At 35.6% G+C, this 62,211-nt stretch overlaps 1 protein-coding gene across 2 annotated transcripts; it reads left to right on the top strand.

Annotated features, from left to right (window-relative positions):
- Positions 1-2,826: 2,826 nt before the first annotated feature.
- Positions 2,827-40,665, top strand: LOC120413669 (protein peste). 2 transcript variants are annotated; one of them, XM_039574595.2, is made up of 7 exons: positions 2,827-3,575; positions 25,218-25,473; positions 25,571-25,876; positions 38,617-38,823; positions 38,887-39,393; positions 39,455-39,528; positions 39,588-40,665. In XM_039574595.2, the coding sequence occupies exons 2-7, from the start codon at positions 25,351-25,353 to the stop codon at positions 39,982-39,984; spliced, it is 1,614 nt and encodes a 537-aa protein (XP_039430529.1). In that variant the 5' UTR covers positions 2,827-3,575; positions 25,218-25,350; the 3' UTR covers positions 39,985-40,665. The 2 variants fall into 2 exon arrangements, with proteins under 2 accessions (XP_039430529.1, XP_039430530.1); XM_039574596.2 differs by lacking the exon at positions 2,827-3,575 and adding an exon at positions 21,324-21,812.
- The last annotated feature ends 21,546 nt before the right edge of the window (positions 40,666-62,211 follow it).

The following is a 62,211-nucleotide window of genomic DNA, read 5'->3' as shown; positions in this document are numbered from 1 at the left end:
TTTACAATTTTACATCTTAAAATTATTTTTAAAATTTTCTGTTTGAATTTTCGATTCTTGTCAAAAAAACAATATTTTAAAAAAAACCATAACTTGCTCAAAACAAAACGTCCGTCATGTCCTAAAGCTCAAAAGTTGTCAAAAAACTTTTTTTTTCGTTGCGTAATAAAAGAACGCTCATAACCTACTGGACAGCCCCAAAATTTGTTTAGAAAGTTGTATGAAGAAACATTGATGCAACTCGTCGTTTTCAAGCTATCTTGTCGCACGTGTCTTCTGGGCCAAATTATGTTATTTAAGAATACCCTAAATTCGATTTCAATCCTGCGATATTCAATAAAACCCGAAAAAACTCCGTGCATTGTTGAAAGAAGTTTCAATCTTGTCGTGTCATCATGACACGGAAAATTGATGTTATTGCGACAACTGGCCAAAGGGATTAAAGGTCAGAACGCATTTGACACACGTAGATGCCTGACTACCGTAAACATTTGAGATTATGAATCGGGACTGTGGCAACCAAATTCAACCAAACTTGGGGACAATGCATATAATGGTCATAAATACAAAACTTGTTTTGTTATTGTTTACAATGCATGCTGTTGTTTGTGTTAAAACGCGTTTTTCTTGGAACGTCAAAAAGAGCATGCGACATGATAGCTCGACAACGTCGAACTGCTGATTTAATACAAGTAAAAAACTGAAATTATAGAGAATATTTCTCATGTGTTTTGAGAAATAGAAAACAAAGCTTTTTTTGAAATTACTTTTTGAAAGGGGCTACACCTTTTTTTTACACCTTTTCTTAAATCAAATAGTTAAGGGGTTACATACATGTAGAAAATCACAAAATTTCAAATTGCAGGAAATTAATTAAATCTGCTAATAAGATGATTTTCAACCACTTCTGAAAGTTTCATGAAGATATTTCGTGACTAAACTGAGTAAGAGACGATTTGAGTTCAAAATTTTGCCATGCGCAAAGCGGACTGTCAAACTTTGAAAACGTATTTCTCTTAACACCGAGTTGATTTACGGGTGCCACGATATCTCGACATGGGATGGACCAAATTGGCTGAAATTTGGGGTAAAGATTCTCAAGACATATCCCGTGTGCATGACGAAGTCCGATTTTGAAATCTTGCTTTTTAAAAAAATACAAAAATCAAAAATTAACGATTTTTTTGAATTGATTTTGAAAATTGGCTTTCGTCATGCACATGGGACCGGTTTAACGAGTCTTCACCAAAATTTTGAGCCGATTTGGTTAAAGCAGTGTTGACATATCGTGGCACCCGTTTTTTGAAACTGATAACTTCAAATAGCTATATCTCGGCAATGATACAACCAAATGTCTTCAAATTTGTTTTGGTAATAGATAAAAATGACTATTTTAATGCCCTGAAAACAGATTCAAAAAAAGTTTTAATGTGTGCGCATACCAACCTTTGAAATTTTTTACGATTTACATGTATGTAACCCCTTAATTAAATTTGAATAGGGTAGGGTAGTCATCAATGAGACACTTTTAGTTTTCAACTTTCAACGATTTTTCTATTTTTTTCATCATCATGTTTTAATGAGCTTTTTGTTGCATTTTTTTTCTTTTAATGTGTTCTAACATTGACCAAAATATGAGATCGATCCGACATCTACAGCCAGAGTTATTTAACTGTCTCATTGTAGACGCACTTGGCAGGAACAATGAGACAGGTGGGGAACAATGAGACACTGTACGAAAATCAATGCTTTTCTAGTAAAACATCATGTTTTTGTATTGTCCCATTGCAGGTGACTTGCCTTGAACATTTTAGAACAATTTTATCAAAATGAAACTTTAAATAACAAAAGTTATGCTTAAAAGTATTTAAATTTTGTAAAATCCATATATTTATACCAAATAACTTTGTATTTTTGGTTAAATGAAGTTAAAACTCTATAAATATGCCAAAAATCACTTTCAATTCATGTATTGAAAGCTTTCCATAGATTTTGAAAAGTTTAATTAAGAAAAATCAAAGTGTCTCATTGTTACCCATGGGCTGAAATGAGTGGGGAACAATGAGACAGCCCTGAATTATGGATATATTCTAAATTTTGGCCAAACCTAATGAAAGGACATTGTAGCCCAACTCATTCCCTGTAGAACGTCGAAAGAAATTTGAAGAAATATTAGTTTTGGTGTAAATGGCAGCCTACGAGCGAAAAAGTATTTTTGATCCATAATTTACTTTTACACCCCAGAATCAAACATTTATAAATAACTTTTCAAGGGAGCGTCCATAACCAAAGCCACTATTATGGCAGACGTGTATCCAGTAGACACACCTTTCCCTGAGCCTGATTGGTTGAAACTACGACTTGTAAGAGCCATTTTATCATTGTTCCCCGTGTCTCATTGATGACTACTCTACCCTACATTTTTACCAGTTATTAAAAAAAAAACAATACAAATTTATATATTTTTTGTACACCCCCAGTACATCATGAACCGGCTTTTATGCGATCAAAACAAAAGTTTGCAGAGCAAATACAACAAAAACCTACTCATTCGTACTCATACACCGCGAGTCATAACCCCTTCAAATTTTAATTCCTGCCCAAAGCCAACCTCGAAGTGGATTTCAAGTCGCGATTCTTGGTGTAAAATTGCCGTCAAACGTGTGTGTGCGTTAGACTGAGTTTGTATTGCATGATTTTTGGCGACGTCCAAACCATACACTTGCTCATCCTTGCTGCTACAGTCCGTTTGGTGGTAGTTCTAATAGAACCCCGACCGCACACTCGCGTAAATGGTGTGCGTCGCGACGACGTTTCGACCAGTACGAGAACGGCCACCGCGGCGAGCAGATGTGCTGAGAAATTTCGCGCGCGCTTCTAACAATAGAACCAAGTTGAGTTGATATTTTTTGTCATGGGTTTTATTTTGAAGAAATAAGGAAGAGTAACAAGAGTGCAATTATAAGATGACATGTTTTTCATGAAGAGACACGCGACCTACAGACTAAACTAAACTAAACTGAATGAAAACGATAATAGCCAGCGATAGTGGATGACGCGACGCGTCAAAGTTCTGTCTGTGATACGATTCGTTACACGTGCTTGATGGTGTTTGAAAACGGGGTGAATCAGTTATCTAACCAGTAAACCGAGCTGCAGAGTGCCAAAAATTGAGTTGTCAGCACGCCAAAAGTGCTGCCAATTGCGTGTCATCCAGTAACTCTTACAAGTGGGAACACACTGCAGAACAAAGCAAAGTGCGTATAAATGTTATGGTTCAGTGGTTTTGCGTTGTCAATTTTTTAAGAAGATAGTTTTGTTCGTTAGTTATTAGGTACTATAATGAGATTAGCTTTAGTGAATTCAATTTGTCGTGTATAAAATTTCCCGAATGAATATCCATCCATGTGACCCTAATTACCTCGCAATACATCAAAGTAGGCTGACGTTGTCGGATTGGAAGATTTGAAACCCCCCGATCTGGATCGAAGAATGCGTTGTCATTGTAACGGTGTACGCACGTGATTTTTGTCATATCGGCTGCCGCCCCCTCCAGTAGCAGACTTCTGGGAAAGGTGAGTTTGCAAAACTTGTGAATTTTTGTGCTTTTCCAAAGGTTTCCACCATATTAACCCACAAATAAAACATCAAGCAATTTTGTCACATAAATTAAAAAAGTATAAATTGAAACAATAAGCTATGCAAAAAAATATATTGAATTATTTTTTTTGAAAAAAAAAGTTTTTTCGGTATTGTGCATTGGAATTTCAAGATAATAATTCAAAATATTTTTTAACGAGCCCAAACATGCTAAATGCAGAAAAATGAAATTTGAAATTTGACAAATCATGAAGAAAAACACTTTTTGCGTTATTGTCGGGTCCGGTGGTTTAGTGGTTAGCGTGGTAGCCTCCAAACCCCAGTATGGCCTGGGTTCAATCCCAGACGGACCCGGTGGCATTTTTCGAGACGAGATTTGCCTGACCACGCCTTCTATCGGATGGGGAAGTAAAACGTCGGTCCATTAGCGTAAAAGAGGTTTTGAGTGACTCACCACACATAACCTTCGGACGCCTAGAAATGAGCAGAAACTTGCAACAGAGACCACAAAAGACCCGGGGGTCGTAAAAGTGGATTGCTTTTTTTTTGCGTTACTGTGCATCGGAATTTTACAAAAATCAAATAATGTTTAACTTTGCCCACAAATGGTAATTATAATTATAGGCTATTGCAATTTTAATTTCAAGTATTTGTTCATACCTCTCTGCTGAAAAAAATAGGGGGTAGAAAAATAATGATGGCTGAAAATTAAATATTTAATTTAAATAAAAACTTGCAATTATTGATACTATTTGCTTAAAATTTGTAAAAATTGGGATTGAAATTAAGTTTTTTATTGGTTTATCCTATAATGCATTTATCATCAAAGATATTGTGTAGATTACGCGAATCGATTTTTTTTTGTATTTTTTTTATTTGTATGATATTTTTTGTATGCTAAGTTTTTCCATACAAGTACCAAACATGAACCATGGAAAAGGATTTTCGGATAGATTTGGTATCTTAGGCAAAAATGTAAGGACTTTTTTTTTGAAAAAAAAAAAATGATGCACGGAAAAATATCAAATTTTTTTGTTTCACTTTTTGTCACTAAAAGTTGAATTCCAAAAATAGGGGAAATATACCCTTTCTAATCAAACACCTATCTTCGTCATATGGAGAGTTTGATGCTCGATTTAAGCTCCAAAAATATTATTTAGGCTATAAACTTACCAGCAACAGCACCGCCTCGAGTAAGCACGCAAATGTATGCCACTTACTGGCCAAAAAGATCAAATTTAATGCACTTTTGATCATAATTTCTGTTTTGCGAGACCATTTCTCATCATTTTGGTGGCACACACATCCACATGCAAGATGAGAGGTTAACTGCTTAACGAAAGTCGCCATCAATATCTTTTCACTTGCGCTAACGATTTCAAAGCGCTTAAGAGATAAAATTGCTTCCAACTACCGGCAACATGTTCTTTTGCACATTAGTTAGTCACTCACTTGAAAAATAATCCCGAAAAAAGTAAATAATTAGCAAGCACTATCAAAAAAACAAACGCGCTAAGTCTTTTGACGTTTGAATTTTGACGACCCATTCCAATCGAATGCTGAAGAAAACCGAGCGAGGAGCGAAGGCAAATAGGGGGAGAGGGGGTAATATGCACCCCCTAAGGGAAAACTGTGATTTCTCAACCATTACAGCTTTACTGTGGAAGAATTTTGTTCGATGTTCTAAAACAACTATTATTCTTCGTCATCCATGTGAAAAAAGTCTTAAAAAACCTCAAAATTGTTCGAAAATATCAAATTTCTAAAAACATTTTTGATTCATTTCAAACAACCATGCGGGGCAATATGCACCGCAACATTGGGGCAAAATGCACCACAACAACGGGGCAAAATGCACCACAACATGGGGCAAAATGCACCGGGTAAAAGCAGTTTTCACTAGTCACCACTAGATGACACCGTTGTTTTTACAAAGGAGCTTCACAGCGGTGCATTTTGCCCCGACCACGCTTTTTGCAGAAAATTTAATTAAAAATGCATTTGTTGATGTTTTTGGACTCATCGATCTACAGAATAGTGAAGATTATGGCAAAAACAATAAACCTCAATACTTACAATAACAATAAATGCTTTTTATATTGTCCAAAAATCATAATGAAAGTTCAATGAAAATTAGATGAAAACACAACCTTTGGGTCTCGTGGCGCAGGGGTAGCGGCTTCGGCTGCCGATCCCGATGATGCTATGAGACGCGGGTTCGATTCCCGCCTTATCCACTGAGCTTCTATCGGATGGTGAAGTAAAACGTCGGTCCCGGTTTCTCCTGTCTCGTCAGAGGCGCTGGAGCAGAAATCCCACGTTAGAGGAAGGCCATGCCCCGGGGGGCGTAGTGCCAATAGTTTCGTTTTTTACAACCTTTTAAAGTTTTGCAAATAACTTAATCTTTTTTTATACTACGATGCTCAAATTTTTCCAGCATGGTTCAGAAATGTTAAGCTTTCAATTTCTATGAGTTTTTCCCGGAAAAATCTTCCAAATACCGAGAAAAGCAGGGAGTGCATTTTGCCCCGGGGGTGCATATTACCCCCACTCCCCCTAATGGACAAAGGCTGGCCACCAACACCACCAACATGCTGGTGCAGCGCCTGTTGGAGTGAGCAAGTGCTGCCAGGAAACTTTCGCTATAAATGCTACTTTTCGTGAGTGTTCGCTTAAAATTTCATCAATTTTGGCAGCACTAAGTAGACCCAAAAGAGCGCTGGAAGAAAAAAAGAACTAAGCTGAAAATAGAAAAATGGGCGTGGTCCAATGCACTCGACTGATTAGAATGCATTTTTGAAATATTTTTTTTAAATGCTTGTGAAAATAAACAGAAATGTTCACAAAAAGTTGCTCTACTCGTTGGTGTACTTGGTTTTAGTGAATTTCAAGGAACAATCCAGATTATCCAGCATCATTCAAACACGACCGCTTTTTAGGCTTAAAATGGGCATATTTCCCCTTCGTACTTTTTTAATATTAGATTTTTTTATATGTGTATTGTCACCCTAATGGACAGCTTTCTTTGTATGGATAACTGTATGGATGCACCGATGACAAAAATATGTCTTCTTTGGCCACAGGGAAGGTACCGAGCAAGCGTCAGGCAAATAAAAAAAATGCAAAAACAATAAACTTAAAATGACTGTTTTCGTAGATAGTTCCCAGTCACGAAATATTCTAGCAGAGCTGGTTCTGTCAGAACGGTGGAACATTTCTGCTAGAATGCTGTAAGAATATCCAGCTTTGTGAGAACTCTGCTAGAATCCTGCTAAAACGTCGTGACTGGGTTGCTCTTCTGGAATTGAGAATTCATGAAACAAAAGAAGAATCGGAAAAACAATTCGTAAAGCGGACAAAATTCTCTCCAATTTTCTTGTTTGCCTTCGTGAATAGGACTGTTTGTTTTTGAGAAACAGTACTTAAAGCCAACATCTTGGAAATTATTGGTTAGGTTTTCATTGTTATAAAATGAAACTTTTGCAAAAAATTCTGGTCTTTTCCACAAAAATATTTTCAAAATTTTTAAACGCAATTATTCTTTTGAATGGGCCAAAATCACTTATTTTGGACATTTTCAGATGTTGGGCTGGATTCTTAAATTTCAATATTATTAAAAAAAAAAACAGAAAATTGCTCAAATGAATGACCAATAATTTCCAAGACATGTGATTTTAAAAATGAATTTTAACTAGATGACAATGAGAAAAACTATTTAAAAAAAAAATTAAGCTTTAACCCTCTACTGCCCAAATTTTTTTTTCGAAAATTTTTGTTTTTCCCGTGTTCAGGAGGTCATTTTGAGCAACTTTTGTTCTACAAAAAACTTTACTTCTCTTGTTTTATTTTTAGTATTTTAATTTGCATTTATCTTGTTTAGTTTATGTTTGTTTTTGGTAGCATTTGGCCTATTTTACCACCTCCTATCATTACATTTTGCCTATCTAATTTTTTCATGTTTTTACAGTCACTTTATCAATTTTTTGCTTGTTTTTCACATTTTCTGCTCTAAAATGGAACCATTATCATTTAAATTGTAAAAAAATGCGTAGATGCATAGTCTGGGACACTAGAAAAATTACTGCATACTTCTTTTTACTTAAAATATAGGAAATTTTAGTAAAAAACACAGCCAAAGTTGACCCCTAAAAAAATTACATTTTTAAAAACATTGACAAAGTCACATAAAACAAGTTAAACTTCCAGCCCATATATTTTGAAAAATTTTAAGAGTTCTTCTTTCCAATGCTTTTTAGAGATCAAAAATTGGTTGAAAAATTGATTTTTGGTGATTTTTTAAATCGAAGCCCGTCTAAAGGCGGGGTTGGGTTGTAGAGGGTTAAATGGCGTTTCTCAGCAACTAGCATGGAATGCTAGTCAACAAAGTTTTAAAATTCTCTTAGCTTTTCGAACATTTTTTTTTTATCCGCCCTAAAATGGCTAAAACATTAACAGAAAAAATCAAAAAATACAAAACTATCTTGAAAAGCAATTCTAGAGTTTTTTTTAAAGGACCTATAAGCTATTGTCTTTCATATGTTTATACTGCCCCTGTTCGCATAAATGTCCCATATGCATTTTCTGTATGTTGAGAAAAAGAGCTTCGAAGTTTAAAAAAAAAAATTTAATCAGGAATTTCAAATATACAATTATTCCACTGGCAATTCAATCAGCAGGCATCTCAAACATGCTCTTCTTTATGTTTTTGATTAGTTAACAAAGTTTTTTGATTGATTTATGGCTATCGATTTATAAGAGTACACAGGGTGGGACGTGGAATGTGAACATTTTCTTCATAGTCTATCAAAATGTTCGCAAACCATCACGATCAAAGCATGCTATCTAGGTAACCCCTGATTGTAAACAATATGTTTGATGGAAAAATGTGAAAATTGTAATTTTAAAATGTGTTGAAACCTTCAGTTATGTGATTTGTATGAATTTTTTATGTAAAAACGGTGTAAGGTGGCCTGGTTGTGAACGAGATGCCTACATTCAAGACATTTACAGGCCAAATAGGCCAATTTACAGGCCAGGCGGGAAAAGATTGTGAACATTCCCATGATGCGAACATTTTTAATATGGGACAAACAACCTTGCTGTATATTTTCAATTTTGTGGAACAAAGTGGTTAATATTTTTTGTTCAGACTAAAGCACCGTAAGAATGGGAGCTGTTCCAGTATCTAACTAAAAATCGACCAAAATGCATATGGGACATTTATGCAAACAGGTACAGTACAGGACCTTTTTTTAAAAAAAACCCCTAGAATTGCAGAATGCTAGGGAATTAAATTCACCTGTGAAATAAGCTTTCTTCTGGAGGGATAAGAGTAAGAAAGAAAATGTTAATAGTAAGAAATTCTACAGAAAAAACTGTGCATGAATGTGCGCTTTAATAAACGATGATCAAGAATTAATTTTCACTCAAATAACACCATTCATACGAGTTTAACCGCGCTTTTCACCCCCTCGAAAATCCTCATTTCGATCGACTTATCAATGGGTAAAAGGGGCAGATAACCATCATTATCTCAATTCGCGCGCAAAAAAAAAACACTGTTCTCAACCTCGCCAGGGGCCAGGTGTTCACGCCTTATCGCACACTCAATATCGTTCCATTATGGGTGTGCTTTAATTTTGATAACAACAGTTCGTAATACCTGAACATCGTACGGGAGCATCGGCGATGGTGCTCTTTGCTGGAATGTTCCAATATGGCGAATCACACTCCTTTCACGAAAAGATAAGGGTTGCTTAATTTTTGCAATACTTCAGTAATGTTTATCTGTATTATTTGTTTTTTGGGGGTTTTCGCCACGAAAGTTAAGTTGTTGAAGAGTCAGGTGTTCATGCGGTGGTTTTATCAGGTTGATAGCCCGCCTTTTGAGTCATTGTTTGCTCTTCGTGTGTAGGAGGTGTCTTTTGTCATATATTTGCTCATTAAATTATCATGCGTATGCTAAATGAATGAGTGGACTTTCAACAAGACCAAACGGAATTCTAAGCTAAATGATGCATTTTGAGTATTCTAGACTATTCATTTGAAGAGAGTTTAAAATCCTTGCATAATCACTTGAAGAATCTCCAGCTGAAATACGTTTGCTTGAAGAAGAGTAAAAATTGATAACGTTAGTCGCTACCACTATCAGCTGCCCGTTATCAGTGTTGCCATAACGGTGTTGCACATGCATTTACACACGAGCTACCTTATCCCGGTAGTGGAATACCAACTTGCTTGCAAATGCTCCCGACACTATTTTTCGCTCAAATTACAAAACTGATAATAGCTGACGGGAACGGAACAAAAAATGCTAAGCTGCTCGTAAAATTGTGACGGATTTACTGCTAAGAAAATATTGTGCAATATTTACCAGGAAGTAAAATCTTTTAGCTTTGTGGTGCAAATTGTTCTGAAAATCTCAAATTGATTGGCTCTAACAGGGTCGAACAATTTCGAATACCGCAGACGTTTGAGGTGACTTGAGTTTATGCATGCGTCAAAAATCCTAATTTGATTAATAGAACATTTCATCTGCATCAAATTATCACCTGTATTCAACGATATTCAATAATAATAAAACTTTTTGAGTCTCGTCAATCGGAGCGAATTAGAATTTGGGACAGCTGTTTTAACCATGTTGGAGCACAATTATGATTTTTCAGGTTGATGTCGGTTAGAACAGACTCCGACCAACAAAATTTATACATCCACTTTCAATCAGACTGTCGTCCCGATTCACCCCAGTTGATGGTGCTTTAAACTGTGGTTCAAATTAAAAAAATAGAAGCAACAACTAATAAAGTACTCAAACCGAGTTAAACTGCTTTCAAAAGTTCAAAACGATGCCAAAAATGTTGCATAAATCAAACTTATTTGAATATAGGTCACATGAAGCTTCGAACAACGTTGCGATGCATTTTTATTGTTTAAAAGGGAGGACGAAATGGACGCGAAAATCCATTAAATGAACAAAAGTTTGTTTGCCAAAATGTTATGACAAAATGGATGATTTATATACTTACAGTGTATAAGAACTTTTAGTGTAAAATATGAGGTCTTATTTTCACAAAATGACTATTTTTTTAAAATACTCAAATTGTCATAATTTGCAATATGAGTATCAAGCGATGAAAAATTTGTATTGATGTTTACTGCATTAGAGATTTTAGTTTCAAATAATAAAGTTTTCAAAATATGCATTATAGATAAAACGAAGTGCAATTGTGTGTGGATTCTCACAACATAACAGTTTCCTAGATGTGAAATACTCCTATTTTCATAAAATACTATTAAGGCAATTCGATAGCGGTGTGCTCTAATGTTCTAACTGAAAATTGGGCCAAAATGAGTTAATGATGCCATCTTTTAGCTAATTAAATTCCCTACAAAACGCTTCTAACAGATCTGAAAAATTCGTTTCCTACGCGGAGATATCGCCTTGCAACCATTTGTACTAACTGACATTTTCGAACGCATCATGGATGTGCTCTCTTATTTTTCATCATGGCTTGACCTTTTGAAAACACGCAAATCCATAAAATTACGATTACACTATAATATTATGGTAAATTGCCAGGTGTCCTTACTAGTTTGAGCAATATTATGGAGCACTATTTTGGAAGGCAAATAGCACAAGTGTGCACATTTGGAAGCGAGAAGGAATTATCAGTTAGGTGAAGTGTGTTAAAATGGTTTCGTGGAGTAGTTTTTTTTTGTTTGGACGACCCATTGATTAGGATTAGTGTACTTAGGTTCTGTAGGCTAGTTTAAAATGTTGTTACGTAGTTTTCTTTGCATGGACGACCCCTGCAGTTGTACTAAGAGTGCACAACGACTTGAAGAATGTTTCAAATTGGACTTTTGGGTTGGGGAAAAATGTTGTTACGTCGTTTTTTTTTTCATGGACGACCCCTTCAGTTGTGCTAAGAGTGCACAACGACTTGAAGAATGTTTAAAATTGACTTTTAGGTTGGGCTAAGTGGGTAATGGGTTGGGAAAAATGTTGTAACGTCGTTTTTTTTCATGGACGATCCCTTCAGTTGTGCTAGGAGTGCACAACGACTTGAAGAATGTTTCAAATTGGACTTTTGAGTTGGGCTAAGTGGGTAATGGGTTGGGGAAAAATGTTGTTACGTCGTTTTTTTTCATGGACAACCCCTTCAGTTGTGCTAAGAATGCACAACGACTTGAAGAATGTTTCAAAGTGGACTTTTGGGTTGGGCTAAGTGGGCATTGGGTTGGGGAAAATTATTGTTACGTCGTTTTTTTTTTGCATGGACGACCCCTTCAGTTGTGCTAGGAGTGCACAACGACTTGAAGAATGTTTCAAATTTGACTTTTGGGTTGGGCTAAGTGGGTAATGGGTTGGGGAAAAATGTTGTTACGTCGTTTTTTTTTCATGGACGACCCCTTCAGTTGTGCTAGGAGTGCACAACGACTTGAAGAATGTTTCAAATTAGACTTTTGGGTTGGGCTAAGTGGGTAATGGGTTGGAGAAAAATGTTGTTACGTCGTTTTTTTCATGGACGACCCCTACAGTTGTGCTAAGAGTGCACAACGACTTGAAGAATGTTTAAATTTGACTTTTAGGTTGGGCTAAGTGAGTAATGGGTTGGGGAAAAATGTTGTTACGTCGTTTTTTTTTTCATGGACGACCCCTTCAGTTGTGCTAAGAGTGCACAACGACTTGAAGAATGTTTCAAAGTGGACTTTTAGGTTGGGCTAAGTGGGTAATGGGTTGGGGAAAAATGTTGTTACATCGTTTTTTTTCATGGACGATCCCTTCAGTTGTGCTAGGAGTGCACAACGACTTGAAGAATGTTTCAAACTGGACTTTTGGGTTGGGCTAAGTGGGCATTGGGTTGGGGAAAATTATTGTTACGTCGTTTTTTTTGCATGGACGACCCCTTCAGTTGTGCTAGGAGTGCACAACGACTTGAAGAATGTTTCAAATTGGACTTTTGGGTTGGGCTAAGTGGGTAATGGGTTGGGGGAAAATGCTGTTAAGTCGTTTTTTTTCATAAACGACCCCTACAGTTGTGCTAAGAGTGCACAACGACTTGAAGAATGTTTAAATTTGACTTTTAGGTTGGGCTAAGTGAGTAATGGGTTGGGAAAAAATGTTGTTACATCGTTTTTTTTCATGGACGACCCCTGCAGTTGTGCTAGGAGTGCACAACGACTTGAAGAATGTTTCAAACTGGACTTTTGGGTTGGGCTAAGTGGGCATTGGGTTGGGGAAAATTATTGTTACGTCGTTTTTTTTTGCATGGACGACCCCTTCAGTTGTGCTAGGAGTGCACAACGACTTGAAGAATGTTTCAAATTGGACTTTTGGGTTGGGCTAAGTGGGTAATGGGTTGGGGAAAAATGTTGTTACGTCGTTTTTTTTCATGGACGACCCCTACAGTTGTGCTAAGAGTGCACAACGACTTGAAGAATGTTTAAATTTGACTTTTAGGTTGGGCTAAGTGAGTAATGGGTTGGGGAAAAATGTTGTTACGTCGTTTTTTTTTCATGGACGACCCCTTCAGTTGTGCTAAGAGTGCAAAACGACTTGAAGAATGTTTCAAAGTGGACTTTTAGGTTGGGCTAAGTGGGTAATGGGTTGGGAAAAATGTTGTTACGTCGTTTTTTTTCATGGACGACCCCTTCAGTTGTGCTAGGAGTGCACAACGACTTGAAAAATGTTTCAAATTGGACTTTTGGGTTGGGCTAAGCGGGCAATGAGTTGGGGAAAATTATTGTTACGTCGTTTTTTTTGCATGGACGACCCCTAAAGTTGAGCTAAGCGTGCACAACGACATGAAGAATGTTTCAAATTGGACTTTTGAGTTAGGCTACTATACAATATTATATCATTTTAACAGAATTTAGAGTCATAGAGACGCACCTGAGAAATGGTAAAATCCGTAAAAAAAATACTTTCACCCCCACTAACAATACGTAGTATTTTTTTGCATAAACGAACCCTGCAGTTAAGCTGAGAGTGGACAACGACTTAAAGAATCTTTTCAATTTGGTCTTTTGGGTTGGAACCCACTTGTAAAATGTTGTTACGTAGCTGAAACTTTGCATACATGTTTCCTGTACAATATAGCTCATACAAAATCCCATACAAAGTACTTAAAAAGATAAAAAAAAAACTCACGACCCACTTAGCCCAACCAAAAATCCAATTTAATATTCTTCAAGTCGTTGTGCACTCTTAGTTCAACTGCAGGGGTCGTCCATGCAAAAAAACGACGTAACAACATTTTTCCCCAACCCATTACCCACTTAGCCCAACCCAAAAGTCAAATTTAATATTCTTCAAGTCGTTGTGCACTCTTAGCTCAACTGCAGGGGTCGTCCATGCAAAAAAAAAACGACGTAACAACATTTTTCCCCAACCCATTACTCACTTAGCCCAACCTAAAAGTCAAATTTAAACATTCTTCAAGTCGTTGTGCACTCTTAGCTCAACTGCAGGGGTCGTCCATGCAAAAAAAAACGACGTAACAACATTTTTCCCCAACCCATTACCCACTTAGCCCAACCCAAAAGTCAAATTTAATATTCTTCAAGTCGTTGTGCACTCTTAGCTCAACTGCAGGGGTCGTCCATGCAAAAAAAACGACGTAACAACATTTTTCCCCAACCCATTACCCACTTAGCCCAACCCAAAAGTCAAATTTAATATTCTTCAAGTCGTTGTGCACTCTTAGCTCAACTGCAGGGGTCGTCCATGCAAAAAAAAACGACGTAACAACATTTTTCCCCAACCCATTACCCACTTAGCCCAACCCAAAAGTCAAATTTAATATTCTTCAAGTCGTTGTGCACTCTTAGCTCAACTGCAGGGGTCGTCCATGCAAAAAAAACGACGTAACAACATTTTTCCCCAACCCATTACCCACTTAGCCCAACCCAAAAGTCAAATTTAATATTCTTCAAGTCGTTGTGCACTCTTAGCTCAACTGCAGGGGTCGTCCATGCAAAAAAAAAACGACGTAACAACATTTTTCCCCAACCCATTACCCACTTAGCCCAACCCAAAAGTCCAATTTGAAACATTCTTCAAGTCGTTGTGCACTCTTAGCTCAACTGCAGGGGTCGTCCATGCAAAAAAAACGACGTAACAACATTTTTCCCCAACCCATTACCCACTTAGCCCAACCCAAAAGTCAAATTTAATATTCTTCAAGTCGTTGTGCACTCTTAGCACAACTGCAGGGGTCGTCCATGCAAAAAAAAACGACGTAACAACATTTTTCCCCAACCCATTACCCACTTAGCCCAACCCAAAAGTCAAATTTAATATTCTTCAAGTCGTTGTGCACTCTTAGCTCAACTGCAGGGGTTGTCCATGCAAAAAAAACGACGTAACAACATTTTTCCCCAACCCATTACCCACTTAGCCCAACCCAAAAGTCCAATTTGAAACATTCTTCAAGTCGTTGTGCACTCTTAGCTCAACTGCAGGGGTCGTCCATGCAAAAAAAAACGACGTAACAACATTTTTCCCCAACCCATTATCCACTTAGCCCAACCTAAAAGTCAAATTTAATATTCTTCAAGTCGTTGTGCACTCTTAGCTCAACTGCAGGGGTCGTCCATGCAAAAAAAAAACGACGTAACAACATTTTTCCCCAACCCATTACCCACTTAGCTCAACCCAAAAGTCCAATTTGAAACATTCTTCAAGTCGTTGTGCACTCCTAGCACAACTGCAGGGGTCGTCCATGCAAAAAAAAACGACGTAACAACATTTTTCCCCAACCCATTACCCACTTAGCCCAACCCAAAAGTCAAATTTAATATTCTTCAAGTCGTTGTGCACTCTTAGCTCAACTGCAGGGGTCGTCCATGCAAAAAAAACGACGTAACAACATTTTTCCCCAACCCATTACCCACTTAGCCCAACCCAAAAGTCCAATTTGAAACATTCTTCAAGTCGTTTTTCCCCAACCCATTACTCACTTAGCCCAACCTAAAAGTCAATTTTAAACATTCTTCAAGTCGTTGTGCACTCTTAGCTCAACTGCAGGGGTCGTCCATGCAAAAAAAAACGACGTAACAACATTTTTCCCCAACCCATTACCCACTTAGCCCAACCCAAAAGTCAAATTTAATATTCTTCAAGTCGTTGTGCACTCTTAGCTCAACTGCAGGGGTTGTCCATGCAAAAAAAAACGACGTAACAACATTTTTCCCCAACCCATTACCCACTTAGCCCAACCCAAAAGTCCAATTTGAAACATTCTTCAAGTCGTTGTGCACTCTTAGCTCAACTGCAGGGGTCGTCCATGCAAAAAAAAACGACGTAACAACATTTTTCCCCAACCCATTATCCACTTAGCCCAACCTAAAAGTCAAATTTAATATTCTTCAAGTCGTTGTGCACTCTTAGCTCAACTGCAGGGGTCGTCCATGCAAAAAAAAAACGACGTAACAACATTTTTCCCCAACCCATTACCCACTTAGCTCAACCCAAAAGTCCAATTTGAAACATTCTTCAAGTCGTTGTGCACTCCTAGCACAACTGCAGGGGTCGTCCATGCAAAAAAAAACGACGTAACAACATTTTTCCCCAACCCATTACCCACTTAGCCCAACCCAAAAGTCAAATTTAATATTCTTCAAGTCGTTGTGCACTCTTAGCTCAACTGCAGGGGTCGTCCATGCAAAAAAAACGACGTAACAACATTTTTCCCCAACCCATTACCCACTTAGCCCAACCCAAAAGTCCAATTTGAAACATTCTTCAAGTCGTTTTTCCCCAACCCATTACTCACTTAGCCCAACCTAAAAGTCAATTTTAAACATTCTTCAAGTCGTTGTGCACTCTTAGCTCAACTGCAGGGGTCGTCCATGCAAAAAAAAACGACGTAACAACATTTTTCCCCAACCCATTATCCACTTAGCCCAACCTAAAAGTCAAATTTTACCATTCTTCAAGTCGTTGTGCACTCTTAGCTCAACTGCAGGGGTCGTCCATGCAAAAAACTACGTAACAACATCTTTCATAGTTGATGTGCACACTTGGCACAACTGTATGGGTCGTCCATACTTAAAAATATTACGTATTTAATTTGTTTGAGGCACATTTGTTCTATTCAATACATTCATCGATTCCATTGCATGAGACACACTTGTTCCAACTGCAATTCACCATAAATCTAAATAACGGTTTGTGCCTTGGATACCATTCGTTTTTGAAAGGTCGTATGATATAATTGAAATAAAATAAACAAGCTAAAAGTTTTTACAACATCATTTTCTTATGTTTTTAGGAATACATCAACCTAGTATTCGTCATAGTTGATGTATTATGGATGGTTTTACAATTATATTCATAAAAAAATATAATTTCACTTATTTTTTTATACAAAAATTTTGATTTAAATGCTAATTTTTCCAAAAGGTTAATTTTCCTACCAAATTCAAACTAAAATCAGTGTTTGAAAAAAGTTTTGATATAAAATGTTTTTCTTACGCTTAAATTAACCAACTCGTGAAAAAATTACATTGAAACAACTAATGTGAACTATTTTAACAATAAAATTACTTTGCACGCTTTTGTACCAAAGCCCTGTGCACGTTTGTGCTAACTCATACAAATTACCTCCCAAAACACACTTGTGCCAATTGCTAGCATGATTTTTTTTCTTATTTTCTCAGCTAAAATTTTTCTAGCATTTCAAAAGTTTTTATATTTCACAATGTCTTTAAGTAATGTCAGGTGCATACTTTAAAATTGTTAGAACAATTGTTTGTCGAATAGTTTTCCAGAAACAGTAATTCAAAGTTTAAAAATCGATTTTCTCGCAACTACCAAAATGTCAGTTAGTATAAGAGAGCACACCGCTATCGAATTTCCAACATGATTGAAACAGTTTTTTTATTGTGAAATGTTGATGTTCAACACCGCAAAAAGTTTCTTATTCGAAATAAATATTTATCGTCAAAGATAAATATTAGCTTTTTTTGAAATCTAATGATTGCAGTGCATTCTATTTTCCCTTGTTTTTGGCCAGAGTCTAAGCATAATTATTCTGGGTATTTTTTTGTTTGACCGTTAGAGTGCCCTACGCCGTGTTAGGGTGGTCCAAAAAATAATAATTTAATTGATTTTCGCAAAAACCATTTTTTTTAATCATAGCTATAGCTTTAATATAATCACTATATTAACCGATTTTAGCTGTCTTGGGCGCAAACGAAAGGGTATTAGATACACAGCAAATAAAGTAGTAATCCAGCTGCGTGTAAAGGCTTGGGTGTAAAATAAATATTGCATTATTTTATGAAATTCTGTGTAATATTACACCCTGAAATATGTAGCCCATCAGCATGGGAAACCTACTTGACCGAAATGTCAAACTCACATATACGTTTATCCTTTACATTTTTCAGGCGCCAGTCCTTACTGTAGGTGCTGGGTTTGAGTCCCGTCGGTTGCAACTTTTTTTTGTGTTTACAAAAATTGTACATGCATCGTGTAATATTCAGTGTCTTTTTTGACGAAGGTGAGGTGCATGCTTTTGCTTGCGGTTTTACCATCGGATTTTTTGCTGTGTAGGCTTTTAAGGAAAAAAGTTAAAAGTTTTTAATATCTAGCTTAACATTTAAAAAGATGCTGTTTTGAAGGTCTCGGGACCAATTTTCGAGTAGAGCAATTCTCTGAGATTTCGGTCATTCGATTTGTTTTGTATTTTTTTAATCCGGCTGAAACTTTTTTGGTGCTTTTCGGTATGCTCATAGAAACCATTCTGCATCATTGGTTTGTCCATATGATTTTCCATACGAATTTGGCAGCTGTCCATACAAAAATGATATATGAAAATTAAAAAATCTGTATCTTTTGAAGGAATTTTTTGATTGACTTGGTGTCTTCGACAAAGTTGTAGGTATGGATAAGGACTACACTGAAAAAAAATGATGCACGGTAAAAAAAATTTTGGGTGATTTAATCAAGGGTCCTGATTTTCGGTTCAAAGATCAGAAATAACTCACTCATCGCCGAGCGAATCTTTGCCGAATGGAGCTCGCAACCAGTCGCGAGTGAACACGACACTCAGGCTGCCAGCGAATTGCTGAATCGCTTCTTTTTTTTTTTTTTCCTTTGGGCTGACAGGCTAAGACCGCAGTTGGTCCATCTCGCCTCTGAATCGCTTCTCCCAGCGACACAAATACTTCGTGAATTTCTTTGCCCACTCCGTCCGTCGACCCGAGTCACACACGAATACGTTCAGAGAGGAGAGAATCTAACAACATACCAGCTCGGCGCTCTTTTGGCCTGCACTACCACAGGTTACCATAAATTTGTATTTGGCATGATGGAAATTGCTTGTAAATATGTCTTTGATGACGTGTTATCAACAAAATTGCAAAACATTTTTGATAACATAGATTTTAAGCTGTTTAATAACTGACTAAAACAAAGCCGATCGCAAACTATATCGACTCAGCGACTGAGCGACATGACGCAATCGGTCTCTCTGAACCATTCGCTGTACTACCCGATTGATGTGGGAGGGAGAGCAAAGAGAGTTTTTTCTGTAACGCATGTGTGTGGAAGCGACAAACGGTAGGAAACGGTCAGAGCAATTTTTTGTCGATTTCAATTTGTGGTCGCGAGCGAATGAGTCGTTTTGGAGCAATCAGGACCCTTGCTTTATTTTCACTTTTTGTCACTAAAACTTTATTTGCCAAAAAACACAACTTTTTTTCTGATATGTTTTAGGGGACATCAAATGCCAACTTTTTAGAAATTTCCAGACTGTGCAAAAAATCTTTGACTGAGTTATGAATTTTTTAATCAATGCTGATTTTTTCAAAAAATCGAAATATTGCTCGCAAAAAAAATTCAACTTCATTTTTCGATGTTAAATCTAATTTGCAATCTAAAAGTACTGGAGTGAAATTTTGATAAAGTGCACTGTTTCCAAGGTATAGCAATTTTTTTAATAGTCGCAGTTATTCATTTTTTTTAAATTGGTGCTTATGTTTGCCCACCTTTGAAGAAAATATTTTCGAAATGCTAAAAAAAATTCTCAATATTTTGCTTTTTTGGCTTTATTGATACGACCCTTAGTTGCTGAGATATTGCCATGCAATGATTTAAAAACAGGAAAATTGAAATTTTCTAAGTGTCACCCAAACAACAAACAATTTTTTAATGTGGATATCTCAGCAACTAATGGTCCGATTTTCAATTTTAAAATATGAAACATTCGTAAAATTTTCCGATCTTTCCGAAAACAATATTTTCAATTTTTTAAATCAAGACTGACATTTTAAAAGAGCCAAACACTCAATATTACATTCGAAAAAAAATTATCAAAAAATCTGAGAAGTACTTTTTAATTGCAAATTCAATTAATTACATAAAAATAGGAAAAAAAATTATATGTATGAAATTTCGATTTTTTCCAAAAATCACCATTTAAAAAACATAAAACTCGGCCTCAGAATTTTCGATCATACTCCGTTATGGTTCAAAAGTTGCAGGTTTTGTTCCCATAAAACATATTAAAAAAATCTCGAAAGTCCAAAAATACGGATTTTGGGAAATTTTATTTTTGTGAAAAAAGGTAATTAAAATATCGGCCAAAAAAATCCGTGTACCAATTTTTTTAATAATCCTCAATCATGCCTACAACTTTGACCAGAAAATTCATTCAAAAGTTACAGATTTTCGAATATTTACATACCATTTTTGCATGGACGCCAGCTGCCAAAATTGTATGGAGACTTATATGGGTAAATTAATGACACAAAATAGCTTCTTTGGTCATAGGAAAGACCCTCACAAAGTTTGAGCCAAATAAAAAAAATGGTCGAAAGAAGCCGATTTTGTAGAGAATTGCTCAACTGTTTTTTTGTTGCTAAAATGTTATCTCATTGAATGCAATTTTAATGTAGTTGATACTAAATTGGAAATTCTTGGCAACTATACAAGCTCGTGAAAAAGTCGGTGACTTTTTGCAAGCTTGGGAATTAAAGTGTTAAGGATTTTTTTTTGAATTATTTTTTTCTGTTAAAATTTATATTGCTCTGACAGAGTTTTGATTAGAAATGCTTTTTCAAAATTGTGTTAATATTTTTGTATCGATTAAGCTTTCTTGATTAATGAAGTAAGTAACGTAACTTTTAAATAATCATTCTCAGTAAGTAAACACAAAGAAATCACCCAGTAATCTGTCCTCTTCAGACATCGAAATCGTCAACTGTCCCAACCCTCTCGTTCATCCTATGTCTTATCGTTCAATGAGTGGCATTCCTACATAGACCCCTGCCGATAAGGGCTCCATAATTTCCTCGCCGGGGAAAAAGTTTCACCCGATAAGCCATGCCATGGAGGTTGACAGCGTCGATGCAACTTGTGGTGGCACTCGACGCATCGTCGCCGGTTTGCCGGCGTGGAAATCAGGGAAAGTGATTAGCGGCTTATCTTGTGGGTCGATTTGTCTCGTTCGAGGTTAGTGTTACTGGATGGTAATTTGTTCAAATTTGTCCCGGAGATTGCTGGGTCACCCTATCTAACTATTTTTTTGTCCATGATGTCTATATTAATTCGGGAGTGCTTATCGCACTCCTTTTTTTTTCAAAGCAACAAAGCGATAGAAAAAAACACATCAGTGAAAGACTGTCGAGCTGGTAGGTGATAAGATAAGAGGCGACAAAAAATCCTAACTTAACCCCGTCAACCCTATTCGATCAACCGTCCGCGGTTAGTTGGTGGGAGCCCGGCGTTCGGTGTGGATCTGCAACAAATGCACATTTTTCTCTGTGCTGCACTTCTGGCAGAGTAATTGGGTTAGTGCTCCGCCGCGACAGCTAAGGCGGCGCAGTGTAAAGTTCAATTGGCTTATTACCAAACCGGTGTGTGATCTCGGAATCTCGGACGCATCCAGTGGTCAGAATCAAGTGATGTTGGTGATGATTGCCGCCAATTTGCGACACTCGCGGTCAACTCTATTGTGTCGCTCGACTGTCGAATGTGTTTGATTCGCCATCTTTTGTCGGGGGGAAAGCGGTTTGAAAAGTGTATTTAAACGAGAATATTGTTGTGAGAATATTTTTTGCAGTGGTTTTGAACTGTTTGATTTGCCACAGACTGTGTCTGGTCGAGAGAAGAAAGAAGGAAGAAAGAGTCTGAGGATATAGAGTCGTCTCTTTGTAGAGCAGATGTACATGTCTCGCTGATTGAGTGGATCGTGCAAATGGTAATATTCAGTGTTAATTGACCAATTGATATAAATGTTCTAATTCAATTCAGGCCGCACCACTAGTGGGTTGGTTGGCTGTTGCCGGTAGATGCTCTTGACTAAAGGAGAGTTTGTAGGGTTAGGGAGATTGCTAGTGTGACAAATCATATATTCTGGAGCAATTTGTAATTGCTTGAAACCTTGAATTTTACACCTGATTCTACATTTATGTCACCACAAGTCTACTTTAAAACGATATCATTATCGGTTTCAGAAAAGAAAACAAGCATTCAATTATCGTTAATTATTGACATTTCAAAAGATTATTACCAGATTGTTGGTATTGTGTCATCATTATTAAGAATGGTGAAAACATGAAATTTCTTGAAAAATTTAGTTTTTTTTCTGCCCTCAAGACCTATTATGAACAAAACTAATTGCAACAAAGCAATTCTCTACGAAATCGGTCTTTTTTTTTATTTGAATTTTTGTATTTTTTAATCCGGTTGAAACTTTTTTGGTGTCTTTGGTATGCCCAAAGAAGCTATTTTGCATCATTAGTTTGTCCATATAATTTTCCTTACAAATTTGGCAGCTGTCCATATAAAAATGATGTATGAAAATTCAAAAATCTGTATCTTTTGAAGACATTTTTTGATCAATTTGGTGTCTTCGGCAAAGTTGTAGGTTTGGATATTTAATTTAACTTTTTGTCACTAAAACCTGATTTGCAAAAAAACACTATTTTTAGTTTTTGATATGTTTTAGGGGACAAAAAATGACAACTTTCCAGAAAAAGTTGTGCAAAAAATCTTTGACCGAGTTATGAACTTTTGAATCAATACTGTTTTTTTTTTCAAAAATAGAAATTTGTCGCAAAATTTTTCAACTTTTTTTTTCGATGTAAAATAAAATTTGCAATTAAAAAGTTCTTCAGTGAAATTTTGATAAAGTTCACCTTTTTCAAGTTGTAGCCATTTTTTAGGTGACTTTTTTGGAAAATAGTCGCAGTTTTTAATTTTTTATAATTAGTGCCCACCTTAAAAAAAAAATTGAAAAGCTGAGAAAATTCTCTATATTTTGCTTTTCTGAACTTTGTGGATACGACCCTTAGTTGCTGAGATATTGCCATGCAAAGGTTTAAAAACAGGAAAATTGATGTTTTCTAAGTCTCACCCAAACAAACCACCATTTTACTAATGTCGATATCTCGGCAACTAATGATCTGATTTACAATGTTAAAATATGAAACATTCGTAAAATTTCCCACTCTTTTTGAAAAAAAAATATTTTCAAAATTTTTAAACCAAAAATAACATTTTAAAAGGGCGTAATAGTGAATGTTTGGCCCTTTTGAAATATTAGTCTTAATTTAAAATTTTGCTGAAAATATTGTTTTCGAAAAGATTGGAAAATTTCACGAATGTTTCATATTTTAACATTGGAAATCGGACCATTAGTTGCTGAGATATTGACATTAGAAAATTGTGGTTTGTTTGGGTGAGACTTAGAAAACATCAATTTTCCTGTTTTTAAACCATTGCATTGCAATATCTCAGCAACTAAAGGTCGTATCAACAAAGTTCAAAAAAGCAAAATATAGAGAATTTTCTCAGCTTTTCAAAAATATTTTTTTCAAAGGTGGGCAAACGTGCGCACTAATTTTAAAAATTAAAAACTGCGACTATTTTCAGAAAAGTTACCTAAAAATAGTTATAACTTGAAAACGGTGCACTTTATCAAAATTTCACTAGAGTACTTTTTGATTGCAAATTTGATTTTACATCGAAAAATGAAGTTGAAAATTTTTTGCAACCGATATTTTGATTTTTTGAAAAAAATAGTATTGATTAAAAAATTCATAACTCGATCAAAGATTTTTTGCACAACCTTGAAATTTCTGAAAAGTTGGCATTTGATGTTCCCTGAAGCATTAAAAAAGGAAAAAAATTAAAAATAGTGTTTTTTTCAAATCAAGTTTTACAGAAAAAAAATTTAACAAAAAATCACCAAATTTTTTTTACCGTATATCATTTTTTTCAGTGTAGTCCTTACAACCTACAACTTTGCCGAAGACACCAAATCGATCAAAAAATTCCTTCAAAAGATACAGATTTTTGAATTTTCATATATCATTTTTGTATGGGCAGCTGCCAAATTTGTATGGAATATATATGGACAAACTAATGATGCAAAATGGCTTCTTTGGGCATACCAAAGGCACCAAAAAAGTTTAAGCCGGATTAAAAAATACAAAAATTAAAATTAAAAAAAAAAGACCGATTTCGTAGAGAATTGCTCATATGACAAAAAAATGATAGCTATACAGATATTCAAGCTGAACATATTTAAGAAATGTTATTTAACTTTGGGGAATACCCCTTCAAAATTTCTCTAAACTTCGTAAATTCATCAATATTTTGCAAGCTTTTGACAAAATACTGTAAAAAGCATTTTGTGACACTTTTTCTTTCAAAATTATTAAAATTAGGCTTGAAATTAGGTTTTTTTAACACTCACCCCGACTCTCATTTGCGCAGAACTCATTCGTTTAAATTCAACCGGAATTTTTATCACCATCCCCATGACCGCATTCAAATGATTGTTGTCATGACGCAGAACCACACGAGCAAGAAAGAGAGGAAAAGATGAAAGAGAATGTATCTCCGTGTCGCGTGGCTTCTTGAGTGTTGAGTTCGGCATTCGTTTGTTTCAACATCGTTTGCATTCACTGACGGTCTCTTCTTCTATGACAACATTTGGAAACACATTTAAATGAATTTCTGAAACAAACCTGATAAATAAATAAGCGACCGGGAATGATACACAGAAAAAAAAGTTGAATTTTGGAATGTTGAAAATTTAGTAGGTTGAATATTACCTCTTTTTTGAGTAATATTACTAAAAAATGTGTAAAAATGTGAACCTGATAAATATTCATCAAAAACTGAAAAATTCATCATTTTCTGGGTACAATCAATCATTTTTTTGACACTAAATCTGTCATCATTTCCTGATGAATATTACCATAATTTTTTTTTCTGTGTACATTTCACTGCTTCAACTAGTATTAACCGTTCCCTTTTGGAGCATTGTCTGAGACATTGATATTATGGGCAGTTAAATGTTTTTCAGACAAATTTATAAGATTTTTTTTAAGGCGTCAAGCCCATTTGCGTCCAATCACCTTAGAACTTGAAATTCATGCACATTTCTCTGTATGAAATGTAGAACAAATTCCGAAACACTGTTATCAGCAATTGAGTGACTGGTGATTTAATCTTTCTGCTTCTGTTGAGTGGACCAGCTATTGAATATTGTTTTCTTTCAACCCGTGTTCCTTAACAGATTAGACGATGATTTGCATTATGACGTTTCAATAAGGCTAAATAATAATAATTCAACTAACAATTGTCCTTCCAGATCTCATCCGCCACCATCACCATCCAGTGTGCGATCTCCACTTCAACCCCACCATCAAGTCGGGGTAGAAACCCCCTGAACGTGTGATAACAGTCCATCATCGCCTTAGATTAAAATCGAATCCACATCAAAAATGCATTTCAAAGAAGTGTGCAACCGGCGCTGCATCCTGACCTCCAGCGGGCTCATCCTGGTGGCGTTCGGAGTCTTCCTCACCTTCTGCTTCCACGCCGTCTTTCGGGACATTTTGTACGAGGTGAGTTGGGGGATGAGATTCGCTCCGGCAACACGTGCCGAAATTAATCAAGCGCTTACGCAGCAGTTTTAACTAATGTTTTCCCCTCGCCTCTCAGGAACTCAAACTCCGTCCGACGTCGCGCGGCTATGACGCGTGGGTCACTCCGCCCTTCCCGCTGTCGATGGACGTGTACTTCTTCAACTGGACCAACCCGGAAGACCTGAAGAACGCCAGCACGAAGCCCATCCTGGAGGAGCTTGGGCCGTATCGGTTCACCGAGCGGCCCGAAAAGGTCGACATTGTGTGGCACAACCACAACCACACCGTCAGCTATCGGAAGAAGAGCGTGTACTTCTTCGACGAAGAGGGCAGCAACGGGACGCTGGACGACGTCATCAGCAGCATCAACGTGGTCGCGCTGGTGAGTGCACGGTGGGGCCGCGGTGGTTGGACAGCTCTAGAAATTGTAACCTTTTAAATTGATTTTTTTAATTCAATGATCAACTAACCAATAACTTACTCAAGTAGCCAATTTTTTGAACTATTCTAACTGAAACCTTTGAAAAAAGTTGAACAATGGTTATTGTAACTGCAGTGCAATAAATTTATACTGTTGTTTTCGTAACAAAACGATTACACATTAACTGCCGTTCTACGCATAATTGTCCCATGTCATTTTTGGACGATTTTGACTTTTTAACATTTTTAAGTTTAGTTTGTCGTATACTTATAGAAAAACACATAAAATCGGGTACTTTGTTCGGAAACTCATTGAAAACAACATCAAGTCTGTTTGTCCCATCGTTAAACTTCTACGCATAATTGTCCCACCAAGTATTTTCTTATACGGAATCATTAGTTTTATGTAGCATTATGTCGTGTTTACCTGTTGTTTAGCAAGAGGATCACAAATAAGAGTGATACACTGCTAACTGGGGCAATTAGGGACACATAGGGCGAATAGGAACCCACGGGACAATTATGCGTAGAAACACAGAAATCGATCGAAAAATTTCAATCGCGTTTTTCTCAGTTGCACTTTTTCGAACATGGGACAATTATGCGTAGAACGGCAGTTAAGGAGTGACGAATTAGTCTTTTTCACTTTGTTAGTAGCAAATATGTTATTGAAAAACAATAAACTAATTCAAACTAAACGAACTTAAAAGTTAACCCATTTGACAAGAATCGCTGTCAAACTAGCGAGAGCTCACCGCATCTAAACGAGCATATTCTCTGTAATGGACTTCTTGTGGGTAAAACCGTGTGCTTTCAGCATGCTGACCTTGAAAAGTTTATATCTGCTTTTTTTTCTTACCACTGAGTGATTTTTTCAATTATGCCAAGAAGCTATTTGTTTCGGACTAAACCGGTTGGCACCTTATTTTTGAATCTAATTTATTGCATTTCCTGAGGACACCTGATCCACGCCGCTCTGTGGGTTTTTCCTTCAATTAAGATCTGTTTTTTTTTTTTGCTGCGGGATCAAACCCCCTTCTTTGTGTCTTGTTTCTGCGTAAGAATTTAAGTTTCAGAATGTTGCGAAATAGTGAGAGAGCGACGTCATTTGAAATGTTTCAGCAAAACTGGAATGGTCGTTTAATGGCTTTAGATTATGCAAGTTTTCAAACCATTCACTTTTTGTGTGCATATGAGCAACCAAGCATTGTATTTTGCAATATTTTAAAGATGGGTTATGAATTAAAATAATTATATGATGCAAAAAAATCGGTTCCAGTGAAGATCAAGTGAGAGCAAACTATTGCTTAAAATTTAAATTTTTCATTGAAATAACTTGTAGAATCTATTGTAAACCACAGAAATATATTTCATAATGTTTGAAAAAAAAATATAAAAATTGAAGAAACAAGCCACAGTCTGAACATTTGCAAAACATTTGCAAAATTTTTTTTTCTGGTACTGTACATTGAAAATTTTCAAAGCTTCAAAAAATCTTTGCACAAACCCAAACATGCTAAAAATGTTCCTAAACGCAGGGGAATTCAATTCAAATTGATTTCGGCCGATTGCACTTGAATTATCATTGAAATTTTGAAGTTTTTTGAAAACATAAAAAAACAATCATATTTTTTTGATTGATTTTTAAGGAGGGAGGACTTTTGTAATAAAAATAGCTACACAGTTTTGGTGAGAAAAACAGAAACACACCTTTGGCACACACATTGTAAAAGCTTAAATTTTGTTTGGTTATCTCCAAAAGAAGTCCGAAACGTCGATAAAAGCAGCAAAAATCATGTTTTTTTTTCGATTAGACTGCTCGAAAAATCCCAAATAATAGTACCCAATCAGTCGCTGCGAAAACCAGTTTTAAATTAACTCTTATTTAAAAATTGAATTCACAAAATATAAAAAAAAAATTAAAAAAAAAATTAGAATGCGTCACCATTTAAACACTAGGATTTTTAAAATTGAATTCACAAAACATAAAATAAAAATTTTAAAAAAATTTAGAATGCGTCACCATTTAAACACTAGGATTTTTAAAATTGAATTCACAAAATACAAAATAAAAATTTAAAAAAAAATTAGAATGCGTCTCCATTTAAACACTAGGATTTTTTTAAATAATTAGATGTAAACCAAATTTCTAAAATATTTGTTTGATTCACAATGAAATTTGCAATCAAAATTGACACATTTTGTGATACAGTACACGGTTTCAAGGCATTTTAGGCACTTTGAGGAGAAGCTTTCGAAAAATGTTCAGTTTTTTTGCAATATAAAAAATATAAATGTAAAAAAATGATTCTTCTGTGTAGTTTTCCGTTTTTTTTCATTAACAATAAGGCCGCTGCAAATATTTTTTAAAGTTCGTGTCGCCCCCACCCCCTCCCTTCAAAATCGGCTCGAAAAATCAGGGGGCAAAAAAAATATTTTTCCAAAAGCATCAAAATTTTAAAGGAAATAGAAGTCTAACCAACTGAAAACAATTAGAAATGCAGGGACATAAACTTCAAAAAACATTTGCAACGGCCTAAATTAATTTTCATAAAAATCAGCATAGCATAGCATTGGTGTATTAATTAATTTTCATAAAAAATAATTAGAAACTTAAAAATTAAGTGAAACATTGCACAGTGGGAAAAAGGGCCCAAAAAATTACCGCAACATGATTTCGCGCAAACCATCGATTGCTATACACCAAAAGCTTTGTTTTTGCACCAGGAACAATAATCCGGTGAAAATTGCACTGCACGGACCGGTGGCCGGAGTACAGGCCACCGGAAGATCCGGATTTTTGGAAAAAGTGTCAGATTTATCCAAATGTGAACTGATAAGCTTTCTTCTTCCATGAATAGTCATGCAAAACAATCCTAGAACAATATTAAATACCAGAGGACCCATCGGAACCGGTTCCACCGATCTCCGGTGGCCACATCCGGAACCGCATTAGGAAACAGCGTAAACTAGTCATGCGACGTATCAAACTTCTTGATTTTGGATGGAGAGTATCCTTAAAATGTTTTTTTACCTCCGGTGACCGGTTCCTAGGTTCTCCGGTGGCCACATCCGAAGATCATATTTGGCAAATTCCTGGAACCACTCTTGCGACATATATCAAACTTTATGTTTTTAAGAGAGGAGTGTATAAATCATGTCCCCATCCAAAATCAAGAAGTTTGATACGTCGCATGACTAGTTTACGCTGTTTCCTAATGCGGTTCCGGATGTGGCCACCGGAGATCGGTGGAACCGGTTCCGATGGGTCCTATGGTATTTAATATTATTCTAGGATTGTTTTGCATTACAATTCATGGTAGAAGAAAGCTTATCAGTTCACAGTTGGAATTATCTGACACTTTTTCCAAAAATCCGGATCTTCCGGTGGCCTGTACTCCGGCCACCGGTCTGTGCAGTGCGATTTTTCATCGGATTATTGTTCCTGGTGTATAGCAATCGATGGTTTGCGCGAAATCATGTTGCGGTAATTTTTTGAGCCCTTTTTTCCCACTGTGCATTGGATTGAAATGTTCAAAGTTGATTTTCAGTCAAGTTACTCTTGTTTCTAAAATTCATTGTTTTAATTTGCAAATCAAGTTTTAGTGGCAAAAAGTGAAATTGAAAATCACAAAAAAAATTACCGTGCTTCATTTTTTTCAGTGTAGTCCTTATCCATACCTACAACTTTGCCGAAGACACCAAATCGATCAAAAAATTCCTTCAAAAGTTACAGATTTTTAAATTTTCATATATCATTTTTGTAAGGACAGCTGCCAAATTTGTATGGAAAATCATATGGACATACTAATTATTCAAAATGGCTTCAATGGGCATACCGAAGGCACCAAAAAAGTTTCTGCCGGATTAAAAAAATACAAAAAATATAATTAATGAAAATAGGCCAATTTCGTAGAGAATTGCTTTAAGTTTTTCGAAAAAATTTCGAAAAATCGCAAAAAATGGGAAAATCAAGAGATATATTGTCATGAATGTAGAGTCGAGGAATAACCAAACCATTATAGAACATGCTCCCCTATATTGTCATGCTTTGAGAGAGTTTGACAACAGGCGAGAGTGAGTGCGGCATTGATTGAGAGCGTGAGTTACCGGCGCGTTGTTTGACAAGTGCTCAGTTCGGACTCAGTTCGGATTCTACAATTGGCGCAGCCGGTAGCAAAAACTTTGCTCCTGATTTTGTGTGGTTTATTTTTTTGCGGTAAATTTAAAAAAAATGGGTGAAAAGTGTAAAGAAATCGTGCAGGCTGGGAGAGAAAAGGTGTAAGTAAGTATTCTTCAATAAAAAAAAAGTTTTTGGCTTGGTTTGGGTGACATTTGAGCGGCAACTTATCGAGAAAGTTTGTCATCATCAGATATGGTGAAAGTGTTTGTTGCGTAATCCTAGGGTCTGCCATTTTGTATGGAGTACGTACTTGCCAAGAAAGGTTGCAAATGGCGGCAGCGAATGCAAGTTAGATAGGGAGGAGAAAAGCCTCAAATCGTTCCCTCTACTTTGTGCTGCTGTTCGTGTTGTTATTTCGTGACCCTTTAATTTGTACGATCAGTTCCTTACTGGACTCGGTGGTAGCAATCGACCGTCGGCCCAATGACCGTCGAAATGGGTGACGGGTCAGATGCGGGATTACAAATGTCAAAACCTCTCCCCCTCACTTCTTCTCCATCCAGCTGCTGCTTTGTTGACAAACAAACGGAGCACGTGGTCACATGGTGGCATTAAGCCAGAACTAGGGATGATCATAGAATAAAAAATCGAAACTTTGTTTTTCAAGAGAATAATATTTGGCCAAATATCTGAAGAATCTATGTTTGATGTTGAAGAAGTGATTGGAGATGAAAATATTTCAGCCATAATTTTACTTTGAATTGAACATTTTAACACCAATTGGGCCCTCATAGGGCTATCCACGATCGTTTCCAACGACCGCGAGAAGATGTTAGAAAATCCAGCTATCAGCTAAATTCAGAATATCTGGAAGAAAATTAGACAGTTGTGATGATTCTTGCAATCCTTTTTAAATTCCTTTTCTGGCAGAAAAGACAGGAAAACTCCGAAGTTTTGGCTAGAGAAAAGAATGGTCATTGAACGCGTTTTCTTTAATCGGGGTTGTTGTCCTTGTTGCTGTTAAGTGACGTCATGAGAATTACAGATCGTCTAGTGATAGACTGGCCAACATTATCATGTGTTGTCATGTTTTTCCCGATAGAATGATTAGTTGGGTTTGTCGTTCTCTGAACGGAACAAATAACAAATGCCTCGTTGAAAGCCGAAACTACGACAAGAAATGAATCGATTCGACAGACAAAAGGCGAGTCCGACGGAAGTCGTAGCGCTGAGAAACAGGCGAGTCCGACAAAGTCGTAGCGCTGAGGAAAAAGGCGAGTCCGACAAAAGTCGTAGCGCTGAGGAAAAAGGCGAGTCCGACAAAAGTCGTAGCGCTGAGGAAAAAGGCGAGTCCGACGAAAGTCGTAGCGCTGAGACAAAAGGCGAGTCCGACGGAAGTCGTAGCGCTGAGAAACAGGCGAGTCCGACAAAGTCGTAGCGCTGAGGAAAAAGGCGAGTCCGACAAAAGTCGTAGCGCTGAGGAAAAAGGCGAGTCCGACAAAAGTCGTAGCGCTGAGGAAAAAGGCGAGTCCGACGAAAGTCGTAGCGCTGAGAAACAGGCGAGTCCGACGATAGTCGTAGCGCTGAGGAAAAAGGCGAGTCCGGCAAAAGTCGTAGCGAGCAATGAAAAGTTGAACAAATCGAATGGTTACTAAGATCATAAGTATGGATCGGATTTAATTGAATGAAAATTCACTATTCAATGCAAGATAGATAAATGATCAGGATAAGCCCTAGGATAAGCCAGTATTTCAACACAAAATAAAAGGGAATGTTCGTGTGTGTGTGTGTGTGTGTGTGTGTGTGTGTGTGTGTGTGTGTGTGTGTGTGTGTGTGTGAGAAGAAAAGAAAGAGAGATACTTGACGGACTTTGACGTTTAGAAGGCGGAATAACAGTCATGGCAGGATTCTCACAGAGTTCTAGCAGAGCTGGATATTCTGGCAACACTTTAGAAATGATTTCACAACTCTAGCAAGATTTTGGGAGTACCAGCGCTGCTAGAATATTCGTAACTGAGAATCGGGAAAGAAAGAACATGCGATTCAAAGCACCAAGGTGGAGTAAAGAAGGATTATATGGCGAATCATTTCAACAATACAGAGAAATAAATTAAGAAACATTTTGACACATTTAGTTGGATTATATGAATATCTGCGATGTAGTGAAAATGTACCATAAGAGATTAATCATGTTTTAAATATGAGGGATTCATTGTTATAAAATAGTACATGGTTCAGAAAAGGCAATCGGATCAATGAGTTAGTTAGTTGTCTTTATTAACGATCAATTATTCTTTATATTTTAGTATTAGATCTGCGAGATTACAAGAGTATCCCGACGGGGGAATTATGAATTAAAATTTTTAATGAAGACCAAGTCGTTGATTCTAATAATCAAGATATTAAAAAAATGTCATATTGTTTTGAAGACAGCTGGATAAATCGGCCTGATTAGACTATGTTTACAAATGAGGTATTACTGAAATTCGCTCTATGCTATGAATTTTGAATCAATTTTGTTTAGAAGGTTTGTAGAATCTGAATAAATAATAGTTTGAGTTATTTGAAGAACTGCAGATTAACAAAAATAGTGCCACAACTGGCAGGAACTCTGCTTCACAATCGCTGTGTTAAAATTGGCTGGGTTAAAATAATTTTCAGTATTGATTTGGTTATCAACTTGACTTGGCTTTCACAAAAAAAAAATCTCCCTATGATGTATTGCAAGTCAAAATTGAATTTGTGCGAGCTCGATTCTTTAACCCTGCAGTGATCATATCGATATTGGTGATAAAAACAACCCTATTTTTTCAGATTTCATTAGGTAGGAAAAGATGTACAATTGATAAATGTTATCAAAACTAACACGTAAATACGACGAATGTGTCTGGATCACTTTCTAATATGTTTGTTTTAATGTTATTATTATTATTATTGATATTTTACTATTTAAAAGGCAAATTGAATAAGCAACTTGCAATTATCATAGACTAAAGCATCGCAGAGAACAAAGTTCAGATTGCTGATCAAGTGTTTTTTTTTCTATAAAATGTCTTATAATTCAATATTTCTTTTTTTTTTTTGTTTGAGTAGGAAAGGGATTGTAGAGTCGAGGAATAACCAAACCATTATAGAACATGCTCCCCTATATTGTCATGCTTTGAGAGAGTTTGACAACAGGCGAGAGTGAGTGCGGCATTGATTGAGAGCGTGAGTTACCGGCGCGTTGTTTGACAAGTGCTCAGTTCGGACTCAGTTCGGATTCTACAATGAAAAGGTGCAATAAATGGACAAATCAAATGTGTTGTTGATTCATAGAGTATTAAAAACATTAACAGGTCGAAGTTGTAAAATAAACATTTGGAAAGACTTAAAACCGACCAATTTTTTTTGAGCGAATTTTATTTAATTTGAATTTTGATTTGTACATATTTGTATTTTTCGCTTGTGTACACTGTACTGTATCAAAAATAAATAATTAAAAATCCCCAACCCAATCGAGACAATCAAAAAATTCTGAATCACTCAATTTTAGGTTGGGAAAACCCAGTAGATGGATTCATGACTGGTACATTTTTGACGAGTTCCTGTTTGCAACGCTCGTTAAACTTGTTCACGGTATCGTTTGTAAATAGCAACACAAATATCTTTTACATCTACTTGACGTAGGCTGAATCTAATCCTGGGTTAATTTTATTTGCCTTTGAAAAAAAGTTAATTTAAATCAAGCTGATGATTTGCTTTTGTTCCTGCGTATCTTACTACTTGCTATTTGGTTGGTTTATGCATTGTTTACAAAAATAATTATTTTTGCTTGAAGCAAAATAATGATATTTTATTTTAAATAATAATAATGGCAAACACTAAAAAGAATAAAAATGTAAACATTCAACTTGTAATCTCTTCAGGTTAAATTTCATTATCCCATTCAGTGGCTTAGCCTTATGTTTTCCAACGGTTACTTTTGTTTGTTCCTCAAGCTTTTTTCTCCGTTCCTCTTCGTCGTCAACAGTTCGTCAACAGCGATGATGACCGGCAAACCGACGGTTCTGGATTAAACACGAGTCTTCACTTTTTTTTTGTCATTCTTTTATATGTTTTTTTCGTTTGGGTTTGGCGTTACTCATACCCCACGTCACGCGATATAATCGAGTGATTTTATCGGCGTGATTGTGCCCAACTCCCCCTTCCCCTTGGGAGATACTTCCGCTTTGGATGTTATGCAATAAATAAATTTGTCTTATCATTTGGGGCGGTTGCGATTTCAAGGTTGAGATTGATTTCTTGCAAGAATCATCATCATGTTTGTTATTGAATAAATATCAGACATCTGTTGTTATTTTTGAATATCTTACCTCTAGGTAAAAAGGATTTTTGTAAATATAGTCCAAACTGGATTATCTAAAGTTTCGATTATTCGAAGGTTTCATTTTTTTACTTGATTTTTATTTTCTTTCTTTTTACGTCAATTCGAGTTCTGAGACTCAAATTCAGTCAAATTATAATGTAATATATTTTCCAAATGCATTTTCTCAATTTTTCATCCCCACCATTTTAGCACATCAATCAAAAATAAGATAACGAAATATTTACTTCGAATATTCGAAGTAAATTTTTCCAAAGCCTTTGGATAATCGTCTCTGAACTGCATTCGTTTTGACAAAGAAATGTTAATTTAGCTTTTTGGTAGTTTTTCTAATTAAATTCTTTTTTTTTCAATGTTACGAAGAATTCCAAGATCATACTACAGTCTGATCTAAACAAATGTCAAGTTTTTATTGGATTCAAAAATGCCAATGTGTTCGAACCGCTACGATTATTCAAATTATAGCTAGTTTACATTTTTATCATCCGGGACTTTAAGATGGGTTCCACAATTCGAATATATGTGCACCTTTTTTAGTATGAAACCGTCTGCGTTTATTCATGAATACCGTAAACCAGAATATTTTAGTTACGATTTTAATTTGTTTTTTAAATGTTTCCAATTGTATCAAGGTTTGAAAAAATCTTTCGAAAAATAGCAGTGACGATTTTTCAGCACGAGTTGCATATTTATCCAACAAAGCTCCTCTTAATAAAACAAAAAAAATCTTGCATGTATTTATTGAAAAAAACATTATTTAATACTTAATTTTTTTTAACTAAGGTTTATAAAACGTTAAAAATTGTTTTAAATTTCATTCAGAAAAAAACTGCTTACATATATCAAGTTCTAATGTAATTTAAAATCCGTTCTAAAGAATCTTATCATTTTTTCTACCTGTAAATCTAAAAACTAAAAACTAAAAACTAAAAACTAAAAACTAAAAACTAAAAACTAAAAACTAAAAACTAAAAACTAAAAACTAAAAACTAAAAACTAAAAACTAAAAACTAAAAACTAAAAACTAAAAACTAAAAACTAAAAACTAAAAACTAAAAACTAAAAACTAAAAACTAAAAACTAAAAACTAAAAACTAAAAACTAAAAACTAAAAACTAAAAACTAAAAACTAAAAACTAAAAACTAAAAACTAAAAACTAAAAACTAAAAACTAAAAACTAAAAACTAAAAACTAAAAACTAAAAACTAAAAACTAAAAACTAAAAACTAAAAACTAAAAACTAAAAACTAAAAACTAAAAACTAAAAACTAAAAACTAAAAACTAAAAACTAAAAACTAAAAACTAAAAACTAAAAACTAAAAACTAAAAACTAAAAACTAAAAACTAAAAACTAAAAACTAAAAACTAAAAACTAAAAACTAAAAACTAAAAACTAAAAACTAAAAACTAAAAACTAAAAACTAAAAACTAAAAACTTTTTTGACAATTTTGACAATTTTGACAATTTTGACAATTTTGACAATTTTGACAATTTTGACAATTTTGACAATTTTGACAATTTTGACAATTTTGACAATTTTGACAATTTTGACAATTTTGACAATTTTGACAATTTTGACAATTTTGACAATTTTGACAATTTTGACAATTTTGACAATTTTGACAATTTTGACAATTTTGACAATTTTGACAATTTTGACAATTTTGACAATTTTGACAATTTTGACAATTTTGACAATTTTGACAATTTTGACAATTTTGACAATTTTGACAATTTTGACAATTTTGACAATTTTGACAATTTTGACAATTTTGACAATTTTGACAATTTTGACAATTTTGACAATTTTGACAATTTTGACAATTTTGACAATTTTGACAATTTTGACAATTTTGACAATTTTGACAATTTTGACAATTTTGACAATTTTGACAATTTTGACAATTTTGACAATTTTGACAATTTTGACAATTTTGACAATTTTGACAATTTTGACAATTTTGACAATTTTGACAATTTTGACAATTTTGACAATTTTGACAATTTTGACAATTTTGACAATTTTGACAATTTTGACAATTTTGACAATTTTGACAATTTTGACAATTTTGACAATTTTGACAATTTTGACAATTTTGACAATTTTGACAATTTTGACAATTTTGACAATTTTGACAATTTTGACAATTTTGACAATTTTGACAATTTTGACAATTTTGACAATTTTGACAATTTTGACAATTTTGACAATTTTGACAATTTTGACAATTTTGACAATTTTGACAATTTTGACAATTTTGACAATTTTGACAATTTTGACAATTTTGGCAATTTTGACAATTTTGACAATTTTGACAATTTTGACAATTTTGACAATTTTGACAATTTTGACAATTTTGACAATTTTGACAATTTTGACAATTTTGACAATTTTGACAATTTTGACAATTTTGACAATTTTGACAATTTTGACAATTTTGACAATTTTGACAATTTTGACAATTTTGACAATTTTGACAATTTTGACAATTTTGACAATTTTGACAATTTTGACAATTTTGACAATTTTGACAATTTTGACAATTTTGAAAATTTTGACAATTTCGAAAATTTTGAAAATTTTGAAAATTTTGACAATTTTGACAATTTTGACAATTTTGACAATTTTGACAATTTTGACAATTTTGACAATTTTGACAATTTTGACAATTTTGACAATTTTGACAATTTTGACAATTTTGACAATTTTGACAATTTTGACAATTTTGACAATTTTGACAATTTTGACAATTTTGACAATTTTGACAATTTTGACAATTTTGACAATTTTGACAATTTTGACAATTTTGACAATTTTGACAATTTTGAAATTTTGACAATTTTGACAATTTTGACAATTTTGACAATTTTGACAATTTTTACAATTTTTACAATTTTTACAATTTTTACAATTTTTACAATTTTTACAATTTTTACAATTTTTACAATTTTTACAATTTTTACAATTTTTACAATTTTTACAATTTTTACAATTTTTACAATTTTTACAATTTTTACAATTTTTACAATTTTTACAATTTTTACAATTTTTACAATTTTGACAATTTTGACAATTTTGACAATTTTGACAATTTTGACAATTTTGACAATTTTGACAATTTTGACAATTTTGACAATTTTGACAATTTTGACAATTTTGACAATTTTGACAATTTTGACAATTTTGACAATTTTGACAATTTTGACAATTTTGACAATTTTGACAATTTTTACAATTTTTACAATTTTTACAATTTTTACAATTTTTACAATTTTTACAATTTTTACAATTTTTACAATTTTTACAATTTTTACAATTTTTACAATTTTTACAATTTTTACAATTTTTACAATTTTTACAATTTTTACAATTTTTACAATTTTTACAATTTTTACAATTTTTACAATTTTTACAATTTTTACAATTTTTACAATTTTTACAATTTTTACAATTTTTACAATTTTTACAATTTTTACAATTTTTACAATTTTTACAATTTTTACAATTTTGACAATTTTGACAATTTTGACAATTTTGACAATTTTGACAATTTTGACAATTTTGACAATTTTGACAATTTTGACAATTTTGACAATTTTGACAATTTTGACAATTTTGACAATTTTGACAATTTTGACAATTTTGACAATTTTGACAATTTTGACAATTTTGACAATTTTGACAATTTTGACAATTTTGTCAATTTTGACAATTTTGACAATTTTGACCATTTTGACAATTTTGACAATTTTGACAATTTTGACAATTTTGTCAATTTTGACAATTTTGACAATTTTGACAATTTTGACAATTTTGACAATTTTGACAATTTTGACAATTTTGACAATTTTGACAATTTTGACAATTTTGACAATTTTGACAATTTTGACAATTTTGACAATTTTGACAATTTTGACAATTTTGACAATTTTGACAATTTTGACAATTTTGACAATTTTGACAATTTTGTCAATTTTGACAATTTTGACAATTTTGACAATTTTGACAATTTTGACATTTTTGACATTTTTGACAATTTTGACATTTTTGAAAATTTTGACAATTTTGACAATTTTGACAATTTTGACAATTTTGACAATTTTGACAATTTTGATAATTTTGAAATGGGTGCTGAAAAGTTCTTTTTCAAACTTTTTTCATTAACTTCTATTAGAGTGCTAATTATTGTCTTTTTTTCTCTCGTTACAGTCCGCGGCGAACCGGGCCCGCAGCTGGAACTACGTCAAGCAGAAGGGCGTCTCGATGGGGCTGGGCCTGTACGACCAGGACGTGTACGTGGTCAAAACGGCGGGCGAGCTGCTGTTCGACGGGTACGAGGACAACATGGTGCTGATGGGCAAGCAGCTGTTCGACGCGAGCGAGGTGCCGTTCGACCGCGTTGGGTGGTTCTACACGGTGGGTTTGATTGAATGAAAAATTATTATTTTGAAGGTCTAAATTGTATTGATTAAATTACAGCGCAACAACTCAGCGGACCTCATTGGGCACTACAACGTGCACACCGGCGTCGACGACATCTTCAAGATCGGTTCGATGGCCGAGTGGAACTACAAACCGCGGACGGACTTTTTCGCCGGCCACTGTGGCATGTTGAACGGTTCCGCGGGGGAGTTTTACCCACCGGGGCTGACCAAGGACGTGCCGATTCAGCTGTTTACGCCGGACATGTGTCGCAGTCTGCCGCTGGACTTTGAGCAGGAGGAGGAGGTGGCCGGCATCCGGGGCTACAAGTACGCCGGAGGTCCGCGGACCGTGGACAATGGGACGCAGTTCCCGGAGACGGCTTGCTTTAGCGCGGGGGAGATTGTACCGTCGGGAGTGTTGAACATCTCGTCGTGCCGCTTTGGGACGCCGGTGTTTATGTCGTTTCCGCATTTCTACGGCGCCGATGAGTACTACCTGAACCAGGTGGAGGGACTCAACCCGGACAAGAGCAAGCATCAGCTGTACATGACAATGGAACCGGTGAGTGGAGTTTGGTTGGAACTTCTAGCAATTAGGTGTTAATTCTTTGTCTTGTTTTTAGACGATGGGGATTCCACTGGATGTGGCCGCACGGTTCCAGTTGAACATTATGCTCGAATCACACCCCAATATTGCGTGAGTATTACAAAATGGCCATAATAAAATTCAACAGCTGACATATTTCCTCATTCCAGCCTCTACGAAGACGTCCCACGAACCTTCCTCCCAGTGCTCTGGTTCGAACAGCACGTCACAATGACCCCGGAGTTCACCGGCGAGATCGCCCAAGCGCTGAGCATTCCGACGACGGCCCGCATCTGCGGCATCGCAATGCTCATCGTCGGCGCCATCCTGATCGCCTGGACGCCCATCAGCCGATTACTCGCCCAGAAGCGACGTGACGCCGTCAAGGACAACGCCGGAACCGGCCACCAGGAAAAGACCCTGCTCCAGCAGAACCTCACGGCGGCCATTCTCGGAGCGTCCGCCCCGGAAAAGGACCCCAAACTGGGCAAGACGATTGCCGAGGCGCACCCGTTGATCGAGTGCAAAATGGTCCGGCTAGCGGACAGTGACAACACCAAATCGTGATAACCGGAAGTTGGGCGCTACCAGAAAGAAAAAGACTTGCCTTGATCCGCGAGGCGTTGAGCGGCCGCATCACCAAGTTCTCTAAGTTCGTGTAGATTTTAAGCTGTGCAGTTTTTTGTGAAATGTTTATTTTAAACAAAGAAGCAGAAGCAGAAACACAATCATTTTTTAAGCTGTGTCAAGTCCGAGCCGAAGCGAAATTAACTGCAAACATTCTTAAAAAAAGCGAGTTTAAACTAAAATACTATACAGGGACTAACCTAGACTCCTCAAAAGAAATGATTTAAGTTTAAGAAGCAGCTTCAAATCATCAGTCCCCTGTTACTTTCTGTATGTACTCTCCTCGTTTAGCCTCGTTTCCTGTTAAGTGTTAGTCTAACGTCGAAGCTCCTGCAGTGGAAAAATCAAACAAGTGCCAGAACAAAACAAAGAACAAATACCCACCTCACACACGACCAGTAGTAGTTGGACCAGGGAAGCCACTTCCTTTAAAAATATCATTGTGCCTTTTTGGTGCAAAGATTACAGAAGGAAAAAACAACAAAATATACGCAAAATCACAATCAAACAGATATTCCAGGTTATGCAAGTAGGTTAAGAGTGAATATATTTGTATTGTCTTTACAAATTGTATCGTACCAAGAAAAAATAAATAAGATTAAATTTGATACCTTATAATAATGTTGTTTTATTGAGGAGTAATTATTTCATGTTTTAACTGATGTAAGAGCGTATTATAATAGTAATTCATGCATTCATTTTCGGCACGTGATGGGTGCCAGCAATCTCCTTATGTTTAAACATCAACATTTTTGAAATTCTAAAAAACATCCCTGACATTTTTTAAATGCAATACATTAAATTTCCCATAAACATAAACCTGTCCAAAAAAAAGTTAAATAACAAAAAATTGCAGAGATTTTAATAGTAGTTTATGCATCAAGTTTATGAGTGTTTGAAAAAGTTTGTTCAATGCTTATAATGTTACTAGAGGTTACTACCAAGGTAAACAAACAACAACGGAACCTTCAAATCATTTAGAGGCTTGGTGGTGGAAATGTTAAATTAAATTCCACTTGGGGGCAGAATGGACCACCCTTTTCCTGCCTTATAAAATCAATCAAAAGTCACGAAATTTGAGCTAAATGGATTATTTCACTCCTTGTAGCTTCACAAATCACGTTTAATTCAACATTAGTTGATTTTTTACTTGTTTTGATGCTTATTTGTAAAAATAGTGTCTTATTTCAACATATTAAAACTATTTGCAAAAATGTTTGTTTTGATAAGTGACTATTTTCATAAAAGTGGTCTAACTTCATGGAAACTTTGTTAGAAAGGTCCCTTAAGTCATTTATTATCTCCCTTCAACGTTGTATTAGACGAAATGGCTTGTTTTCTAAGGTGGCCCATTCTGCCCCACAGGGTGGTCCATTCTGCCCCGCACCCTGGAAAAGTAGTCGAAAAAACTTTTTTTTTGAAGTGGCTCAAAAATAGTTCTAAGCTCAAAATTTTCATCAACCAAGTATACAACATTGAAGGGAACATTCCAAAGCATAAGCCTACTACACTGAATTCATAAATTTTTATGTTTTTCTATGGTTTTTGGCGCATTTTACTTAGGCGGACCATTCTGCCCCCCCTGCCCGTAAGTAGTTTCACGACGGAATTGCTAAAATAAAGTTTGATGAAAATCAGGTTTTTTTTTTTTTTTATATTGTCACGAGATATCGAAAAATGGAGCTTGGACTCGTAATCTGGGACAAAAATTACCCGTTAGGACAAAGTTTCATGCAATTCGGAGAGGGGTTGAGGCATTTTTTTCCGATTTCGTGTGAGTTAGCGGAGAATCACCCAAGGACTATTTAGAAAAAAATGTTTTTGCGAAAGAAAAACCGAATTTTTTTTTCGCAAAAATCCGAATTTTATTATCTTTCTGATATGTTTTAGCATTAGCATTAGCATTTGGAGGACGCCCCACCACCGGAAGGCTCCACAACGCTTATCCCACTGTTTGGTCTGGTTGTGTTAGACCCTCATCCGGAACAATAATCCAACACGGGAGATACCATGTCTTCATCTTTTGATGAGTGTGTAATACAGCCCAGGGCATAAGGGGGTCCACGCCGGGTCCAAGCTATCCTCGGGGAAATGAAGGAATGTTAGTAAACACCTATCTAAAGTGCGCAGGGACCCCTACGTCACCTTAGTGGTATAGATGTTTGTAGGGAGGTTTTGGACTCAATGTTAGTAGGAGAGGTAGAACCCTAGGATATACCCCGAAAGGTATTGCGGGCAAGTCAAGTATATTTAGTTTTTTGGTTATTAAACTTATACAGATGATTGTACAGTATAAAAGATGCATGATTTATATATATTCGATTTAAAGTCACGGCAGATACAACGCGACGAAGCCGTGCATGATTAAATTGTCTGTAGTATTACTAAACCAACCATTTTCTCAGGTAAAAACAATGCTGATTAAACACAGTTTTAACATGTCTGCTGTTAAACTCAAGCTATCGACTGTAAGAGTAAAGCGAAGTTTATATATTTTTCTATAAATTATTATGTGTTTAAGCGAAATTCGAGGTTAAAGATGATTTAACGCATAATTAGAATCTTGAATTTAAACTCTTACAGCAATGCGGAGTGAACATCAAATATTTATTTATTCATTTGTTTTATTTAAATGTGAGAGTTAGAACTTATATTAAAACGACCGATTCAAAAAGCATTTAACTAGTTAGCATTTAATTATTTTTGTGTAATGGGATTAATCAGCATATTTAATTTTTTAATAAATACACTAAAAAAGGATTATCTTTCTGATATGTTTTAGGGGACAAAAAACCGCAACTTTTGAGTCAAAGAAAAGTATGGAGAAAAAAATTGAAAATGTAATAAAATATGAAATTTTACTCAAAAGCATGTTTTAAAAATATGTAAAATCAAATTTGCAATTGATTAACTGGAATTTTTCAGTAAAAATTAAACTTTAAGTGACTATATCTTGAAAATGGTAAAATTAATCAAAAAAATCTGTAAGTACTTTTTGATTGAAAGTTTGATTTTACATTAAAAAGTAAAGATTTTTTTTCCTAAAATCTTTTTTTAAAATCGTAACCAGGCGGCAATTTTGTTTTGCAAAAATAAAAATATGGATTTTGGGAAATTGTTTTTTTTTTGTTGTGAAAAAAAAGTTATTTGAAAAATCGGCATTTTTTTCGTATACCATTTTATTCTCTAAATAGTCCTCATCATTACATCTTTGCCGAAGACACCAAATTGATCCAGAAATTCCTTCATGAGGGACAGATTTTCAAATTATATGTATCAAAATTGTATGGAGCCTTGTATTGGTGAACCAATGACACAAAATGGCTTCAAAATGGGGATCAATTTTATCAATAAGTGTATTGATTTCAGTTGTAATAAAACGATTTTAGATAATTATCTCAACAAATCGTACCTCACTGCCGTTTCAAACCAGCTCACCACGTTACAAAAGTAATGTTTTGTTTTTTTAAAGAAAAATCCTTAAAGTTGAAAATGCATTTTAATTGATTTTTCACTTTTTAACCCTAGTCTTTATCGTTAAATATTTTTATTTGTTCAGCTCAACTTTTTGCATCTTATTTTATATTTTCCGTTTTTCAATTCAAACTGTTCAGTTTGTGTTTTAAATTTTTAATTAAGCCCTTTGCAAATGTTGTTCAAAGATGAGGCCTTTGAAAATATTTTTCAAAGTTTATGTCCTTTACCTCTGATTGAAGTCGAGGGGAGAAGGGGGGGGGGGGGGGTAAGAGGAAAGAAGGGAGCAAAAAAATAAAAAAATGAAAATTTCTGACAATGGTTTCAAAATTTCAATGTTTTTTTTTTGGTAAAATGTATTATAAATCAGTACAGTTGATTTACAATCATTAGTTTTCAAAAATTCTTAGTTTTGACGAAGATAATATTTTTTGCGAAAAAAAATCTTTTCGGTACTACTCCAGTCCATACTCGATTATCCAAAGGTTTGTACGGAATATGGATTATGGAATCATGAATAATTTTTTTTCGTATTTTTTTATTTTCTTGCATTTAACATTGAATTCCAGTTCTGCGAACCCTAATTAGTCAAATTTGAGTTGTCGATTGCCTTTTAGCATGCCAAATGCGTTTTCTTAGTATTCAACACCGCCATTTTGGTCGCCATCTTGTATTCAAATATTTTAAATCACTTCAGGAAATGTTTGGGGTCATATATAAGCTCAACAATCAAAAACAAGACAACAACAACAACAAATTCGTGATTCGATTATCCGAAGATTCGATTATCGGAAGTGAAATTTTTCCGAGGCCTTCGGATAATCGAGTTTGGAATGTGTACATTGTAATTTCACAAAACTTCAAATCATATTTAAACTGTTCTAAAGTGATTATGATTATTGAAATTTTTAAGTATTTTGAAAAAATATTCTGTTTGCTTCCTGAAAAAAAAGCGATTCTAATTATATCGGCCAAGACCAATGTTGTTCCCAGTTGACAACTTTTTTCTTCGAATTGTGCTGTTTTCGTGACGAAACTATATAAAAAATTGTTTTCTGAGTTTTCTCTATTTTAAAACACATTTTGAGTTTAGATTATTAGAGATTCCATTCAAAAAATTGAAAATAAAAACAAATCCAAATAATACCACATTTTAAATGTTTCACTGTAAACGTCCAGCTTCAACTACTGTCCGCTATTTGCTATACGGCGCTCAAGACTGTTTAGCCACGACACCTTGCGACTGCTAGTTGAAACTTTTCAAGCTTGTCGCATGCGAGCGCCAGCGCACCCTCGAAGAACTTGGATTTCCGTTGGTTTGATGTCGTTACAGGTTTAAATTGAAATCAACTTTTAGAATGAGATTTGACTTTTGTGTAAATATCCATGACTTTATTTAATTTAATGTAAAATGTATAAAAACCAGATTTGCCTAAGTTAATTTTTAAGGCGAGTTTTTTTTTAAATAATTGATAGTGGAAAACGTAATTTTCACTTCTTTGATTCTTGATTATCAACTTGATATTTTCTGCAAAATTGTGTAAATCATACTTTTTGTATTATTTGTTCTACGTAATTGATAGCATCTATTGCCACATCAAAAATCGATTAGCAAAGTAACACAACTCACACCTCTTGTGGCCAGTCCAAACTTGCACACTTGGTAGCCTTTCTTCGCCGATGCATGGGTTTAGCGCTCAGCCACTTTATAATACATATGCTAAGGCTCAAGCCGGTTGTCACAGTTTTCCCTTTTTGCCTATTTTTTCTCTCTATTTTGTTGTTCTTTCCCAAGCTGCAACTCCTCCCGTTCGTTCGCCGGCAACTGGTGGTGGCAATTCCTTAGTCATCATCATAGTCCAGCCCGGGCCCAACCCAACCCCGATAGTCACAGTGACTAAAGTGTATGGGAAGTAGAATGGGGTTTTGGGGGGAGGGGTACATTTGAATGATATGCACGTGCAGCACACGACCCGTGCTCAAACAGTGGAAAAGAACTGAACACAAAGAAAAACTGAAGAAAAAGGCCAACTCTCTGCGAAAGTGTCGATCGGGTTGACTTTTCCACGCCCAGTGGAAAATACATGGTGGAAGCTTACCAACATAATTATTTTAAATTATTATTTTAATCAAATCATTTTTTTTTTAAATATGAAATTTGCCTTAATATTTGTTTGATTCAACACCGAAAACAAAAGAAAACATATCTTGAAATAAATCAATATTTTTGCATAAAAAATTCACAACAAATTTACAAAACAAATCAATTTGCGCCTCAAAGATGCCGGTTTGTAAATCACAGCAATTTTTTGTGTTCGTTTACGTTATCAAGTCAACATTATTACGCACATGTTTAAGCTCACGATGTTTGCTCCTCAATTTCACAACACCAACTCAGTGGTGGTGGTGTAATCTACGCACTCTGATTCCCGCGTAGTCATCACAAAATTAGTAAGAGTTTATGTTTGTAAGGAATTGGGTTGGAGGGTATTTTGGGGGTATGTTAAGTGGTTAATTTTTTTTGTTTTGGTGTTTATTTTAGTTTTTTTGTATAAATTGTATTTTATTTATAAGGTTTTTGATATTTTTTAGTTTTTTTTTGTTAGGTATTTTGAGTTTGGAAGTTTTAATTGTGCTATATATAGTTATTTGAATAAGAGGATTTTAGTATAGGTGTAAGAGTATGTTATCTAGATTTAAATTTAAATAAAAAAATATAAAGTCATGGTTTAATTGGATGTGATGGGAAGTTTGTATTTGTTTTAGTGTAAGTTGGTATATTAGATGGTAATTGTAATATTTTTAATTTTTTTGGGATGTTTTTGTTGGGTTGTATTATGGTGTATTGGGTAATTATTTTAGGATTAATTATTGTTTTTGGTTGTGTAAATTGTTGTTTAGTGGATGGTGTTGATTGGGTGAATAAAAATGTGTTTAAATTTTTTTTTTATAATTATTTTTATAATAAATGTTTTATTGTTTGTGTGATTTTGGGATAAGTTGTGGTGGATTTTTATTGTTGGTTTTTTTGATATTGTGTTGGTGTGTGATTGAATTGTATATTGGAAGGGTTAGGGGGGATGTTTGAAAGTATTTTGTAGACAGTGATATATATTGGATAATGGGGGTAGGGGGTAGGGTGAGGGTGTGGTGAGGGGTGGTGTTTGTGTAGTTTTGAGGGGGTGGGGTTTTGGTAGAGGGGTGGGGAGTATAAGATATGGATGAAAGGGGGGAGGAGGATGAGAGATATAATAGGATGTGTATGAGATGGGAGGAGGATGGGGTTGGGAGGGGGGGGGAGATAGGAAGGGAAGATTGAATAGGATGTTGGGGGTGGGGGGGTGTTGTTGATGAGAGGAGGGGGGGTGGAGGGATTGAGGTTGGGTGGTAATTGGGTGGGAGGTAAGGGTAAGGGGAGGGGGGGGGAGAGGGGGGAGGGAGGGGGAGGGGGGTGGGTTATGAGGGATTATGGTGAGGGTTTATGGGTTATAGGAGTTGGTGGGGGGGGGGTTTGGGAATTGTTTAATTGTGGGGTGGGGGGGAGGGGGGGGGGGGGGTGGGGGTTGTAAAAGGTTGTTTGAGGGGGATTTTTATAAGTTTTGGGTTTTTAGGTTAGAGAATTAGGGTTTAGTGGAAAGGGGGGGTATTGGGGTGGTTGAGGGGGGTTGTGTGGTTGGGGTTTGAGTTTGGTGGGTGGGGGGGGGTGATTTGTTTTATTATGGGGGATAGGTTTGGGTGATATTTTTGTTTGAATTGATTTTGGGAGAAATGTGTATGATAACTTTAAGAAAAGAAATTGGGAAATTTGAGTACCGTCATCTGGGGCGAATCGGGACCGCTGTTTTAGCTAGGTTGATTTTGATTTCGGTTAGAACAAATACAGTGAAAGTAAATTAATCTACTCAAAGCTATAATAGTGGGAAGTAAGTTAACCACACAAAAATATAACAGAAAAGACTCGTCAATCGTGGGAAACTGCGGTGTAAAGATAAGTAGCAACATCGAACTGCCTATCAACTTTGAAACTCACAGACGTGGATAAAAATTGCATTTGAGGTTAGCCATACCGCTGAAAACTGCTGATAAAGTAAAACAGTTAAAAAGACTTTACACTGTTCTTGTTTTTGGCTACATGTGGTTCAATTTAATATAGAAGTGTTTATTTAAATTGTTTCTCGTGCCTATTCAATCAAAACGTCATGATTTTAAATTATAAAACAAGATGTTGTTGTAACGATAGAGTTTTCCTCCATACTTACTTAGAAACGTGTTGCTCAAGCTTTCTTCAAAATGGTGACAGAACAACAAGTCACCCTTAATAATATTAAAATATTTTGTTTTATCATTTCACATCAGGCACACCAGTCAAACAAAGTGAAATGTGAAATACTCCAATCTATCGAATTAAAATATTTTCAGAACTTCAAAATAATTAACAAAGTGAGCATGAGCATGAGCATGAGCATGAGAGACCATCCATGGTTGTCCTTCTGCGTTGCTGAACAGGACCGTAATAACCTATCAGAACAACCGATCATACGCCCCAACGATCTGGTGATGCTCCTCTTATCAACAGCATGCATGAATGCGATGAAAAGATAAAACATCAAGATCATCAAAACTAGAACTGCTGCAGATAGGTCACAGTCGTTGGCCACCAACGGCGCCCGCCATGTCAGTTTGTAGATCTCGAGGGAATGGGACGGGAATGTTAGTTAGCACAGGCTGCTACCAAGGGTGGGTTCTATACGATATCCACACCCCCGCGTGTGCCGGAAAACTACTTCTACTTGGGATTTTGTTAGTAGGGAAGGGTGATGGTCAGGATTCATCATAGAAGATGATGATGTGACCCAAATAATCTATAAGTTTTGTTTAATGGGGTGATGTATTATTCCCAAGGCAAGCAATCGGATGCTGCTGTTGAGACTATTCCCGTTTATTTGTGATTTATTTACGATCAGATGGATTATCTTAGACAGCCGGCTGTGGAAAGATAAAACCACAAAGAATGTATTTAACATGTAAGATATTAAACTCCTCGTAAAGTTTTTTAACTTCAAAATTATTAACAAAGTGTTACGTTTTTTAAGAACTTCCTAACAGTTATTTTTGCTTTTGAATTAAAACATATTTTTTATTTGGGAAAGTTTTTTTTATGGTTAAACCAAATTTACATTGGATATCGGACCAATAAAATCCAAGCTATCGTCAGTTGAAAGATGAAATAGCTATTACAGTCCAGACTCGATTATCCGAGAGCCTCGGAAATATTTCACTTCGGATAATCGAATCACGAAAAAACATTTTTTTATGCTCGAGTTTAGGTTTGATCCATAAACTACTCTAAAATGATTTAGAATTTTAAAATCCAAGATGGTGGCCAAAATGGCTTCGATACCGGATTAAAAACTGCGTTTTTAAATTTAAAAGGCAATCAAACATTTAAAATTGACTAAAATGAAGACGCATAAAAAAGGAAATAAAAAAAACATGGAAAAAAATTGTTTTGGTCATGATTCGATTATCCGAAGTCCCATACGAACCTTCGGATAATCTAAACTTCTGATAATCAAGTGGAAAAAAAAACGAAGTTGACTTTATAGCTGTCGGCCACCATTGCTAGTACCAACCACTAGTGCCTTCCTTTTTATCTACAAGGACTTCGCCGCCCTGGGCTCCTAAGTGTATGAAAGTATGGCACGGAGCGACGGCGCCGAATACCCATATTTACACAAAGAATTTTAGAGCGCCCGCCGCGGGATTCGAACCGTCGACCTCTGGATTGTGAGTCCAGTGCGCGGTCCGATTGATCCACACGGGCGGGACAAAGTGGACTGTACTTAAAAATGGAGCATTTTATAGAAAAAATACTTTTTATTGCAAATGTGATTATAGCATGATACAGTCCAGACTCGATCATCCGAATGCCTTGAAAAAAATCATTTCGGATAATCACGAAAAAAAATAAAAAAAATAGATTATATATGATCCCTAAACTACTCTTAAGTGATTCAGAATTTTTTAAACCAAGATAATGGCCAAAACGGTGGTGATGAGATATTAATAAAATGTCTTTTTGTAATTTAAAAGGCAATAGACCACTCAAATTTAACTAAATTTAGGTCGCAGAACTAGAATTTAAAGTAAGAAGAATTAAAAAAAACGATTTTTTTGTTTATGATTCGATTATCCGAAGTCCCATACAAACCTTCGGATAATCGAACTTCGGATAAAACATCAGAGTGAGTCGGTGAAAAAACTGTCTATGGACATTAGGGTGCCCAGAAAAAATGAACCCCTGCTCCACAAGCGGAAAACGTTTTTTTTTTTGGGGTTATTTTAAGCATCTGTGTAAATTTTGAGCAAAATTGGATGAGAATTACCCATTGTTACCCGAGCCTAAAGTTTGTGAAAAATGTTTTTCATACAAAAATGACAAAGTTTTGTTCTACAAAGTTGTAAAGCGTTAAATTTTCACTAAGAATCTCACTTTTGAGAATATTTGGATGGAAGTAGTGACCGTGCCGACCAAACCGTAAGAAACTTGGGTTTTCCATACATTTTTTCGATTTTTCCCATACAAACTTCACCTCCGAGTATCAATGGGTAAATGATGACCAATTTTGCTCATATTTGGCCCAGAGTCCTAAAATAGGTCAAGGAACAATATTCAGCTTGTGGAGCGAGGTTTTGAAAAAAAAAGTCTCATATTCTGGGCACAATTTAAATGAAATTGAAATTCATTTCTGATTTTTATGGAGATTTGCTAAATTTAAGCTGTTTAAATTTATAAAATAAATCAAAATCATATCCAAACTTTGATTTTTATTCAACATTAAAATCACATAGTAAGTTTAGCGGCGCTATTTTGACTATTGACGAGTGGCGTATGGTACCGATTTGGGTCGGAATTTCAAAACGTATTCCAACATTCTTTGTCAAAGGGGGACCAAGATTAGAATTGATTGACGATCTCCAACAGCGCATAGCACACAACTGTGACAAGTTGCAGTGACCTATTTTTGCTGTCAGACTGCGTTTTCTTTCAATCCACTGTTCAATTATAAACTCTTAATGGTAGAAGTTTTATGAAAAAAAATTTCATACAAAAAAAAACAGCGCTTTTTTCGTTATATCGCTATGGTAAAAAAACTAAGTTTGCCCAGTCCAGTTTAGAAAGTCCAACTTTGGTGCACTGACCTTGGGTGGTAGTAAATAGCGCAGTCACGATGTTACGAAACCCGTGGAATGCTGTTTTCAAAGGCCAAACTATGACATGGTGACGGTGGTTGGCACGAGCCCGTCAGCTGAGCGAAGGATACGCTCTCAACTTAGAATTCCCAACGTGAGTGTGGGAGGACCAGCCTGACTTGCTTGCCGTTTGTTTGTTCAGCAACAACTGATCGAATTTTTGGGTTTTTTTTTTTTTTGGCAATGTGACTACTGTGAAGGCTGACAGTGATAATTTGAGTAACACTCAAATCTCAAATAGTCTTCTTAAAATTTTCTCCTCTCTGATAAAACAAAAAAAACAAATTAGAGATCATAAATGAAAGGTGTTTTAAACTATATATTTTCAAATTCATTCAAAACTTACAAATTTCGATACAATAAGCAACCTTTGAAGAATAAAATAACAATTATAAGTTTGACCAGCTTCGCCTCGTCCAACTCCACGTACGGTTTCATCGATAGCCTTTGCTGGCAACAATGCAACTCCAAGTGTGCAATGTGGTCGGCCTAATTCAATATCCACACTTCGGCCAAGTTAAGGTGAAACAAATGGCTATCGCGTCCTAATCGTGCACACGAACGTGCGGTGCGTGCCTTTTGGCAATTGCAGCACCTTTATACTTGTTGTTGTTGTTGCATTGTGCCCTGTAATATCTCATATTTTTTCTTCTGCTCAACAAGCCTTATAAATTACAAGAAAAACACCGCGCGATGAAGAATTCGTTTTTATAATAGGGCAGGCACACACACACACACACATCACATATCAACAAAGGTATATTTTTTAAAGGGCACAAACGCGCGTGTTGCTTGTTTTGTTCTGGACGAACGTTTTCCGCCCCATCCCCATGCCGTTTGTGGGGCTTCCAGGGCTAAGTGGGCAACGCGTTTTATAACAAGGATGAGCAAAAAATCAGCACTGTTTCTTTTTTGACTATTTTGACAATAACTTGCAAATAAATTAGAAAGAAAGCAAATTTTAAATACAAATCTATTCCCACGTTTTTTTACATTGAAATGTTGAAATTTTATTTCAGTTTTCATATTATTCCAAATGTTGCATTCCCGTCTCATTGTTATTTGTCTAGACGGCAAGTGTCGAACTTCAAAACAGTTTCGAAAAGTATTAGATTTCTATAAGTGCTGAAAAGTTCAACCTTTTAGCCCTCAAATAAATAATTGTACAGCAATTCCCCACTAAAACAGCATGATTCGAAAAAAAGTTCTCCGATCGGGCTCAAATTTTTTCTGGGGGTTCCTTGGCCGAAATAATTAGAACCGTATTTTTTTTTGTTTGGCCATTAGGGTGACCTACACCGTGTTAGGGTGGTCCGAAAAATGGCAATTTTCGTCGATTTTTGCAAAAAATCATAACTCCGCACCATTTCAACCGATTTTAGCTGTCTTGAGCGCAAACGAAAGGGTACACCCAAAACTGGCAGCGCTAGTCCGAGAGAATGATGGTCTCGGGTCGAGAGAATAGTGGTACCATTCACGGACGCAGAGAACACAGCTCGAGATGGGCGATAGAACTATTCTCTCGAGGTTCATTTGCAAAAAAAAGTTCATCCGTCAAACAAAAAACCAAAAATGTCGACAACGGGAATCGAACCAGAGACCTTTGACAAACCAATCCAATGACTTAGCTGCCTCGGCCACCACAGCTTGGTGACCAAGGAGAAGTCAGAAGTCGATGTATGACACTTGTTGGAGATTTATTGATTCAACTAACGAATGAACTCATTTGTTATGATGGTGTGAGTTGGTACCATTATTCTATCGATTTTGGCACTGAGCCCTCAATAAATTTTGAGAGAACGATTATCTCGACTCTGAATTTTGGGTGTAGATTCCTCAGAAAATTTTACATAACATATCAAAAAATGGTGAAATTATGTTTTTTGAAAATAAAAACTTGGCTTCTCGACGTGCCGCGCGCAGAAACGGGAAAATTACGAAAACGGCAAAAAAAAGTTGCGTATTTCAATTACGAAAATTTTGGTACCCTAACATGTATAGGTCACCGCTGAAATTTTTAAGCTATCGCAGTTTTAGTGAAATAAGTCGATTTTTTGCCGTTTTCGTCATTATCCTTTTTTTTTGCGTGGCGCGTCGAAAAACCCAGTTTTTATTTTCAAAAAATCGTATCTCGGAACTCGGAATATTGAAAACATAACTTCACCATTTTTTGATATGTATGTATGTGGTCCCGAGACCTTCAAAAAAGCATTTTAAGTTTTCATTTGACCTTTTCAAATGTTAGGATAGATATTTGAAATTTTTTACTATTTTTCCTTAAAAGCCTATCTAATATTTTTTTCTATCTAATACCCTTTCGTTTGCGCTCAAGACAGCTAAAATCGGTTGAAATGGTGCGGAGTTACCGTCATGATTCGAATTCCCGAACGCTTCGAATTTCGGACACTTCATCTTGTTTTATCAATTATTTGGATAAAATTTCGCATTATGAATGTCAAAACTGTGTTATTTGAAGAATACCAACACCAACTTTCATTAAGAGTTTGTTATTTTTTTATTATTTTATTAAATACAATAAAATTATAAGTTTACCAAAAATGTGAAACATTTCACTTGAAATATTTCATAGGCGTTCGAAGCACCGGGAAGGCAAAGCAGAAATTTATGGTTTCGATTTTTTCAAATTTTAATATAAACTATCGATTGAGACCTAAAAAATGCCATTCACTAACATTTCAGTCCAAATTTGTGCGTAAAATCGAGTGTCCGGAATTCGAAGCAAAAGTGTCCGGATTTCGAATCAGCTTTTATCATTGTCCGGGATTCGAAGCACAACAAGTCATTTTAATTTTAAAATTCTGATAAAAAAAATTGTTAGAAAAGGCATATTTTGAATGCATTTTTTTGAAACTGACTGTTTATACTACATCCTGATGATATTTCTACATTTCCAACTTATTACATGATTTTTTGCCAGCTATAACAAAAATAATATGCTACTAAGTGTCCGGATTTCGAATCATGACGTTATGATTTTTTTTAAAATTTGGTTTTTGCAAAAATCGACGAAAATTGCCATTTTTCGGACCACCCTAACACGGCGTAGGTAACCCTAATGTCAAAAAAAAGGTCTAATTATTTCGGGAACCCCCAGAAAAATTTTGAGCCCGATCGGAAAACTTTTTTTTCGGATCATGCTGTTTTCGTGGAGAAGTGCTGTATAAGTACATTTCAGTACTGTTATTTTAGCTAGGTCGTTTTGTCATTCGAAAATGACAGAAAAAGTAAGTAGTTTCTGAACGGAATTAAAAAAAAAGAAATATTTCAAATTGTAAAATCAATATTTTTAAAAACACAATTTGATGCTTTTACCAATTTTGGATGATAGAATCAAAGATCGGGAAAGGCAATAAACTTTAGGAAAGGAAGTTATCATTACGAATTTTGAGATATTTCAGTAGTTTGGCAGTAGAAAAACTGTAAATATGCCTTACGTGCTTTATGATCATTCTGTACAAGAAAATGCTTCGAAATAAAATGTTGAATTATGAGTTTCAACTCAAATTGAACACTTTTTAAATATGTACCTACGATTATCTGTGGTGTATTAGAAAAAAAAGTAATTTTAAAGTTTTTGAAAGATTGAATTTTGTTTTAATACAAAGCTAATAAAAAACAAATTGAGCAACACAGGTTTAGCTCAACAAGTCTTCACCCAAATATGACCTGGTTTTAGTAGCATGAAATAAGATAGTTAAAAATATAACCCAATTCATGAAGTTGATACATTATCTTCAAATCGACATATTTCATTCAATTGTTGACCAAATGTAACCTCAATTTTTTTTTATTGGCAATGTATCTAATCCTTCTACTTAACCCCACTTGCCCCTATCTCATCCGCGTTTCTCAATGCCGTCGCCGTCGCCGGTGCCACGTGTAGGATTGTGCACATTGTGTTTACTGTTGAGACTCGTCGTCGCCCGATAGGTGGCTAATTCTGCGATCCCTCGATAGCCGCTTTAGCTTCTATTTGTGCAAATTTGCAAGTAGCAACTAGCAGTAGCCGGGCCTGGTCGGCAAATGCGTCATACACACCTCCGGACTGTTTCGGAATGTCCTACCCGGGCACGCTGGCTGGTAATGGTCATCGATGACCAAGGAAAAACGTGCCTCCAGGGTGGTACTTTGGTCTTCAGAAGAATTGCGGCAAAGCTCCGGCTTAGTGGGAAAGCCTTCAAGTGGTGACCTTTATTGGTGAAAATGTTAAAATTATTTTTAAAGTCATCGATTTGAAGTGATGCAGGTTTGAGTTATATTTCAAATATGTTGTATCCTTCGATTTAAAAATATCAATAAACTTGTCAACCGGCAAAGCGGCCATGTGACATCATTCACCGCGACACGCGCCACCTTGCTCACATTTCATAATCTACAGCCTTGGTCTTGAAAGCTCTACAAGTGTACACAACTCACCGTCCTAGGTAAACCCCCACGTAGATATGCAAAAAAGGCACATCAAAATAAGGTTCGTACCCACGATGCGTCGTCATCATCTTCGCAAGTTCGCTGAAAACAGCTGAGTTTTTATTGAACCCACGAGCAGCTGAGCAGCGTTAAAAAAAATGCTAGTAAAATCAACAACAACAAATGAAATGCAAAAGGGCACAACAGCCATAACTTTCTTAGCGGAAATGCCTACAATGCGAACTTCTGTAGGAGTGAGTCACGTGCGAAATATGCACCCGAAAGCATAATTGCCGGCTTTTTGCTGCCTTTTTGCCGTCGTTTGTGTCCGACGGCAAGGAATTTGCGCCCAGTCGACGGAGTCGCCACTGGAGTCCGGTGCACGTTTACCTGGTTCAGGAAGGTTGACAGCAGTTCGTCGCTGACGTACTCACTTGTCGCACGTGCATTTTGGGCCAAATTGAGTTAAGAACGCCATTTTGTGTAGCTCCCAAATTCACAGATCCACAAAATTTGATTTCAATCCTGAGATATTCAATAAAAATCGAAAAAAAACTCAGTGCATTTTTGTCACCTTTTATATGAAAGAAGTTTCAATCTTGTCGTGCACTCTCTGAAAATTTATGTAAGTGCGACAACTAGTCAAAGTGACACAGGTACGAGCTCGACTACCGTAAACATTAGCATGTAATTATAACTAAAGCCTCCAGCAACCAAATTCAACCAAACTTCAGGACAATGCACAGGATGGCCAACCAAACAAAACGTGTTTGTTATTGTTTGCATTGTTTTTGTTTATTCAAGGTCAAACATTAAAACGCGTTTTTCTCGGAACGTCAAAAGCGACGTGCGACAAGTTAGCACGACAGCGTCGAGTTGCTGTTTTTTTTCTTCGGAATGCCTTTTTGCCCTTTATTTCTAGACTTCGGGCAAGAACGTGCCTAGTTGGTTCCTGTTTAGTTTTGAACAACTTTGTAGAATGAAGATTGTACATCCGATTTGTAGTTGAAATTATAAATTGAAGTGAGATGTTCGAGTATTTTTGAAATGTTTTGTACCCAATACATCCCTAGTAACATTTTTTTTGAGAGCTTTTTGGAGAGTCTTGATCAAACGTGCGCGTGATTTGGCGTCCCTCGGAAAAGTTGAATTTTATTGTGTATTTGGTAGGAACGAGTTATGGAAAATGTTGAAAAGTGTTCATTGAGTGTTGCTAAATCGGAATATCGTCAAGTTCGCGAAATTTAGAAACGAAAAGTGCGGATTTGAACCAAAAAATGTGTTGCAATTTTTCTTCCCGTTTGATGTTTTTTTTTTGCCTCGCCAAAATGAGTTACCAGCTGAAAGGGAGGTGCAGAACACCTCGTACAGAAGACGTCAAAAGTGAGTTCCACCAGGAGGGTGGTACTGAACTAAAAAAAGGAAAACTTTTCTCTGGAAAGTAAAGAATGCGGAAATGGTGAATAATTTGTGCCATAGTAATTTTGTGAAAAATTGTATTGTTGTGTTTATTTTTTCGATCCGCCACGTGTTATTGATTTTTTTTTTTTTTCGTTTTTTGGAAAACTTTTCTGAAAAAGTTCAACTTAAGTGCATAAGAAAAATTTTCATTATTTTATTACTGCATTTTAAATTTCATGATATTTACCAACCAAAGCCTACTACTTCATTCGTCGGTGAAGTATCCCATCAATCCTTTTCCCCTTCCAAATCCGGATATCTTGGAGGTCGTCTAAGTTCTTAGGCATCTCTATAGGGTATCCAATCATCAAATCCCTCCCCCACTTCCCCCGTTGATCGTGAGGAGTCGACCAAAAGGAAAAATGAATGGTAATGTGTCATTCGGCACATTCCTGACGCATTTATTTTCCTTATCGGCGCCAACCTAGCTTTTGCGAGCTTTTTGCTCGGCTAGAGTACGGTCAACCAAGCTAAGCTAAGCTAAGCTAATACATCCCTAGTAACATTTTTAAACTTACAGGTTTTATCAGGGTTTTGGAAGCCTTCATACGACTTAAATAGGCTTTTATGGCCTACTTAAAACCTAAAATGTTACTAGGGATATGCTGTAAAGTAAGCATGAAAATAGTTTTGAAACCATCAAAAGACAAATTTATCAAAATTTGACGCAAGGTTGAATGGACAAATTGACGGAAAGGCGAAAGTTTGATTATGCACGGAAAAAAATCAATTCTCGAAATCGTGAATTAAATTCACGAATGTGAGAACCGCGAAGGAATATATTCATGTTTATAGTGCAAATGCACCATACTCATGAATAAATTCCTTCGTGGTTCTCAGATTCGTGAACTTAATTCACGAATACGGGAATGGTTTTTTTTCTGTGTGTGTTGTTTTTTTTAATTATAGGCTTAGTGATTCATCACGCTTAACAATTTTAATTTCCACGGAGACCATAAAAAAACAAAAACAATATTAGCAAAGTTACATGAAGTAAAATCACCAAAGTCAAGATTTTTTTTTAACTTAAGAGTTTTGGTTTCCAATGTTTTTGAAGATTCAAAATTGGGTTGAAAAAGGAATTTTCAGCGAATTCTTAAACTGATCGATTGTTGGGTCTTAGAGGGTTAAAAATTATAATTGGTTCAAATTTAACGTAAGCTTCTAATAAACTTTTTATGGTGTTGTATATTTTGTATTTGTTTTGAACACAAAAATATTTGAACTCCCTAATTTATTCTAATAACTTAAAGCCATCATCAGTTCCAAGAACCTGCTGCCACAAAACAGCTGATCACACCGCTCGAAGCCGGTGAACGTGACTTTGACACGTGATAATCTGTTGTTGTTAAAGTTTGTTATCGTTGTCGATGATTATTATTTACAACTCTACTGGCGTACCGGCAAACAATCTGACCGGTTCGCCCCACCGTATGGGTTGCGGTTTTAGTTTTTTTTTCTCACAAACGCCAGTGAAAGATGACAATAAATTTTATCATTAGTTGTACGATACAGCACTGATATCAATTTGAATTTATCACATCCGTTAACAATGTGTGTGCAGACTTGAAAAAAAAGCTTAGGCAAAAATTAATTTGCCAAACCTTACATTTGAAGCTCTGTTTAAGCTCTATTTAAACATAATTGGTGATTGAAAAAGGTTTGGATTTTTTTTTAAATACCCAAATTATTTCAAGCTGTCAAAAGTTAAAGTTTCAATGCAACTCCTTCAAGTATTGCGTTTGCAAAAACAGTAACACTTCTTCAAAAGGGGTTTTCTAAAAAAAACACAACCAGCCAGTTTATTACAGGAAACACTAGAGTGGTTCAAAGTGGCTTAATTTTTCTTCCATTACAACTAATTAGATTTCGTTTCCGAATTCGAATTGAATTTACTTGGAAGGAAAAAATATCAAAACTTATAGTTCGTGTTCCAGGGATCAACTTTGCCGAATAATGCGAAGAGATTTGTTCACTCTGAAAAAAGGGTTGTCGACTAAATTGAGCCACTTTGAACCACTCTAGTAAAATCACACACACACGAACAAACTGTTGACTTTTTGCTGGCGGCAACTGTGCACCATCAAGTTGCAGTTAGATACCGATATAGTTACAGGCTATCAAGGCCTCATCAGGTTTTTATTTATTTTTTCTTCTATAAGGAGGCACACACAGCTAGTGTGTTGTTTACCGGCTTTTGCGCGAGGTGTTTCCTAGTATATTATTGAACCCGGTCTTGCGCGTTCGTCATACTGCAATTTGTGTGCTTACATCAGTCCGCCGACGACGATCGACACCAACCGACCGACCGGCTAATTTAGACCTTTGTACCTGTTGTCCCGGCAGCCGGCTAACGGCGGTGGTGGGGAGACGGTATTGCATTAAGGGGAGGTTTATTTGTGTAATGAGAATGATGTTTGTGCGTTTATACACTTGATGCATTCAAAATATTTGTTTTGAAGAAATTAGCATCTGATCAGTAGCAATCAGTAGGCTAAAAACAGGATGTTTTGTTCAAATAACCAATTTTGTTTTAGATATAATATAAATGCATACAAAATATTTAAGCATGAACATGGTTGACTGCCAAATGAGTTGCTACTGCGTTATTAACAGATCAGCCGAAGTTAAACAATGAATCAAAAATGGTCAATGGGAGACAACCATCCGTTACGGTTTAACCCCTGAAGATCCCTCTTTCATTAGTCAATACCGGCGCCCTCCCAAGAAGCATGCAGTTCAACAAAAGGATGGAATCTATGGAATCTAATACGAGCCCTCCGAGCTACGATGCTAAGAGAAGGTCTTTCTGGTCAATACATAAACACTCGCGCATTTAGATGTCTATTAAAAATTATTTAGCATCACGATTGACTCGACGACCGAAAGCGTCAGCGTGCCTTTCTATCAACGATGATCAATTTGAACATTTTACGCATTATTTCATATTTAAATACATAAAATAAATCACGGCGCCGTGCCTTCCAATCAACGATCATATAGGAAGGACTAAATACACAAAACAATCAGAATTACGAATGCACTAAACAAAAGTGAAATTTTCTCATAATTAAAAAAAATCAGTGCAAATAATTATTGTGTGAAGCACTCGACGAAAAAAAGTACTGGTGAAGAAAAAAAAACAACAGAAAACAAAAAAAAAAACACTTCGAATTTCCACTGCAAACCAAGCACTTAGAATGAATAAACTGAATTTGTTTAATAACTTTTTCTATGAATTCAATGAAATTCAATGAAATTATGTATGTCATCAATTCTGCTCACGCCGTGAGCAGAAAAATAATAACAACGGCCTAATTCAACGACAAACCATTGATATCATAGTCAAAAGTATTCGATTTGCTTTCTTAGTTTAGGGAGAGTGCAATCAATTAGGGAAGTACGAGCGCAGCCGTTCCTGCAGCTGGACAGCTTACGGTTCCAGCGGAAAACTCAGCGTTCCCTCCTGGTTGGGGGCGTTCGTTCGCCAGCGTGGTCGCTGCCGGTAGCGGCAGTACGGCCCAGCAAGAAGTCACCGGGGAAGATCTCTTCACCCTGCCGGAGTTCTTTGCTCTCGCGGGGGAGATGATGACGCGGTTTCGGAGCTGCCGGAACAAGGCAGAACAATTCCTGGCCCTTGGGGAACTGATGATCAAACACATCTACAAAGGATAAATTACCTGTGATCTAGATATAAGCTTTCTCTTCCTCTATCCCCTTTCCTTTGCAATTTCTGTAAGTTTTTTTTATAGTTTTTTCTTACTCTTGCTAGTGCCTTAGTTAAAGAAATAATTGTTCCAAAATGGATTATGATGCAACACACAGCTGTAAGGTACTCCAAAACTCTGTTATGCACTTCAAAATAACTCATTGTATCTTGATTATTCACCAATAAAACTGAATTGAATTGAATTGAACAATCAATTAGGGTGGTCCACTTTTAAGAATTTTTTTTAATGATTGCTTCTAGAGGGTGACGATTCTCGATATTTTCAATTTCCCGGGAATCGAGAGTTGAATTTGGCCATTTCCCGGGAATTTCCGGGACCCTAGGGACTTAAAATTAAAAAACAAACAGATTATGAGGGTTGCTATGCTCGAGAGAGGATATGGTAACTGAACTTATTTTGAAAAAAGTTTTTCCCTCTTAGAAATAATAAATAAAAATAATATAAAAAAAACTTTAGATTTCGTTTCTAGGGCGTATCTGCTAAATAAGCTTCAAGATAAATTTTGGGGTCCAATTTGTTTTGCTTCTCTCAATTATAGTTATTGGAATTTTTGACAAGTTAAATTGTGACTTTCTGAATAAGAATATCAGAGAAGCATTGGTTTATTCGAACTTGGATATCGAACATTGAACTTCCAATGTTATAAACAATTTAGAATTTTTCAAATAATTTTCTGATTAGTTTATATAATTTTGCTTCGATATTTATAAGTATATATCCCGGGAGTCTCGACCGAACTTCCCGGGAATCGAGAGGTCCAAAAATTATCGATTTCCCGGGAATTCCCGCTCGTCACCTTCTAATTGCTTCTCATTGTAGCTTGCGTCTTAAAAACGTTGTTCGTTGGGATTTGTTTCAGAAAAAAACGGTTTATTTAATTTTAATACATTTTTGTATGAAATTATTTAAAATAGTTCCTCCACGGTGTGTTTTTTAGAACAAACAAATGATAAAAAATTCGGTATGTCTGATATTTCGACGCCAACATTTCAAAAAGCATCATGTACAAACCATGCGTTTTGAGAAAAACGCATTTGAATGTTGAGCATCCATTTTCAATTCCCATTTTAATATAAAAGCAGAATAAGATGTTCTAATGATAACAAACGATGAAAAACGTTGCTTTTATTGATACTTGATCATCCAAATTCAATAAAACATTATTTCCGTAATTTTATTTGAGAAAAACAAACATAACTTCTTTTGAAATCACCAACGTATATATCACCCTGCTGTCATTGAGGGGGACGCTTTGTTATGATTCGTTTTTCTTCGCCGAATGTACATGGCGCTTTGTTCATGTTGCTTTTTTTTTCGTCACGAGGTTCATGTAGTCTTTTGCTTGACAGGTTGACAGGGCTATATAAACAGGGACTGCTGATGGCAGAGATTTTGTTTATGTTACTTTATTTAAAATCATGATTAAACAGACTTTTCTGAAGTAACATTTGCTCATTTTTGGTGAAGAGGTAGCTTATTAGTAGGCTTAGTGATTTTTCACGCTCGAAAATGGCAAATTTCACGGGGACCTCAATTTCAAAACACAAAATTTCACGCAAATTTCGCGGAACTTGAAAAATGCTAAAATAACTCTGAAAATCCTATGTTTAAATCATAGCAACTAATTGTTATGCTTCATCATATATTATTTTTCAATAAACTAAAAAAAATTCAGTAAGTTAGAACAGCGACACACAAAAAATTCTCCTTCCTTTTGGATGGTCTCTATATAAATTTTGAAACAAAATGTATGGCACGCGTAATCTCATTTACTGAACTGCTTTTTTAATATTCGACTAATAAAGCTAAAATGATTCGC

The sequence above is a fragment of the Culex pipiens genome, chromosome 3 (genome assembly GCF_016801865.2).
Source record: "Culex pipiens pallens isolate TS chromosome 3, TS_CPP_V2, whole genome shotgun sequence".
NCBI classification, from domain to species: domain Eukaryota; kingdom Metazoa; phylum Arthropoda; class Insecta; order Diptera; family Culicidae; genus Culex; species Culex pipiens.
Note: the sequence above shows the minus strand (reverse complement) of the source record. Positions and strands in the feature narration are given on the sequence as shown.

Bases quoted from the DNA above. Each gene is read 5' to 3' on its own strand.
- LOC120413669 (XM_039574595.2), top strand. From the start codon at position 25,351: ATGCATTTCAAAGAAGTGTGCAACCGGCGCTGCATCCTGACCTCCAGC. The intron at 25,474-25,570 runs GTGAGTTGGGGG...CTCGCCTCTCAG, and splicing joins TTCGGGACATTTTGTACGAG to GAACTCAAACTCCGTCCGAC. The intron at 39,394-39,454 runs GTGAGTGGAGTT...TCTTGTTTTTAG, and splicing joins TGTACATGACAATGGAACCG to ACGATGGGGATTCCACTGGA.